The 72,089-nt window shown below is 34.6% G+C and overlaps 6 protein-coding genes across 6 annotated transcripts; all 6 read left to right on the forward strand.

Annotated features, from left to right (window-relative positions):
- Positions 1-4,436: 4,436 nt before the first annotated feature.
- On the forward strand, positions 4,437-7,831 carry LOC123318387 (homeobox protein Hox-A4a-like). Its single transcript, XM_044904997.1, has 3 exons — positions 4,437-4,748; positions 4,840-4,912; positions 7,131-7,831. Exons 1-3 carry the CDS (start codon positions 4,437-4,439, stop codon positions 7,829-7,831), a joined length of 1,086 nt encoding a protein of 361 aa, XP_044760932.1.
- A 3,165-nt stretch (positions 7,832-10,996) lies between these two features.
- Positions 10,997-13,566, forward strand: LOC123318388 (homeobox protein DLX-3-like). The gene is made up of 3 exons (XM_044904998.1): positions 10,997-11,290; positions 11,381-11,453; positions 12,536-13,566. Exons 1-3 carry the CDS (start codon positions 10,997-10,999, stop codon positions 13,276-13,278), a joined length of 1,110 nt encoding a protein of 369 aa, XP_044760933.1. The 3' UTR covers positions 13,279-13,566.
- Positions 13,567-16,537: 2,971 nt separating this feature from the next.
- Positions 16,538-20,633, forward strand: LOC123318389 (homeobox protein Hox-A3a-like). The gene is made up of 2 exons (XM_044904999.1): positions 16,538-16,559; positions 19,933-20,633. The coding sequence occupies exons 1-2, from the start codon at positions 16,538-16,540 to the stop codon at positions 20,631-20,633; spliced, it is 723 nt and encodes a 240-aa protein (XP_044760934.1).
- Positions 20,634-24,010: 3,377 nt separating this feature from the next.
- On the forward strand, positions 24,011-26,582 carry LOC123318390 (homeobox protein DLX-3-like). Its single transcript, XM_044905000.1, has 3 exons — positions 24,011-24,304; positions 24,395-24,467; positions 25,552-26,582. Exons 1-3 carry the CDS (start codon positions 24,011-24,013, stop codon positions 26,292-26,294), a joined length of 1,110 nt encoding a protein of 369 aa, XP_044760935.1. The 3' UTR covers positions 26,295-26,582.
- A 5,784-nt stretch (positions 26,583-32,366) lies between these two features.
- On the forward strand, positions 32,367-35,411 carry LOC123318391 (homeobox protein Hox-A4-like). Its single transcript, XM_044905001.1, has 2 exons — positions 32,367-32,661; positions 34,711-35,411. The coding sequence occupies exons 1-2, from the start codon at positions 32,367-32,369 to the stop codon at positions 35,409-35,411; spliced, it is 996 nt and encodes a 331-aa protein (XP_044760936.1).
- A 1,792-nt stretch (positions 35,412-37,203) lies between these two features.
- On the forward strand, positions 37,204-40,348 carry LOC123319292 (homeobox protein Hox-A6-like). Its single transcript, XM_044906178.1, has 3 exons — positions 37,204-37,645; positions 37,735-37,807; positions 39,302-40,348. The coding sequence occupies exons 1-3, from the start codon at positions 37,313-37,315 to the stop codon at positions 40,003-40,005; spliced, it is 1,110 nt and encodes a 369-aa protein (XP_044762113.1). The 5' UTR covers positions 37,204-37,312; the 3' UTR covers positions 40,006-40,348.
- The last annotated feature ends 31,741 nt before the right edge of the window (positions 40,349-72,089 follow it).

Raw genomic sequence — 72,089 nt, forward strand, 5'->3', positions numbered from 1 at the left:
TACAACTTTAGCCAAAGAAAATAACGAACATTAACTCTACTCAAGCTAGTGCATATTATGATACTATACTGATCTCTTGTATTTTCCATGCAAATAACTGGATTTGGTATGGCTTCAATCAGTTTGTATAAACTTCAATTATGTTCGTCACATATTTTCCGAAGAGATTCGACATTGTAATAAAATACGTAATAACAGAAACTTTTACGTACAACGAGCAACGTAGCGTTGAACTGGAAAATGTTTTGACAACCGTCATAACCCCACATTTACTTACTATACAGAGTGAAATGTGTCAAATTTGCATGGCCAACCGACTGCTAAAATAAAAGTGAATGGAGTATATGTATTTGTTTCTACTGTGTCTCAACGCATTCTTATTAGCGCATCTAAAAATCTAAACGCCTGATGACAAAATTCAAGACCTCGAGAAGAATATGCTCTTTTGAGTGTGAGGGAAAACTTTCATCTTGTTACTATTCATAGTTTGCGAGGGAAAGGAATGACCAAAACGAGAGAATGATGGCAAGAATGATGCCGCGAATTTCTTCATCAAATTCTGGAGAAATATCAGTAGCAGTGCGCCATCTTGTTTGTAGCTAACCGGACTATTTGGCCGATAAGCTTTACGATGACTGCACTTGAATCCTCCGGGATGATTCATGAAGGGTTGCGACAGGCCTTATTTTGGAATCCGTGTGGTCAATGACTTGGGAAGAAATTTTTAACGAAATCAGCTAGAAAAAAGTGTTTTCAACAATTTTCATATTCATACTTCATTTTTGTTTTTTTTTTTGCAACTTTATCAAGGTTGGAAAGAAATTGCAACATTGCATGGAAAATTTTTCCATAAACCCAATTATTGAGTAGTAGGGATAATATACTTTTGTTCATAGAAAAAATACTGTAATCTAATATCTGATATTTAGTTTCCTTCACTATCCACGTTCATATTGTCTTGTGGAAAACTGTTTATCGAACTTCTGTATGTGATTTGATTTTACAAGACTTCAGGCTTTATTTGAAGAGCATTTATCTGCTAAACAAATGAACACTCATTAAATGTTATATTGAAAACCAATGGGAGTTATGTCACAAAACCTCAATACAATAATATACCATTCATTCGAGTTAGAACTCTTTAGAGGAAGACTACAGGAATATCGAAAACCGTTAGAAATACAGGGTGGCTTAACTTACAAAAGAGTTGCATTATTTGAGGATGAGTGTGATGGTGTAAACAGATCTAAAATATGTCCAATGGTTCCCGCGATATCTCTGAAAAACTAAAACACGTGATTTTATTCTTTTCTTAATAACTCTCATTTGTTTCTGGAGATAACTTCACGAAACTCGGTTTGTAGCCATTATCAAATATGGAGATTCTAATTTGGTAGTCAGATATTTCCTAATTTTCAGTGTTTGAGAGATGCGATAGTCACCTTTTTTTTTCTTATAGACGCCATATTGATTCTGCTTATTTGGTGATGAAGAAAAAAATAACGAATTCAACAATGTATCACACTGCACAAAAATATGGAGCCTACCTACGGAAATTTGAATTTTTTTCAATTTTTTTGTTTAAGTAGTAGGCAGGTGTCAGAATTGTCAAATAACTTTTTACTTTGTTGACAGTCGTTATGTGACACTTAAATTTTGTGAAAACCTGAATCCTGTTTGATAAGTGACGTCCTATATAAATACATAAATAATGAAATATTTGTTGTCGGAAAAACAAGACATATATGATACTTACATACGCGCATATAGAAACTCCAGAATAGCATCTGAACGTTAATTACAACAATATCCAGAAAGAATGCAATCGAATTGTACCATTTTCTAAAAACTGGACAGATGTATGAGGGAAAATGGTGGTTTGGAAAAAAAAAGGCAAGTATCACATAACCCCTATACATAATGAAATAATTGTGCTTGCTTAAGTTCATATAAACCCAGAAACATCTACAACTGCAATCGCTAGGGAATGTAGTATGTCACTGAGGAGAGGTGTATCAAAAATTCTAAGAAAGCTTAAATTTCACCATTAAAAGTTTACCATTGTACAAGGGTTACAAGAGGGCGATCCCACATTTGAAATACAAGTCAAGACATTAGTGTTTAGTGCTAATGTTTATTGCCCTATATTGAATAACCAGATAATTGCACCCTACTTCATCGATGGTACAATAAATGGACCTAAGTAAGAACTTAGGTCCAGGTAGAATATCTAAGTAGAATATCTAAGTAGATAAAGTGGAAAAAAAAATTAAGCTGTGACGATTCATATTTTTGCAAGGTGTGATGCACTGTTGCATTAAAAATTTTGTTCTCTATCACCCCACGAGGAAAATCAATATGGCGTCCATAAGAAAAATAAAAGTTGACTGTCGCGTCCCTGAAACAATGAGAAATAGAAATAATCTGATGACACCATTAGAATCACGATATTATATATTGATTACAAACCGAATTTCGTAAAGATATCTCGAAAAACAAATGAGTTGTAAAGAAAAAGAGAAAATCTTGATTTTCAGTTTCTTCGAGATAATTATAATTATAAAATGAATGTATGAATAAACAAACAAGAAAAAGTATACCTGCCGATAAATCATTCAGGTTTCACTTGTTCCACGAAGATGGTTAATGCTGAGGGTCATTTTAAATACCATATGGGATAGGAAAAGAGTGAAGGGTCCATAAGGTTTGAAAAGTGTCACATAAATAAGACAAAGATTCCCTATACCAATATGGCCGACTTCGAACTATTCAAACTTTGGATTTTCAGTTGTTTTTGCTTCATTTCACTTCGTTAGTGGTGATTTGTTGTTCATTTTGTAGCTATTAAATAAAATGGTTTCTGGTTCGGTATAGTACTTTAATGCATCCAAAGATAATCTTGAAAAAGCTGGAGATACATTTCGCAAGTGAGTTCCCAACTCTCTTATACTGTTGTGTGTTGAATAATTAGTTGTATGTATATGTATACCAACAGGCTGAAATTGCTATTTATCGTCCGCTATCGAATCTTCCTGCTGGAGATTTGGAATACAAGATACCAGTACCGCGAAAATCCAAAATAAACTAATACCTTTTTTTCTACTTATTTTTGTAGGTTTAATCTGAACTCTGAATGAAAAGCCCTGTGGATCCAGGCAATCTGGAGAAATTGATTACCATCATCTCATGCAAGGATTTGTTCCATTTATTTCAAGGAAGATGATATCGATAGTGTAATAATAGAGATAATTAGTTTACAAAGCTCTTGCTAATGGCTGGTTAATTGCTTCCCTTACCTACCTATCATTGATTATTTATTGTAAATTAATTTGAATATTCTAAATTTCAGGTTCTTAGATCTATTCATAAAATAGAAGCTTCACCTGTCGAACCATTCACATTTGAGAATTCCATGGTGATTGAGATGATTTCATCAATCTCACAGGCTCCATAGATGAAGTTACACTTATGGAAGTGAATGAAACAAATGTTCTAGAGAATACCCCTCCGCGATATAAATCACTAATATACCAAATGACAATACATATCATATTCCAGGGATTGTGAAGTTAGTCGAAATATTGTATGTGTTTTGAATAAATTGTACATCTTGTAAATTATTTCCTGTTTATGTCTTGTTGAATTATATAAGATATTAATAATTTTATTATCTGTGATTTGAAAAAGTTGATAAACTGTGGGAGAAACAAATTAAATGCTGTTGTTTTCATTGTAAAGTAGCTTATATTTTTATATGAATACAAAAGAAGAGGGTGAACTATAGAAACAAATTTCAAAATCTAAATTGGTGCTTTTTGAATTATTTACATTTTATTATGAAAAAAGAATGACAAATTTCTCACCCCACATAAAAAATATATCGAGTAGTACATTATTGAACTCGATTTTAGTTGTCACAATGGAATTGATAACGAAATATAATCTTTAACAACAAAAATAAATGGTCTAAAATTTTGAAAACATAAATCATCTTCGTCTCAGGAAAAACGTATTTTTCATAATGGGGAAAGGATGGCACCACAATTATGAGAACTGCTTTTTCAATCTATTAGAAATTAAGCCCACAAATTCATTCAACAAGCTATCACTTTAGGCTGGTACTTTTATTATTTCCCGCATTATATCTGAATTCAATTGTTATTAATACTGAACCGAAGAAACTTGGAATTGAGGAAAATCAAATAAACCAAATTCCCGCCACAATTACCAGATACCAATATGGCAGAAACTATGTACCACTTTTGTTACAAGGGAAATATTTAATTTGCTCCCCCCCCCTTTTTAACCCCAATGATAAATACCACTTTCGGAAGAACCCTGAAACATTTCTCGTCCAAGCTCAGGCTCAGATAGGTTCTCTCCGTTTGATCTCTGTGAATTTTGTGTCAGTGCGAATTTTAGTGACTTTAGTTACGATGGAAGACAAAAATAGTAAAGTCGTCCTCATAGATAACACCGGGTTTAGTGTAGAAATTGAACCGACCACATATCTTGAAAATAACGATGTGAGCATCACCCCGCAAACGAGTCAAAGGGGTAGTTTTGGAAGTGATTCGAGTACCAAGGATTTAACGGGCTTCAATTACGTTGAAATGCCAGAAAAAATGTGCGGTGAATACAACGAACAGTGTATCAATCTAGATCAATGTAACGATTACAATTGTTATTACGATTACAATCTGAATCAACCTCCATCGCAGCAGCTCAAGCCAGAAGAATATGATGAGGTAAGAGTTTCGATTCAATCAACAGTTTGATTTTATCTAAGACCAAAATAATTTTTTTATTTTATTTCTAAATATTTTTTTTTTACTTCAGCTTGCCAATTGGTACTTGGCGCACTTCGACTGTGACGTCTTCAATAACGTGCAACAAAAGGATAAGACTCTAGGTGAGTGTGCAATTTTTCATTTAAACATTAGAGAAGTAGTTATAATTTCAATAAATCTCTATATTACATTAAATTCAATTAGAACTTCAAAATCCGGCAATTGGAGTGAAAATTTAAAATTGATACCTATTGTTCAAGAATAATTTCCATCTTGATATTTCGTTGATGTCTTGTATTAGAATTTGCAGTAGGTATTGATTATTTGGTTTTACTCATTAAGTGTAGTGTAGTGTTATATGAATTATTTTAGCAATTCTGGATTTCATGAATTTCAACGCTGAAATTTCACCTATTGGTAATGAAACTGTTGAATATAATATTTTGAAGGGATTCTTAAAAAAAAATGTTTAACTTTACTCATTGTTCATCTGCTTGAAACAATAAATACAGTCGGTCCGTGTTCTTGCCTTAGCGTTAAATTTTTTCCCTATAATTTTGAATCAGTATAGTTAGAAATTGAACATTTCTATCAGTAAAAATTCAGGAAAGCTTATAATTATGCATAAATTCGAAGGCAATATCTATTGAATGAAATGATATCTAATGGAGATTTCAGCTGAGCAACTCAAGAATATATTGATAACTTTTGATAATTACATTTTTTTTTTCTTGGTCTGTGTAGGGAAAAGTCGTGTAATACCGGACATGATATATACGAAAAAATATTAAAACATAAATTTATCATCAAAGTTTTCCAACAAACTTAGTTTGAAAAGATTATTCCACATATACTTCACATGTCCTGAAAAGGTACGAACATACACTTCATAAAATAAATATACATCGTTCAAAGAAAATAGAGTGAACATTTTGAATTTCTCAAGACTAGAGGGTAACATCGGAAAAGAATTGTCGATACTGCTGAAAAAAGCTGAATTTCAAAAATAATCACACCTGTATTACGTATCACCCTTTTCTACGTCAGAGCATTCCTCATATACATAGACCCATCCATTGCACTCACAACCAGAGACATTCTTGCTTGTCTCTGCTCACAAGACTTGATCCAATCTCCGTCTCGTCGTGTTCTCGTGGTCTTTCTTCAACTAGTTTCGAAACATCTTTATTTAAACTTTCTTTGAAATATTTTTTACTAATTTAGCCTCATTTTCATTTTTCTCTTCCAAGTCATTTATAATGGAGTGCAAGAGAGCACCTTGCAATCAATTACCCATTTACAGGGGAGATATTTGAAATGCATGGTATTCGTGCACGTTTTCATTCTCACTACTCAATAATGCTTGTACTATGTCTAGTAGACCATCTGAACACCTACCAATCAAGAGAAGGGAGGCCTCAAAGTTTATTCTGTCCATATGTCAATCACAAAAAATCAAAATTTTGCGATTGCCATAGAATCAGTTCGTTTGGCCATTCAGAGGAGGGGGCGAAATGATAAATCCAAGAAAACGATTAATGTCTGTTGATACCCGCTGTCCGGTGCTATCCGACTTTTCCCTATTTGCAGACTCTGATTTGGTGCTGCTCTCTTCTTATTCGTTTCCTGTGGTTTATCTCTTTCATTTCAGATTTGTCTCAGTCAATTTTTCTCTCTCTGTGTTTCCTGAAGATTTTCTCTCATCTGGTCTCACGATTCTTCATTTTCCGTTTTCGCCACATTTTAACTTTTCTCTAATACAACAGTTTTAATGACTTTCCATTCTTTTGTAGGCTCTTTTTGCCAGTTCTGATATGTGGCCACTGAGTGTTGTACTTTTTGTCACCTGTCTAACGCTTCTCATTTCTTGTGTACACTCTGCGACTAGCGTTACTCTAAGAGTTATATTCTGTATGTTCTCCAATTTTTTGAGTTGATTCTTATTGATGAGGTACTGAAATTTCACTTCCTTTTGTCAAAGCCTGTTTAATTATAAGTTTGTAAAGTCTTACTTTAAGTTCTTGGTCCAGTTTTTAATCCATTGGTACACCTAGATATTCGATTTCATTTTGCCATCCTATTTCCCTGTCATTTAATTTTATCTTCATCTGTAGATTACGCTTCCTGTTTCAATATTGGAACATAATCCTTCGAGTTTTGCTTTCAATGTTTTTCAATCTCCATTTCTGTTACTATTTATTCAGTTTGTCAATGTGTGTCTCCAGTTTTGAATTATTTTATAATAACAAGAAAATCTTTATGGATATCGTCTAATTAGAGCATATCAGAAAAGTACGAAAAATAAAGAAACAGAATCGTAATCGATCATTTTTGTTTCAGAACACATAGTCACCCAAGAGCCTCTTAAGGTCAGTACTGCGCCAGTTCTACCTAGCCAAATTTCGCCCAAAAAGTCCACCAAAAAGACCCGTACCATCTACACGAGCCACCAGCTGGCAGAATTGGAGAAGGAGTTTCAGGCCAGCAGGTACTATACAAACAGACTCAAGAGAAGCCAAATGGCCGGAGCCCTGAACCTATCGGAACGCCAAATCAAAGTATGGTTTCAGAACAGGCGAATGAAGTGCAAGAAGGAGCTGAAAGCCAAGAATATCTCGCCGTCTTCCACCAATCCCAATTCCCTAGATTCGCCCCAGGGTACTGTCGGCGCCCTCAGGACGAGGTGTAACGAAAGAGTACCTCCTTCTTACTCCGAGTACGTTCCAGTCAATCATCAGCAGCTCACGCACCCCTACGGCGCAAGACCGACTCCCTACGAGTCCAGAGGATACAACAACTTGAATAGGGATTGCTATTCTGAGGCAACTATGTATTCCCCAATGAATAATACGTTGAATCCACCTCATAACCCTGGTCCTGGAAAAATGTATTTGCCCATTCATACAGCGAAGGGGAACATGTCGTTTGGACGGTTGACTTGGGAAGTACCAAATATTTCTGCCCCCAACATGACACTCACAGAACAGGTGAGGAATTTGGTCAATGAAAACTGGCTGAAGCACAACACACCCCCAAATTAATCAATTTTGAGTAGCAAAACATGAAACAATCAAACAGAGCCTCAACCTGAATGGATTAATTATAAACGCAAGGAATGAAACCAGTGAAGAAAACTTATGCTTGTATAATTGTAAAATCCTTAAAAAAAAAATTTTATACACAAAATGGTAAATATATTCATAACTATATAAAATCCGTAAAACTAATTATTTGAATCTTTCATTTGATGTATTCGTGCTGTAATTCGAAAATGAAATTTCTAAATGTTTTTTCCAGTTTTTGAAATAATTGTAAATGTAATTTGCAGACAAGTTGTGTAGATATTTTGTAAAAATATGTAAATATACGTCTCAAAAAAATATAAAATTTATTTATTCAGAATCCGATCAATTCCCCAATACTAATTTCTCTTTTAGAATCTATATATCTAAGTAATTCTATAACAGTAGAAAATATTCAAAAAAGAAATTCAACTGCAGTTTTCGAAAATCGTATATACCTGGGTCATTACAATAAAATGAAATTCCAAATTGAAAAAAATTTCATGAAATAGTTTAATATTCAATACCTGTTCCCAAAGTAGTCGAAGTGTGTTTGGCTTCATTTTTTAAATTCATTTTTTTAAATAATGATGATTCTATTAGAGAATGAAAGAAATTCAACTTGTAAAATGAGTAAAATCAAAATGATAATTTTGGTAAGTATGCTGTTCCTAAATAACTTAGTTCTAGCACATCTACAGATTCAACATGTTTTTATTGCTGTCCCATCATATCCTCAAAAGTTCGTGATTTTCTTTGGAATTCAGAAGTAGGTCTTTCTCTCCTATAGTCGACGAGAAAAACTGATGATGGAAAAATCATAGAAGTATCTATCTGGCTATGAATTTCCTCTTTAGACGGCTGACGCGGTGCAAACGGAAATTGGAGTATAAGTAGGCAAATTCAAGATCTCTAAAATTAATTGACAGCACCAACAGTAACATATACAGTAGTATGTTTCTAAAGTTTCCTATTTGAGTTGGTATACCAAGAATCATACTTGATTTCTACATGGGAAATAAGGATACATCATCCAGAAAATTTACCAAATATGAATTTATTTTTATTATTATTATATTGTCTTATATAATTCATCCCAAAAATTTATGTATTTTCACATTTTTTCGAGGAAAATCTGCAATGTTTGAAAAGCATTCGTTGAGATTTTAAAGTAATATAGAAAATCGAAAAAAATTAAATGAGAAGATTTAAATTATTTCCATACCTGTCTTTCAACTCGGCTTCTTCTGTACTTTTGTTAAATCCCTTTGAATAGTTATAAAATGAATGTATGAATAAACAAACAAGAAAAGTTTACCTGCCGTCAAATCGTTCAGGTTTCACTTGTTCCACGAATCCGAGGTGGTTAAGGGTGAGGGTCATTATAATACCATGGAGGTAGTAAAGGGGCCATAAGGTTTGAGAAGCGTCACGTCAATATTATAAAACAAAGATTCCCTGTACCAAAATGGCCGACTTTGGATTTTAAGTTGTTTTTGCTTCATTTCACTTCGTTGGTGGTGATTTGTTGTTCATTTTGTAGTAGGAAGACATACAGCTATTAAATAAAATGGTTTCTGGTTCGGTATAGTATTTTAATGCATCCAAAGATAATCTTAAAAAAGCTGGAGATACATTTCACAAGTGAGTTCTCAACTCTCTTATACTGTTGTGTGTTGAATAATTAGTTGTATGTATATGTATACAACACGCTGAAATTGCTACTTATCGTCCGCTATTGAATCTTCCTGCTCGAGATTTGGAATACAAGATACCAGTACCGCGAATATCCAAAATAAACTAATACCTTTTTGTCTACTTATTTTTGTAGAAAATGAACTCTGAATGAAAAGTCCTTTGGATCCAGGCAATCTGGAGAAATTGATTACCATCATCTCATGCAAGGATTTGTTCCATTTATTTCAAGGAAGATGATATCGATAGAGAAATAATAGAGATAATTAGCTTAAAAAGCTTTTTTTAATGGCTGGTAAATTGCTTTCCTTATCTGTCATTGATTATTTATTGTAAATTAATTTGAATATTCTAAATTTCACGTTCTTAGACTACCATTCATAAAATAGAAGCTTCACCTGTCGAACCACTCACATTTGAGAATTCCAGGGTAATTGAGATGATTTCATCAATCTCACAGGCTCCATATATGAAGTTACACTTATGGAAGTGGATGAAACAAACGTTCTAGAGAATACCCCTCCGCAATATAAATCACTAATACACCAAATGACAATATCCTATTCCAGGGGTTGTGAAGTTAGTCGAAATATTGTATAAGTTGTGAATAAATTGTACATCTTGTAAATCATTTCCTGTTTATGGCTTGTTTAATTATAATAAATATTGATAATTTTATTATCTGTGATTCGAAAAAGTTGATAAACTGTGAGGGAAACAAATTTGATGCTGTTGTTTTCATTGTAAAGGCTTATATTATTATATAAATAAAAAAGAGGTGGCTCAAATATAGGAACAAATTTCCCAATCTGAATTGGAGCTTTTTGAATTATTTACATTTTATTATGAAAAAAGAATGACAAATTTCTTACCTCACATAAGAAATATATCGGGTAGTACATTATTGAACACGATTTTAATTGTCACAGTGAAATTGATAACGAAATGTTATCTTTAACAACAAAAATAAATGGTCTAAAATTTTGAAAACATAAATCATCTTCTTCTCAGGAAAAATGTATTTTTCATAATGAGGAAAGGATGGCACCACAATTATGAGAACAAATTTTTCAATCTATTGAAAATTTAGCCCACAAATTCATTTAGCAGGCTATCACTTTAGACTGGTACCTTTATTATTTCCCGCATAATATCTGAAATCAATTGTCATTAAAACTGAACGGAAGAATCTTGGAATTGAAGAAAATCAAATAAACCAAATTCCCGCCACAATTACCAGATACCAATATGGCAGAAACTATGTACCACTTTTGTTACAAGGGAAATATTTAATTTGCTCCCCCCACCCTTTTTACCCCAATGATAAATACCACTTTCGGAAGAACCCTCAACCATTTCTCAGTCGTCCAAGCTCAGGCTCAGATAGGTACTCTCCGTTTGTTCTCAGTGAATTTTGTGTCAGTGCGAATTTTAGTGACTTTAGTTACGATGGAAGACAAAAATAGTAAAGTCGTCCTCGTAGATAACACCGGGTTTAGTGTAGAAATTGAACCGACCACATATCTTGAAAATAACGATGTGAGCATCACCCCGCAAACGAGTCAAAGGGGTAGTTTTGGAAGTGATTCGAGTACCAAGGATTTAACGGGCTTCAATTACGTTGAAATGCCAGAAAAAATGTGCGGTGAATACAACGAACAGTGTATCAACCTAGATCAATGTAACGATTACAATCAGAATCAATCTCCATGGCAGCCGCATCAAAAAAAGCAATTTGCGGAGGTAAGAGTTTCGATTCAATCAACAGTTTGATTTTATCTAAGACCAAAATATTTTTTTATTTTATTTCTAAATGTTTTTTTCTTACTTCAGCAAATCAAATGGTACTTGGCGAACTTCGGATATAACGACTACAATATCGTGCAACAAAAGGATAAGACTCTAGGTAAGTGTACAATTTTTCATTTAAACACTAGCGAAGTAGTTATAATTTCAATAAATCCCTATATTACATTAAATTTAATTAGAACTCCAAAATCCGGCAATTGGAGTAAAAATTTAAAATCGATACCTGTTGTTCAAGAATATTTTCCATCTTTATATTTCGATAATTTTTTTATTAGAAATCTTAACCTCTAAACGCAGTTCGAAAATGACACATAAAATTTCGATATCAAAGTTCAGATTATTATCTCTCGATACATCGATACAGGCTTATAATTCAACAAATTTCTCCCTTATTTGAGTGAATTCTCCAGCAGAAAAAAATTAAACTGAATTTGCAGTATTAATTATTTGGTTTTACATATTCAGTGTAGTGTTATATGAATTATTTTAGCAATTCATGTTCAGGATTTCATGAATTTTAACGCTGAAATTTCAAGTGCACCTATTGGTAATGATACTGTTGAATATAATATGTTTGGGATTCTTAAAAAAAATGTTTAACTTTACTCATTGTTCATCTGCTTTAAACAATGAATACTGTCGGTCGGTATTCTTGTCTTAGCGTTACATTTTTTCCCTATAATTTTGAATCAGTATAGTTAGAAATTGAACATTTCTATCAGTAAAAATTCAGGAAAGCTTATAATTATGCATAAATTCGAAGGCAATATCTATTGAATGAAATGATATCTAATGGAAATTTCACCTGAGCAACTCAAGAATATATTGATAACTTTTGATAATTACATTTTTTTTCTTGGTCTGTGTAGGGAAAAGTCGTGTAATACCGGACATGATATATACGAAAAAATATTAAAACATAAATTTATCATCAAAGTTTTCCAACAAACTTAGTTTTAAATGATTGTTCCACATATACTTCACATGTCCTGAAAAGGTACAAACATACACTTCATAAAATAAACATACATCGTTCAAAGAAAATAGAGTGAACATTTTGAATTTCTTCAAGACTAGAAATCGGAAAGAAGATCGGAAAAAAATTTTAGATAATTGGAGCATTTCAGAAAAATACGAAAAATAATGAAACAGAATCCTTATCGACCTTTTTTGTTTCAGAACACATAGTCACCCAAGAGCCTCTTAAGGTCAGTACAGCGCCAGTTCTACCTAGCAAAATTTCGCCCAACAATTCTACCAAAAGGACACGTACCTCATACACGAGCCACCAGCTGGTAGAATTGGAGAAGGAGTTTCATGCCAGCAAGTACTACATAAGCAGACTCAGGAGAAGCGAAATGGCCGGAGCCCTGAACCTATCGGAACGCCAGATCATAATATGGTTTCAGAACAGGCGAATGAAATACAAGAAGGAGCTGAAAGCCAAGAATATCTCGCCATCCTCCACCAATCCCAATTCCCCAGATTCGCCCCAGGGTACTGTCGGCGCCCTAAGGACGAGGTGCAACGAAAGAGTACCTCCTTCTTACTCCGAGTACGTTCCAGTCAATCATCAGCAGCTCATGCACCCCTACGGCGCAAGACCGACTCCCTACGGGTCCAGAGGATACAACAACTGGAATAGGGATTGCTATTCTGAGGCAACTATGTATCCCCCAATGAATAATACGTTGAATCCACCCTATTACCCCGGTCCTGGAAAAAATTATTCGCTCAGTTACATGCCAAATGGGCAATTGCCAAATGGAATTATGACTCAAGTGGAAGAAGAGAATATTTCAGCTCCCACCATGACGGCCACAGAACAGGTGATGAACATCGTCAATGGAAATTGGCTGGAGCACAATCTACCTCCGAATTACTCTATTTTGGGTAACGAAACAACCATTACTGAGCTTTAATCTGAATTGATCAATTATAAACTCAAGGAATAATACCACTGAAGAAAAGTTATGCTTAAAGAATTGTAAAATCCTTCAAATCTTTATACACAAAATTGTAAATATGTTCATCGCGATATAAAATCCCTAAAAATAATTATTTGAATCTTTTATTTGATGTATTAGTGCTGTCATTCGAAAATGAATTTTTTAAATGTTTGTTCCAGTTTTAAAATTATTTTAAATGTAATGTAGAATCGAGTTGTGTAGATATTTTATATAAATATGTAAATACACGTCTTAGAAAAATATGAAATTTATTTATTCAGAATCCTACCAATTCCCCAATATTAATTTGACTTTTGGTCGATATGATACGGCTAAAAATAGGTGTGAGCATAAATCGGCTAAAAATGTAGAAGCTACAGAACTAAAATATTGGCAAGGCTTCAGGGGAGGAAATTTTCGGCAATTGAAAAAATGTAAAGAAATAGTAATATAATCAATTCATTAATGCAATGCATTTTTTGTATGAATTTTATATATTTTTAATAGCACAAAAACTTTCTGTGAAGCAGTTGAGAAATTGATAATCAACATAGGTATACTGCATTCACATTCATTTTACCAGTCGGTTGGCCATGAAATAATTTTCTCAAGTTTTTGTAACTATAGCGGAGTAAGTTTGGCACTCATGAAATGTCGTTAAGTCATAACGCCGCTGCCACAACTTATATCAATTAATATTACGAAAATGCCGAAAGTGATTAAGAAAGAGACAGGGTTTCAGAAAGTGCTATTTAGAATTCAAATCAGCTCATTCGAATAGTTATACCCTAATATTCTAAAATCCACAATACGTCAGACGGTAGCGAACATATTCAATGTAGGAGAATTCATATAATGTTTCATCTGAATCTAAACGACCTATATTTCAGCTGAATATTTCCACAATCAGAAGGATTGTGAATGAAGAGGATGACAAAGAATTTCTTTCTATTAGGAGACCCAAAAAAGTGGTGGCATTTGAAAATTTTATGTTTGAGTGAATTAATGCGAAAAGTTTACTACAGGATTTTCGATGAATGTCATCGTAGAATAAGTTCCCGAAAATCGATTTTTCTATTTTTCATTTGACTTGTCCTATACATTGTAAATGTCTTAAAGTACCAATAAATACCTAATTATTATTATTATATCAATGCATTTAGATGAGCAGCCACAAATACGCTTCAGTTGTCCTGCTAATTGTTAATTCATGAGAAATTTTTGTTCAAAGGTGAAGTTCATCTTGATTGAAACTTCCCTTAATTCATTTTGCTTATGCAAGATCATTTTTGTTGAAGAATTTAACATTCATGTAATTATCTGTTAATTCCTTCGGGAGATACCCATTCCCAACCACTGCAACATATGCATTTCATCTTCGGGTTAATATTTTTGAAATCTACAACTTTAGCCAAAGAAAATAACGAACATTAACTCTACTCAAGCTAGTGCATATTATGATACTATACTGATCTCTTGTATTTTCCATGCAAATAACTGGATTTGGTATGGCTTCAATCAGTTTGTATAAACTTCAATTATGTTCGTCACATATTTTCCGCAGAGATTCGACATTGTGATAAAATTCGTAATAACAGAAACTTTAACGTAGAACGGGCAACGTAGCGTTGAACTTGAAAATGTTTTGACAAGCGTCATAACCCCACATTGTCGTACTATACAGAGTGAAATGTGTCAAATTTGCATGGCCAACCGACTGCTAAAATAAAAGTGAATGGAGTATATGTATTTGTTTCTACTGTGTCTCAACGCATTCTTATTAGCGCATCTAAAAATCTAAACGCCTGATGACAAAATTCAAGACCTCGAGAAGAATATGCTCTTTTGAGTGTGAGGGAAAACTTTCATCTTGTTACTATTCATAGTTTGCGAGGGAAAGGAATGACGAAAACGAGAGAATGATGGCAAGAATGATGCCGCGAATTTCTTCATCAAATTCTGGAGAAATATCAGTAGCAGTGCGCCATCTTGTTTGTAGCTAACCGGACTATTTGGCCGATAAGCTTTACGATGACTGCACTTGAATCCTCCGGGATGATTCATGAAGGGTTGCGACAGGCCTTATTTTGGAATCCGTGTGGTCAATGACTTGGGAAGAAATTTTTAACGAAATCAGCTAGAAAAAGTGTTTTCAACTATTTTCATGTTCATACTTCATTTTTGTTTTTTTTTTTGCAACTTTATCAAGGTTGGAAAGAAATTGCAACATTGCATGGAAAATTTTTCCATAAACCCAATTATTGAGTAGTAGGGAAAATATACTTTTGTTCATAGAAAAAATACTGTAATCTAATATCTGATATTTAGTTTCCTTCACTATCCACGTTCATATTGTCTTGTGGAAAACTGTTTATCGAACTTCTGTATGTGATTTGATTTTACAAGACTTCAGGCTTTATTTGAAGAGCATTTATCTGCTAAACAAATGAACACTCATTAAATGTTATATTGAAAACCAATGGGAGTTATGTCACAAAACCTCTTTAGAGAGACTACAAGAATATCGAAAACCGTTAGAAATACAGGGTGGCTTAACTTACAAAAGAGTTGCATTATTTGAGGATGAGTGTGATGGTGTAAACAGATCTAAAATATGTCCAATGGTTCCCGCGATATCTCTGAAAAACTAAAACACGTGATTTTATTCCTTTCTTAATAACTCTCATTTGTTTCTGGAGATAACTTCACGAAACTCGGTTTGTAGCCATTATCAAATATGGAGATTCTAATTTGGTAGTCAGATATTTCCTAATTTTCAGTGTTTGAGAGATGCGATAGTCACCTTTTTTTTTCTTATGGACGCCATATTGATTCTGCTTATTTGGTGATGAAGAAAAAAATAACGAATTCAACAATGTCTCACACTCCACAAAAATATGGAGCCTACCTACGGAAATTTGAACTTTTTTCAATTTTTTTGTTTAAGTAGTAGGCTGGTGTCAGAATTGTCAAATAACTTTTTACTTTGTTGACAGTCGTTATGTGACACTTGAATTTTGTGAAAACCTGAATCCTGTTTGATAAGTAACGTCCTATATAAATACATAATTAATGAAATATTCGTTGTCGGAAAAACAAGACATGTATGATACTTACATACGCGCATATAGAAACTCCAGAATAGCATCTGAACGTTAATTACAACAATATCCAGAAAGAATGCAGCCGAATTGTACCATTTTCCAAAAACTGGACAGATGTATGAGGGAAAATGGTGGTTTGGAAAAAAAAAGGCAAGTATCACATAACCCCTATACATAATGAAATAATTGTGCTTGCTTAAGTTCATATAAACCCAGAAACATCTACAACTGCAATCGCTAGGGAATGTAGTATGTCACTGAGAGGTGTATCAAAAATTCTAAGAAAGCTTAAATTTCACCATTAAAAGTTTACCATTGTACAAGGGTTACAGGAGGGCGATCATCAAAACAGGTAGAATTTTTGTCACCGGCTTTCTCAGAAATTAATAGAAGATCCTCAATTCTCGACAAAAGTCTTGCGGTCGGATGAATTCATATTCGCTAACAATGGTGTATTTAACCGGAAAATCATCATAACTGGGCAAATGCTAACCCACATTTGAAATACGAGTCAAGACATTAGTGTTTAGTGTTAATGTTTATTGCCCTATATTGAATAACCAGATAATTGGACCCTACTTCATCGAAGGTACTTTAAATGGACCTAAGTAAGTACTTAGGTCCAGGTAGAATATCTAAGTAGATAAAGTAGAAAAAAAAATTTAGCTGTGACGATTCATATTTTTGTAACGTGTGATGCACTGTTGAATTAGAAATTTTGTTCTCTATTACCCCACGAGGAAAATCAATATGGCGTCCATGAGAAAAAGAAAAGTTGACTGTCGCGTCCCTGAAACGATAAGAAATGGAAATATAATGTGATGACACCAGTAGAATCGCTATATTATATATTGACTACAAACCGAATTTCGTGAAGATATCTCGAAAATGAGTTGTAAAGAAAAAGAGAAAATCTTGATTTTCAGTTTCTTCGAGATAATTATAATTATAAAATGAATGTATGAATAAACAAACAAGAAAAAGTATACCTGCCGATAAATCATTCAGGTTTCACTTGTTCCACGAAGATGGTTAAGGCTGAGGGTCATTTTAAATACCATGGGATAGGAAAAGATTGAAGGATTCATAAGGTTTGAAAAGTGTCACGTAAATAAGACAAAGATTCCCTATACCAATATGGCCGACCTCGAACTATTCAAACTTTGGATTTTCAGTTGTTTTTGCTTCATTTCACTTCGTTAGTGGTGATTTGTTGTTCATTTCGTAGCTCTTCAATAAAATGGTTACTGGTTCGGTATAGTATTTTAATGCATCCAAAGATAATCTTAAAAAAGCTGGAGATACATTTCACAAGTGAGTTCCCAACTCTTTTATACTGTTGTGTGTTGAATAATTAGTTGTATGTATATGTATACAACAGGCTGAAATTGCTATTTATAGTCCGCTATCGAATCTTCTTGCTGGAGATTTGGAATACAAGATACCAGTACCTCGAAAATCCAAAATAAACTAATACCTTTTTGTCTACTTATTTTTGTAGGTTTAATCTGAACTCTGAATGAAAAGCCCTGTGGATCCAGGCAATCTGGAGAAATTGATTACCATCATCTCATGCAAGGATTTGTTCCATTTATTTCAAGGAAGATGATATCGATAGTGTAATAATAGAGATAATTAGCTTACAAAGCTTTTGTCAATGGCTGGTCAATTGCTTCCCTTACCTGTCATTGATTATTTATTATGAATTAATTTGAATATTTAAAATTTCAGGTTCTTAGATCTACCATCCATAAAATAGAAGATAACTTTTGATAAATACATTTTTTTTTCTTGGTCTATGTAGGGAAAAGTCGGGTTATACCGGACATGATATATACGGAAAAATATTAAAACTTAATAAAATGAACATACATCGTTCAAAGAAAATAAAGTGAACATTTTGAATTTCTTCAAGACTAGAGGGTAACATCGGACAAAATTTACACTCACAACCATGCAGAGACATTCTTGGTTGTCTCTGCTCACAAGACTTGATCCAATCTTCGTGTCGTCGTATTCTCGTGTTCTTTCTACAACTAGTTTCGAAACATCTTGATTTAAACTTTCGTTGAAATATTTTTTACTACTCATTTTCATTTTTCCCTTCCAAGTCATTTATAATGGAGTGCAAGTGAGCACTTTTTTCAAGTAATTTTTCTCAACTATTTTGTGCTCTGCAGCGTTCGGAACTGGCAAAATTCCTTCATTGTTTGGGAATTTGTTTAATCGAAAATATATTCTTTTTGACCATTGGTTTTTGCCTTTGGTGGATTTTGCTGAGCATAAAGTACCTTGTTCATTGATATTTGTTGGAGTATTTTGGTTTTGAGGAGATTTTCTAGAACTTTTCGACTTCCAATTTTTATAACGAAATATTGAAATTATTTTTGTCCGGTGACACCCAACATGCATCTTGCAATCAATTACCCATTTACAGGGGAGATATTTGAAATGCAGGGTATTCGTGCACGTTTTCATTTTCACTACTCATTAATGCTTGTACTATGTCTAGTAACCATCTGAACACCTACCAATCAAGAGAAGGGAGGCCTCAAAGTTTATTCTGTCCATGTGTCAATCACAAAAAATCAAAATTTCACATTTATTTCCCAAACGGGTAAAAATATCAAGGTCAACTAAAGATATGTCTGCGCTTGCCATAGAATCAGTTCGTTTGGCCATTCAAAGGAGAGGGTGAAATGATGAATCCAAGAAAACGATGAATGTCTGTTGATACCCGCTGTCCGGTGCTATCCGACTTTTCCCTATTTGCAGACTCTGATTTGGTGCTGCTCTCTTCTTATTCGTTTCCTGTGGTTTATCTCTTTCATTTCAGATTATTCTCAGTCAATTTTTCTCTCTCTGTGTTTCCTGAAGATTTTCTCTCATCTGGTCTCACGATTCTTCATTTTCCGTTTTCGCCACATTTTGACATTTCTCTTATACAACAGTTTTAATGACTTTCCATTATTTTGTAGGCTCCTTTTGCCAGTTCTGATATGTGGCCACTGAGTGTTGTACTTTTTGTCACCTGTCTAACGCTTTTCATTTCTTGTGTACACTCTGCGACTAGCGTTATATATAGTGTTATATGCTGTATGTTCTCCAATTTTTTGAGTTGATTCTTATTGATTAGGTACTGAAATTTCACGTCCTTTTGTCAAAGTCTGTTTAATTATAAGTTTGTAAAGTCTGACTTTAAGTTCTTGGTCCAGTTTTTAATCCATTGTTACACCTAGATATTCGATTTCATTTTGCCATCCTATTTCCCTGTCATTTAATTTTATCTCCATCTCTAGATTACGCTTCCTGTTTCAATATTGGAACATTATCCTTCGAATTTTGCTTTCAATGTTTTTCAATCTCCATTTCTGTTACTATTTAGTCAGTTCGTCAATGTGTCTCCAGTTTCAAATTATTTTATAATAACAAGAAAATCTTTATGGATATCGTCTAATTAGAGCATATCAGAAAAGTACGAAAAATAAAGAAACAGAATCCTAATCGATCATTTTTGTTTCAGAACACATAGTCACCCAAGAGCCTCTTAAGGTCAGTACTGCGCCAGTTCTACCTAGCCAAATTTCGCCCAAAAAGTCCACCAAAAAGACCCGTACCATCTACACGAGCCACCAGCTGGCAGAATTGGAGAAGGAGTTTCAGGCCAGCAGGTACTATACAAACAGACTCAAGAGAAGCCAAATGGCCGAAGCCCTGAACCTATCAGAACGCCAGATCAAAGTATGGTTTCAGAACAGGCGAATGAAGTGCAAGAAGGAGCTGAAAGCCAAGAATATCTCGCCTTCTTCCACCAATCCCAATTCCCCAGATTCGCCCCAGGGTACTGTCGGCGCCCTTAGGACGAGGTGTAACGAAAGAGTACCTCCTTCTTACTCCGAGTACGTTCCAGTCAATCATCAGCAGCTCACGCACCCCTACGGCGCAAGACCGACTCCCTACGAGTCCAGAGGATACAACAACTTGAATAGGGATTGCTATTCTGAGGCAACTATGTATCCCCCAATGAATAATACGTTGAATCCACCTCATAACCCTGGTCCTGGAAAAATATATTTGCCCATTCATACAGCGAAGGGGAACATGTCGTTTGGACGGTTGACTTGGGAAGTACCAAATATTTCTGCCCCCAACATGACACTCACAGAACAGGTGAGGAATTTGGTCAATGAAAACTGGCTGAAGCACAACACACCCCCAAATTAATCAATTTTGAGTAGCAAAACATGAAACAATCAAACAGAGCCTCAACCTGAATGGATTAATTATAAACGCAAGGAATGAAACCAGTGAAGAAAACTTATGCTTGTATAATTGTAAAATCCTTAAAAAAAAATTTTTATACACAAAATGGTAAATATATTCATAACTATATAAAATCCGTAAAACTAATTATTTGAATCTTTCATTTGATGTATTCGTGCTGTAATTCGAAAATGAAATTTCTAAATGTTTGTTCCAGTTTTTGAAATAATTGTAAATGTAATTTGCAGACAAGCTGTGTAGATATTTTGTAAAAATATGTAAATATACGTCTCAAAAAAATATAAAATTTATTTATTCAGAATCCGATCAATTCCCCAATACTAATTTCTCTTTTAGAATCTATATATCTAAGTAATTCTATAACAGTAGAAAATATTCAAAAGAGAAATCAAACTGCAGTTTTCGAAAATCGTATATACCTGGGTCATAACAATAAAATGAAATTCCAAATTGAAAAAAATTTCATGAAATAATTTAATATTCAGTACCTGTTCACAAAGTAGTCGAAGTGTGTTTGGCTTCATTCTTTTTTTTTTCTAAATGATGATGCTTCTATTAGAATATGAAAGAAATTCAACTTGTAAAATGAGTAAAATCGAAATGATAATTTTGGTAAGTATGCTGTTACTAAATAGTTTAGTTCTAGCACATATACAGATTCAACATGTTTTTTATTGCTGTCCCATCATATCCTCAAAAGTTCGTGATTTTCTTTGGAATTCAGAAGTAAGTCTTCCTCTCCTATAGTTGACGAGAAAGACTGATGATGGAAAAATCATAGAAGTATCTATCTGGCTATAAATTTCCTCTTTAGACGGCTGACGCGGTGCAAACGGAAATTGGAGTATAAGTAGGCAAATTCAAGATCTCTGAAATTAATTGACAGCACCAACACTAACATATACAGTAGTATATTACTAAAGTTTCCTATTTGAGTTGTTGTACCAAGAATCATACTTGATTTCTACATGGGAAATAAGGATACATCATGCAGAAAATTTACCTAATATGAATTTATTCTTATTATTATTATATTGTCTTATATAATTCATCCCAAAAATTTATATATTTTAACATTTTTTCGAGAAAAATCTGCAATGTTTGAAAAGCATTCGTTGAGATTTTAAAATAAAATCCTAGGGTCCTTGCTACATCCTCTGCTATTGAATCATGACGAGGGTTGTTCCTGCACTGCAAAATAAAGTTTTTTAACTAGAAATAGTGCGTTTCTCATTCTCAATCACATGTCTTATATAATTCATCTCAAAAATTTATGTATTTTCACATTCTTTCGAGAAAAATCTGCAATATTTGAAAAGCATTCGTTGAGATTTTGAAATAATATAGAAAATCGAAAAAAATTAAAATGACAAGATTTAAATTATTTCCATACTTGTCTTTCAACTCGGCTCCTTCCGTACTTTTGTTGAATCCCTTTAAATAGTTATAAAATGAATGTATGAATAAACAGACAAGAAAAGTTTACCTGCCGTCAAATCGCTCAGGTTTCACTTGTTCCACGAATCCGAGGTGGTTAAGGGTGAGGGTCATTATAATACCATGGAGGTAGTAAAGGGGCCATAAGGTTTGAGAAGCGTCACGTCAATATTATAAAACAAAGATTCCCTGTACCAAAATGGCCGACTTTGGATTTTAAGTTGTTTTTGCTTCATTTCACTTCGTTGGTGGTGATTTGTTGTTCATTTTGTAGTAGGAAGACATACAGCTATTAAATAAAATGGTTTCTGGTTCGGTATAGTATTTTAATGCATCCAAAGATAATCTTAAAAAAGCTGGAGATACATTTCACAAGTGAGTTCTCAACTCTCTTATACTGTTGTGTGTTGAATAATTAGTTGTATGTATATGTATACAAAACGCTGAAATTGCTATTTATCGTCCGCTATTGAATCTTCCTGCTCGAGATTTGGGATACAAGATACCAGTACCGCGAATATCCAAAATAAACTAATACCTTTTTGTCTACTTATTTTTGTAGGTTTAATCTGAACTCTGAATGAAAAGCCCTGTGGATCCAGGCAATCTGGAGAAATTGATTACCATCATCTCATGCAAGGATTTGTTCCTTTTATTTCAACGAAGATGATATCGATAGGGAAATAATAGAGATAATTAGCTTAAAAAGCTTTTGTTAATGGCTGGTAAATTGCTTTCCTTATCTGTCATTGATTATTTATTGTAAATTAATTTGAATATTCTAAATTTCACGTTCTTAGACTACCATTCATAAAATAGAAGCTTCACCTGTCGAACCATTCACATTTGAGAATTCCATGGTGATTGAGATGATTTCATCAATCTCACAGGCTCCATAGATGAAGTTGCACTTATGGAAGTGGATGAAACAAACGTTCTAGAGAATACCCCTCCGCAATATAAATCACTAATATACCAAATGACAATATCCTATTCCAGAGGTTGTGAAGTTAGTCGAAATATTGTATAAGTTGTGAATAAATTGTACATCTTGTAAATCATTTCCTGTTAACGGCTTGTTTAATTATAATAAATATTAAATATTTTTATTATCTGTGATTCGAAAAAGTTGATAAACTGTGAGGGAAACAAATTTGATTTTGTTGTTTTCATTGTAAAGGCTTATATTATTATATAAATAAAAAAGAAGTGGCTCAACTATATTAACAAATTTCCCAATCTGAATTGGTGCTTCTTGAATTATTTACATTTTATTATGAAAAAAGAATGGCAAATTTCTTACCTCACATAAGACATATATCGGGTAGTACATTATTGGACTCGATTTTAATTGTCACAGTGAAATTGATAACGAAATGTTATCTTTAGCAACAAAAATAAATGGTCTAAAATTTTGAAAACATAAATCATCTCCTTCTCAGGAAAAACGTATTTTTCATAATGGGGAAAGGATGGCACCACAATTATGAGAACAAATTTTTCAATCTATTGAAAATTTAGCCCACAAATTCATTTAGCAGGCTATCACTTTAGACTGGTACCTTTATTATTTCCCGCATGATATCTGAATTCAATTGTCATTAAAACTGAACCGAAGAAACTTGGAATTGAAGAAAATCAAATAAACCAAATTCCCGCCACAATTACCAGATACCAATATGGCAGAAACTATGTACCACTTTTGTTACAAGGGAAATATTTAATTTGCTCCCCCCACCCTTTTTACCCCAATGATAAATACCACTTTCGGAAGAACCCTCAACCATTTCTCAGTCGTCCAAGCTCAGGCTCAGATAGGTACTCTCCGTTTGTTCTCTGTGAATTTTGTGTCAGTGCGAATTTTAGTGACTTTAGTTACGATGGAAGACAAAAATAGTAAAGTCGTCCTCATAGATAACACCGGGTTTAGTGTAGAAATTGAACCGACCACATATCTTGTAAATAACGATATGAGCATCACCCCGCAAACGAGTCAAAGGGGTAGTTTTGGAAGTGATTCGAGTACCAAGGATTTAACGGGCTTCAATTACGTTGAAATGCCAGAAAAAATGTGCGGTGAATACAACGAACAGTGTATCAATCTAGATCAATGTAACGATTACAATCAGAATCAATCTCCATGGCAGCCGCATCAAAAAAAGCAATTTGCGGAGGTAAGAGTTTCGATTCAATCAACAGTTTGATTTTATCTAAGACCAAAATATTTTTTTATTTCATTTCTAAATGTTTTTTTCTTACTTCAGCAAATCAAATGGTACTTGGCGAACTTCGGATATAACGACTACAATATCGTGCAACAAAAGGATAAGACTCTAGGTAAGTGTACAATTTTTCATTTAAACACTAGCGAAGTAGTTATAATTTCAATAAATCCCTATATTACATTAAATTTAATTAGAACTCCAAAATCCGGCAATTGGAGTAAAAATTTAAAATCGATACCTGTTGTTCAAGAATATTTTCCATCTTTATATTTCGATAATTTTTTTATTAGAAATCTTAACCTCTAAACGCAGTTCGAAAATGACACATAAAATTTCGATATCAAAGTTCAGATTATTATCTCTCGATACATCGATACAGGCTTATAATTCAACAAATTTCTCCCTTATTTGAGTGAATTCTCCAGCAGAAAAAAATTAAACTGAATTTGCAGTATTAACTATTTGGTTTTACTTATTCAGTGTAGTGTTATATGAATTATTTTAGCAATTCATGTTCAGGATTTCATGAATTTTAACGCTGAAATTTCACCTCCACCTATTGGTAATGATACTGTTGAATATAATATGTTTGGGATTCTTAAAAAAAAATGTTTAACTTTACTCATTGTTCATCTGCTTGAAACAATGAATACTGTCGGTCGGTATTCTTGTCTTAGCGTTACATTTTTTCCCTATAATTTTGAATCAGTATAGTTAGAAATTGAACATTTCTATCAGTAAAAATTCAGGAAAGCTTATAATTATGCATAAATTCGAAGGCAATATCTATTGAATGAAATGATATCTAATGGAAATTTCACCCGAGCAACTCAAGAATATTTTGATAACTTTTGATAATTACATTTTTTTTTCTTGGTCTGTGTAGGGAAAAGTCGTGTAATACCGGACATGATATATACGAAAAAATATTAAAACATAAATTTATCATCAAAGTTTTCCAACAAACTTAGTTTGAAATGATTATTCCACATATACTTCACATGTCCTGAAAAGGTACAAACATACACTTCATAAAATAAACATACATCGTTCAAAGAAAATAGAGTGAACATTTTGAATTTCTTCAAGACTAGAGATCGGAAAGAAGATCGGAAAAAAATTTTAGATAATTGGAGCATTTCAGAAAAATACGAAAAATAATGAAACAGAATCCTTATCGACCTTTTTTGTTTCAGAACACATAGTCACCCAAGAGCCTCCTAAGGTCAGTACTGCGCCAGTTCTACCTAGCCAAATTTCTCCCAACAATTCTACCAAAAGGACACGTACCTCATACACGAGCCACCAGCTGGTAGAATTGGAGAAGGAGTTTCATGCCAGCAAGTACTATATAAGCGGACTCAGGAGAAGCGAAATGGCCGGAGCCCTGAACCTATCGGAACGCCAGATCAAAATATGGTTTCAGAACAGGCGAATGAAATACAAGAAGGAGCTGAAAGCCAAGAATATCTCGCCGTCTTCCACCAATCCCAATTCCCCAGATTCGCCCCAGGGTACTGTCGGCGCCCTAAGGACGAGGTGCAACGAAAGAGTACCTCCTTCTTACTCCGAGTACGTTCCAGTCAATCATCAGCAGCTCACGCACCCCTACGGCGCAAGACCGACTCCCTACGGGTCCAGAGGATACAACAACTGGAATAGGGATTGCTATTCTGAGGCAACTATGTATCCCCCAATGAATAATACGTTGAATCCACCTTATTACCCCGGTCCTGGAAAAAATTATTCGCTCAGTTACATGCCGAATGGACAAATACCAAATGGAATCATGACCCAAATGAAAGAAGAGAATATTTCAGCTCCCACCATGACGGCCACAGAACAGGTGATGAACATCGTCAATGGAAACTGGTTGGAGCACAATCTACCCCCGAATTACTCTATTTTGGGTAACGAAACAACCATTACTGAGCTTTAATCTGAATTGATCAATTATAAACTCAAGGAATAATATCACTGAAGAAAAGTTATGCTTAAAGAACTGTAAAATCCTTCAAATCTTTATACACAAAATTGTAAATATGTTCATCGCGATATAAAATCCCTAAAAATAATTATTTGAATCTTTTATTCGATGTATTAGTGTTGTCATTCGAAAATGAATTTTTTAAATGTTTGTTCCAGTTTTAAAATTATTTTAAATGTAATTTATAGACGAGTTGTGTAGATATTTTATATAAATATGTAAATACACTTCTTAGAAAAATATGAATTTTATTTATTCAGAATCCTACCAATTCCCCAATATTAATTTGACTTTTGGTGTCGATATGATACGGCTAAAAATAGGTGTGAGCATAAACTTAAGATTAGCCGTCTAATCTTAAGTTTAGCTTCGGGTATTTGCTAATGTTAGTTTCCCCTATCTTTAGCCGGCTAAACTTAAATGTAACCACAGCCCATCGGCTAAAAATGTAGAAGCTACAGAACTAAAATATTGGCAAGGCTTCAGGGGAGGAAATTTTTGGCAATTGAAAAAATGTAAAGAAATAGTAATATAATCAATTCATTAATGCAATGCATTTTTTGTATGAATTTTATATATTTTTAATAGCACAAAACATTCTGCGAAGCAGTTGAGAAATTGATAATCAACATAGGTATACTGCATTCACATTCATTTTAGCAGTCGGTTGGCCATGAAATAATTTTCTCAAGTTTTTGTAACTATAGCGGAGTAAGGTTGGCACTCATGAAATGTCGTTAAGTCATAACGCCGCTGCCACAACTTATATCAATTAATATAACGAAAATGCCGAAAGTGATTAAAAAAGAGACAGGGTTTCAGAAAGTGCTATTTAGAATTCAGGTCAGCTCATTCGAATAGTTATACCCTAATATTCTAAAATCCACAATACGTCAGACGGTAGCGAACATATTCAATGTAGGAGAATTCATATAATGTTTCATCTGAATCTAAACGACCTATATTTCAGCTGAATATTTCCACAATCAGAAGGATTGTGAATGAAGAGGATGACAAAGAATTTCTTTCTCTTAGGAGACCTAAAAAAGTGGTGGTATTTGAGAATTTTATATTTGAGTGAATTAATGCGAAAAGTTTACTACAGGATTTTCGATGAATGTCATCGTGGAATATGTTCCCGGAAATTGATTTTATTTTTCATTTGACTTGTCCTATACATTGTAAATGTCTTAAAGTATCAATAAATACCTAATTATAATTATTATATCAATGCATTAAGATGAACAGCCACAAATACGCTTCAGTTGTCCTGCTAATTGTTTATTCATGTGAAATTTTTGTTCAAAGGTGAAGTTCATCTTGATTGAAACTTCCCTTAATTCATTTTACTTATACAAGATCATTTTTGTTGAAGAATTTAACATTCTTGTAATTATCTGTTAATTCCTTCGGGAGATACCCATTCCCAACCACTGCAACATATGCATTTCATCTTCGGGTTAATATTTTTGAAATCTACAACTTTAGGCAAAGAAGATAACGAACATTTACTCTCCTCAAGCTAGTGCATATTATGATACTATACTGATCTCTTGTATTTTCCATGCAAATAACTGGATTTGGTATGCCTTCAATCAGTTTGTATAAACTTCAATTATGTTCGTCACATATTTTCCGAAGCGATTCGACATTGTAATAAAATACGTAACAACAGAAACTTTTACGTAGAATGGGCAAATTAGCGTTGAACTTGAAAATGTTTTGACAAGCGTCATAACCCCACATTTACGTACTATACGGAGTGAAATGTGTCAAATTTGCATGGCCAACCGACTGCTAAAATAAAAGTGAATGGAGTATATGTATTTGTTTCTACTGTGTCTCAACGCATTCTTATTAGCACATCTAAAAATCTAAAAGCCTGATGACAAAATTCGAGACCTCGAGACGAATATGCTCTTTTGAGTGTGAGGGAAAACTTTCATCTTGTTACTATTCATAGTTTGCGAGGGAAAGGAATGACCAAAACGAGAGAACGATGACAAAAATGATGCCGCGAATTTCTTCATCAAATTCTGGAGAAATATCAGTAGCAGTGCGCCATCTAGTTTTTAGCTAACCGGACTATTTGGCCGATAAGCTTTACGATGACGGCACTTGAATCCTCCGGGATGATTCATGAAGGGTTGCGACAGGCCTTATTTTGGAATCCGTGTGGTCAATGACTTGGGAAGAAATTTTTAACGAAATCAGCTAGAAAAAAGTGTTTTCAACAATTTTCATGTTCATAGTTCATTTTTGTTTTTTTTTTGCAACTTTATCAAGGTTGGAAAGAAAAAGCAACATTGCATGAAAAATTTTTCCATAAACCCAATTATTGAATAGTAGGGAAAATATACTTTTGTTCATAGAAAAAATACTGTAATCTAATATCTGATATTTAGTTTCCTTCACTATCCACGTTCATATTGTCTTGTGGAAAACTGTTTATCTAACTTCTGTATATGATTTGATTTTACAAGACTTCAGGCTTTATTTGAAGAGCATTTATCTGCTAAACAAATGAACACTCATCAAATGTTATATTGAAAACCAATGGGAGTTATGTTATAAAACCTCAATACAATAATATACCACTCATTCGAGTTAGAACTCTTTAGAGGAAGACTACAGGAATATCGGAAACCGTTAGAAATACAGGGTGGCTTTACTTACAAAAGAGTTGCATTATTTGAGGATGAGTGTGATGGTGTAAACAGATCTAAAATATGTCCAATGGTTCCCGCGATATCTCTGAAAAACTAAAAAACGTGATTTTATTCTTTTCTTTATAACTCTCATTTGTTTCTGGAGATAACTTCACGAAACTCGGTTTGTAGCCATTATCAAATATGGAGATTCTAATTTTGTAGTCAGATTTTTCCTAATTTCCAGCGTTTCAAAGTTGCGATAGTCAACTTTTTTTTCTTATGGACGCCATATTGATTCTCCTTATGGGGTGATGAAGAAAAAAATTACGAATTCAACAATGTATCACACTCCACAAAAATATGAAGCCTACCTACGGAAATTTGAATTTTTTTCAATTTTTTTGTTCAAGTAGTAGGCTGGTGTCAGAATTGTCAAATAACTTTTTACTTTGTTGACAGTCGTTATGTGACACTTAAATTTTGTGAAAACGTGAATCCTGTTTGATAAGTAACGTCCTATATAAATACATAAATAATGAAATATTCGTTGTCGGAAAAACAAGACATGTATGATACTTACATACGCGCATAAAGAAACTCCAGAATAGCATCTGAATTGTATTATTGTATTATTACAACAATATCCAGAAAGAATGCAGCCGAATTGTACCATTTTCCAAAAACTGGACAGATGTATGAGGGAAAATGGTGGTTTGGAAAAAAAAAGGCAAGTATCACATAACCCCTATACATAATGAAATAATTGTGCTTGCTTAAGTTCATATAAACCCAGAAACATCTACAACTGCAATCGCTAGGGAATGTAGTATGTCACTGAGAGGTGTATCAAAAATTCTAAGAAAGCTTGAATTTCACCATTAAAAGTTTACCATTGTACAAGGGTTACAAGAGGGCGATCATCAAAACAGGTAGAATTTTTGTCACCGACTTTCTCAGAAATTAATAGAAGATCCTCAATTCTCGACAAAAGTCTTGCGGTCGGATGAATTCACATTCACTATGTATTGTGTATTTAACCGGAAAATCATCATAATTGGGCAAATGCTAACCCACATTTGAAATACGAGTCAAGACATTAGTGTTTAGTGTTAATTTTTATTGCGCTATATTGAATTACCAGATAATTGGACCCTACTTCATCGATGGTACTTTAAATGGACCTAAGTAAGTACTAAGGTCCAGGTAGAATATCTAAGTAGATGAAGTAGAAAAAAAAAATTTAGCTGTGACGATTCATATTTTTGTAAGGTGTGATGCACTGTTGAATTAGAAATTTTGTTCTCTATCACCCCACAAGGAAAATCAATATGGCGTCCATAAGAAAAAGAAAAGTTTACTGTCGCGTCCCTGAAACAATGAGAAATGGAAATAATCTGATGACACCAGTAGAATCGCTATATTATATATTGATTACAAACCCAATTTCGTGAAGATATCTTGAAAAACAAATGAGTTGTAGAGAAAAAGAGAAAATCTTGATTTTCAGTTTCTTCGAGATAATTATAATTATAAAATGAATGTATGAATAAACAAACAAGAAAAAGTATACCTGCCGATAAATCATTCAGGTTTCACTTGTTCCACGAAGGTGGTGAAGGCTGAGGGTCATTTTAAATACCATGGGATAGGAAAAGATTGAAGGGTTCATAAGGTTTAAAAAGTGTCACGTAAATAAGACAAAGATTCCCTATACCAATATGGCCGACTTCGAACTATTCAAACTTTGGATTTTCAGTTGTTTTTGCTTCATTTCACTTCGTTAGTGGTGATTTGTTGTTCATTTTGTAGCTATTAAATAAAATGGTTTCTGGTTCGGTATAGTATTTTAATGCATCCAAAGATAATCTTAAAAAAGCTGGAGATACATTTCACAAGTGAGTTCTCAACTCTCTTATACTGTTGTGTGTTGAATAATTAGTTGTATGTATATGTATACAACACGCTGAAATTGCTATTGATAGTCCGCTATCGAATCTTCCTGCTGGAGATTTGGAATACAAGATACCAGTACCTCGAATATCCAAAATAAACTAATACCTTTTTATCTACTTATTTTTGTAGGTTTAATCTGAACTGTGAATGAAAAGCCCTGTGGATCCAGGCAATCTGGAGAAACTGATAACCATCATCTCATGCAAGGCTTTGTTCCATTTGTTTCAAGGGAGATGATATCGATAGTGTAATAATAGAGATAATTAGCTTACAAAGCTTTCGTGAATGGCTGGTAAATTGCTTCCCTCACCTACCTGTCATCGATTATTTATTGTAAATTAATTTTAATATTCTAAATTTCAGGTTCTTAGATCTATCCATAAAATAGAAGCTTCACCTGTCGAACCATTCACATTTGAGAATTCCATGGTGATTGAGATGATTTCATCAATCTCACAGGCTCCATAGATGTAGTTGCACTTATGGAAGTGGATGAAACAAACGTTCTAGAGAACGTTATTCTATTCCAGAGGTTGTGAAGTTAGTCGAAATATTGTATTTGTTTCGAATAAATTGTACATCTTGTAAATTATTTCCTGTTTATGTCTTGTTTAATTATATAAGATAGGTATTAATAATTTTATTATCTGTGATTTGAAAAAGTTAATAAACCGTGGGAGAAACAACAACAACAAATTTAATGCTGTTGTTTTCATTGTAAAGTAGCTCATATTTTTATATGAATAAAAAAGAAGAGGGTGAACTATAGAAACAAATTTCAAAATCTAAATTGGTGCTTTTTGAATTATTTACATTTTATTATGAAAAAAGAATGACAAATTTCTCACCTCACATAAAAAATATATCGAGTAGTACATTATTGAACTCGATTTTAATTGTCACAATGGAATTGATAACGAAATATAATCTTTAACAACAAAAATAAATGGTCTAAAATTTTGAAAACATAAATCATCTTCGTCTCAGGAAAAACGTATTTTTCATAATGGGAAAAGGATGGCACCACAATTATGAGAACAAATTTTTCAATCTATTAGAAATTCAGCCCACAAATTCATTCAACAAGCTATCACTTTAGACTGGTACTTTCATTATTTCCCGCATAATATCTTAATTCAATTGTTATTAAAACTGAACCGAAGAAACTTGGAATTGAAGAAAATCAAATAAACCAAATTCCCGCCACAATTACCAGATACCAATATGGCAGAAACTATGTACCACTTTTGTTACAAGGGAAATATTTCATTTGCTCCCCCCCCTTTTTTACCCCAATGATAAATACCACTTTCGGAAGAACCCTCAGACATTTCTCGTCCAAGCTCAGGCTCAGATAGGTTCTCTCCGTTTGATCTCTGTGATCTTTGTGTCAGTGCGAATTTTAGTGACTTTAGTTACGATGGAAGACAAAAATAGTAAAATCGTCCTCATAGATAACACCGGGTTTAGTGTAGAAATTGAACCGACCACATATCTTGAAAATAACGATGTGAGCATCACCCCGCAAACGAGTCAAAGGGGTAGTTTTGGAAGTGATTCGAGTACCAAGGATTTAACGGGCTTCAATTACGTTGAAATGCCAGAAAAAATGTGCGGTGAATACAACGAACAGTGTATCAATCAAGATCAATGTAACGATTACAATCTGAATCATAACGACTACAATTTCGTGCAACAAAAGGATAAGACTCTAGGTAAGTGTACAATTTTTCATTTAAACACTAGAGAAGTAGTTATAATTTCAATAAATCCCTATATTACATTAAATTTAATTAGAACTTCAAAATCCGGCAATTGGAGTAAAAATTTAAAATCGATACCTGTTGTTCAAGAATATTTTCCATCTTAATATTTCGATAATTTTTTATTAGAAATCTAAACCTCTACAAGCAGTTCGAAAATGACACATAAAATTTCGATATCAAAATTCAAATTATTATCTCTCGATACATCGATGCAGGCTTAAAATTCAACAAATTTCTCCCTTATTTGAGTGAATTCTCCAGCAGAAAAAATTTAAACTGAATTTGCAGTATTAATTATTTGGTTTTACATATTCAGTTTAGTGTTATATGAATTATTTTAGCAATTCATTTTCAGGATTTCATGAATTTCAAGACCTTTACCTATTGGTAATGATACTGTTGAATATAATATGTTTGGGATTCTTAAAAAAAATGTTTAACTTTACTCATTGTTCATCTGCTTGAAACAATAAATACTGTCGGTCGGTATTCTTGCCTTAGCGTTAAATTTTATCCCTATAATTTTGAATCAGTATAGTTAGAAATTGAACATTTCTATCAGTAAAAATTCAGGAAAGCTTATAATTATGCATAAATTCGAAGGCAATATCTATTGAATGAAATGATATCTAATGGAGATTTCAGCTGAGCAACTCAAGAATATATTGATAACTTTTGATAATTACATTTTTTTTTCTTGGTCTGTGTAGGGAAAAGTGTAATATCGGACATGATATATACGAAAAAATATTGAAACATAAATTCATCATCAAAGTTTTCCAACAAACTCAGTTTTAAATGATTATTCCACATATACTTCACATGTCCTGAAAAGGTACAAACATACACTTCATAAAATAAACATACATCGTTCAAAGAAAATAGAGTGAACATTTTGAATTTCTTCAAGACTAGAGGGTAACATCGGAAAAGAATTGTAGATACTGCTGAAAAAAGCTGAATTTCAAAAATAATCACACCTGTATTACGTATCACCCTTTTCTACGTCAGAGCATCCCTCATCTAGACCCATCCATTGCACTCACAACCAGTGACATTCTTGCTTGTCTCTGCTCACAAGACTTCATCCAATCTCCGTCTCGTCGTGTGCTCGTGTTCTTTCTTCAACTAGTTTCGAAACATCTTTATTTAAACTTTCTTTGAAATATTTTTTACTAATTTAGCCTCATTTTCATTTTTCTCTTCCAAGTCATTTATAATGGAGTGCAAGAGAGCACCTTGCAATCAATTACCCATTTACAGGGGAGATATTTGAAATGCATGGTATTCGTGCACGTTTTCATTCTCACTACTCAATAATGCTTGTACTATGTCTAGTAGACCATCTGAACACCTACCAATCAAGAGAAGGGAGGCCTCAAAGTTTATTCTGTTCATATGTCAATCACAAAAAATCAAAATTTTGCGATTGCCATAGAATCAGTTCGTTTGGCCATTCAGAGGAGGGGGCGAAATGATAAATCCAAGAAAACGATGAATGTCTGTTGATACCCGCTGTCCGGTGCTAACCGACTTTCCCCTATTTGCTACTCTTGCTGCTCTCATCTTATTCGTTTCATGTGGTTTATCTCTTTCATTTCAGATTATTCTCAGTCAATTTTTCTCTCTCTGTGTTTCCTGAAGATTTTCTCTCAACTGGTTTCTTCTTTATTTTCCGTTTTCGCCACATTTTAACTTTTCTGTAATACAACAGTTTTAATGACTTTCCATTCTTTTGTAGGCTCTTTTTGCCAGTTCTGATATGCGCCCACTGAGTGTTGTACTTTTTGTCACCTGTCTAACGATTCTCATTTCTTGTATACACTCTGATGCGACTAGCGTTTTTCTAAGAGTTTTATTCTGCACGTTTTCCAATTTTTTGAGTTGATTCTTATTAATTAGGTAAAGAAAATATTTATGGATATCGTCTAATTAGAGCATATCAGAAAAATACGAAAAATAATGAAACAGAATCCTAATCGACCTCTTTTGTTTCAGAACACATAGTCACCCAAGAGCCTCCTAAGGTCAGTACTGCGCCAGTTCTACCTAGCAAAATTTCTCCCAACAATTCTACCAAAAGGACCCGTACCTCATACACGAGCCACCAGCTGGTAGAATTGGAGAAGGAGTTTCAGGCCAGCAAGTATACAAACAGACTCAAGAGAAGCCAAATGGCCGAAGCCCTGAACCTATCGGAATCCCAGATCAAAATATGGTTTCAGAACAGGCGAATGAAGTTGAAGAAGGAGCTGAAAGCCATGAATATCTCGCCGTCTTCCACCAATTCCAATTCCGCGGATTCGCCCCAGGGTACTGTCGGCGCCCTTAGGACGAGGTGTAACGAAAGAGTACCTCCTTCTTACTCCGAGTACGTTCCAGTCAATCATCAGCAGCTCACGCACCCCTACGGCGCAAGACCAACTCCCTACGAGTCCAGAGGATACAACAACTTGAATAGGGATTGCTATTCTGAGGCAACTATGTATCCCCCAATGAATAATACGTTGAATCCACCTCATAACCCTGGCCCTGGAAAAATTTATTTGCGCATTCATACATCATCGTACAGGCAAATGACGATTGGAGATTTGACTTGGGAAGTACCAAATATGTCAGCCCCCAACATGACACTCGCAGAACAGGTGAGGAATTTGGTCAATGAAAACTGGCTGAAGCACAACATACCCCCAAATTAATCTATTTTGAGTAGCGAAACATGAAACAATCAAACAGAGCCTCAATCTGAATGGATTAATTATAAACTCAAGGAATGAAACCAGTGAAGAAAAGTTATGCTTGTATAATTGTAAAATCCTTCAAAAAAAATTTTTATACACAAAATGGTAAATATATTCATAAAGATATAAAATCCGTAAAAATAATTATTTGAATCTTTCATTTGATGTATTAGTGCTGTAATTCGAAAATGAAATTTCTAAATGTTTGTTACAGTTTTTAAAATTATTGTAAATGTAATTTGCAGACGAGTTGTGTAGATATTTTGTAAAAATATGTAAATATACGTCTCAGAAAAATATAAAATTTATTTATTCAGAATCCGATCAATTCCCCAATACTAATTTCCCTTTTGCAGTCGATATATCCAAGTAATGCAATAACAGTAGAAAATATTCAAAAGAGAAATTCAACTGCAGTTTTCGAATATCATATATACCTGAGTCATTACAATAAAATGAATTTCCAAATTGAAATAGATTTCAATAAAATAATTTAATATTCAATACCTGTTCACAAAGTCATCGAAGTGTGTTTGGCTTGATTCTTTGAATTTATTTTTGTTAAATGATGATGATTCTATCAGAAAATGGAAGAAATTCAACTTGTAAAATGAGTAAAATCAAAATGATAATTTTGGTAAGTATGCTGTTACTAAATAGTTTAGTTCTAGCACATATACAGATTCAACATGTTTTTTATTGCTGTCCCATCATATCCTCAAAAGTTCGTGATTTTCTTTGGCATTCAGAAGTAAGTCTTCCTCTCCTATAGTCGACGAGAAAGACTGATGATTTCATATTTGCACGAGAAAAATCTCTTTAATGTATGAAAAGCATTCGTTGAGATTTTGAAATAATATTGAGAATCGAAAGAAATTAAATGAGGAGATTTAAATTATTTCCATACTTGTGTAAGTCGGCTTCTTTTCTGTACTTTTGTTAAATCCCTTCAAATAATTATAAATTGAATGAATGAATAAACAAACAAGAAAAAGTATACCTGCCGACAAATCATGACAATATCCTATTCCAGGGGTTGTGAAGTTAGTCGAAATATTGTATAAGTTGTGAATGAATTGTACATCTTGTAAATCATTGCCTGTTTATGTCTTGTTTGATTATAATAAATATTGATAATTTTATTATCTGTGATTTGAAAATGTTGATAAACAAATTTGATGCCGTTGTTTTAATTGTAAGGTGGCTTATATTTTAATATAAATAAGAAGAAAGTGGCTCAACTATAGGAACAAATTTCCCAATCTGAATTGGTGCTTTTTGTATTATTTACATTTTATTACGAAAAGAGAATGACAAATCTCTTACCTCACATAAAAATATATCGGTGGTACACTATTGTACTCGATTTTAATTGTCACAATGAAATTGATATCGAAATTTAATCCTTGAAAAAAAATTATTGGTCTAATGTTTTTGAAAACAAAAATCAAATTTTTCTCAGGAAATACGTATTCATCATAATGAGAAAAGGATGGCACCTCAAATTTTTCAATCTATTGGGAATTTAGCCCACCAATTCATTCAACAAGCCATCACTTTAGGCTGGTACTTTTATTATTTCCCGCATTATATCTGAATTATATTGAATTGAAGAAATTCAAATAAACCAAATTCCCGCCACAATTTCCAGATACCAATATGGCGGAATCTATGTACCACTTTTGTTACAAGGAAAATATAGACTTTGCTCCCCCCCTTATTTTGCCTCCATGATAAATCCCTCTTTCGGAAGAACCCTCAACCATTTCTCAGTCGTCCAAGCTCCGGCTCAGATAGGTACTCTCCGTTTGTTCTCTGTGAATTTTGTGTCAGTACGAATTTTAGTGAGTTTAGTTACGATGGAATACAAGAATAGTAAATTCGTCTTCGGAGATAACACCGGGTTTAGTGTAGAAATAGAACCAACCACATATCTTGAGAATAACGGTGTGAGCATAAGTCCGCAAACGAGTCAAAGGGGTAGTTTTGGAAGTGATTCGAGCACCAAGGATTTAACGGGCTTCGATTTCGATGAAATACAAGAAAATATGTACAGTGTGCCATCATTACAATCGCGAGTGGTGACAATAACACCAATGTGCCTAGATGAATGTCACGATTACAATTGTTATTACGATTACAATCTGAATCAACCTCCATGGCAGCAGCAGCAACAAAAACAATATGAGGAGGTAAGAGTTTGGATTCAATCAACAGTTTGATTTTATCTAAGACCAAAATAATTTTTTTATTTTATTTATAAATATTTTTTTTACTTCAGGTTGCCAATTGGAACTTTTCGAACTACAAATATTACGACTGCAATAACGTGAAACAAAAGGATAGGACTCTAGGTAAGTGTACAATTTTTCATTTAAACACTAGAGAAGCAGTTATAATTTCAATAAATCCCTATATTACATTAAATTTAATTAAAACTTCAAAATCCGGCAATTGGAGTAAAAATTTTAAAACGGCCTTAATATTTAAATGATTTTTGTATTAAAGATCTTAACCTCTAGATGCAGTTTGAAAATAACACATAAAATTTCAATATCAAAATTCAGATTATTATCGCTCGATACATCGATGCAGGCTTATAATTGAACAAAATTCTCCCTTATGTGAGTGAATTCTCCGGCAGAAAAAATGTAAATTGAATTTGCAGTATTGATTATTTTGTTTTACTCATTTAGTGTAGTGTAGTGTTATATGAATTATTTTAGCTATTCATTTCCTGGATTTCATGAATTTCAACGCTGAAATTTCACCTATTGGTAATGATACTGTTGAATATAATATGTTTAAGAGATTCTAAAAAAAATGTTTATCTTTACTCATTGTTCATCTGCTTGAAACAATAAATACAGTCAGTCGGTATTCTTGCCTTAGCGTAAAATTTTTTCCCTATAATTTTGAATCAGTATAGTCAGTAATTGAACATTTCTACCAATAAAAATTCAGGAAAGGTTATAATTTTTTTGAAGTCGATTCCAGAGGTTCGATATTGGAAATATCCAACCAAAATTTCAATCAATATTACCGAAAAAAATCAGAAAGCCACAGTGAAAACCTCAATCTACCTTATGCATTAATTCGGAGGCATCATCTAATTAATGAAATGAGATTTCACCTGAGCAACTGAAGAATATATTGATAATTTTTGATAATTATTTTTTAATTTTTGGTCTGTATATTTGCAAACTCTAATTCGGTTCACTTGCTGCTCTCTTCTTCATTGTTTTCTGTGGTTTTTCTCTTTCATTTCAAATTAATCTCATTCAATTTTTCTCTCTGTGTGTTTCCCCCAGATTTTCACTCAATCTGGTCTCACGATTCTTCGTTTTCCGTTTTCGTCATAGTTTAACTTTTCTCTTATACAACAGTTTCAATGACTTTCCATTCTTTTGTAGGCTATTTTTGCCATTTCTGATGTGTGCCCACTGAGTGTTGTACTTTTTGTCTAACGCTTCTCATTTCTTGTGTAAACTTTGCGACTAACGTTCTTCTAAGTCTTCAAAGTAGGTTTAATTATTACTTTGTAAAGTCTAACTTTAAGATCTTGTTCCAGTTTGCTCTTCCAGTTTACTCTTCTCGCTTTTCTTGGTGTTTATTGACATTTATTTTTGTATCCATTTATATTAGACTTCATAATCCTTCGAATTTTGCTCTCAATGATTTTCAATCTCCATTTCTGTTACTATTTAGTCAGTTTGTCAATGTGTGTCTGCAGTTTTGAATTACTTTAGAATAACAAGAAAATCTTTCTGGATATCGTCTAATTAGAGCATATAAGAAAAATACGAAAAATAATGAAACAGAATCCTAATCGATCATTTTTGTTTCAGAACACATAGTCACCCAAGAGCCTCTTAAGGTCAGTACTGCGCCAGTTCTACCTAGCCAAATTTCGCCCAAAAATTCCACCAAAAGGACCCGTACCGTCTACACGAGCCACCAGCTGGCAGAATTGGAGAAGGAGTTTCAGGCCAGAAGGAATCCTGGCACACCCAGGAGAAGCCAAATGGCCAGAACCCTGAACCTATCGGAACGCCAGATCAAAATATGGTTTCAGAACAGGCGAATGAAGTGCAGGAAGGAGCTGAAAGCCAAGAATATCTCGCCGTCTTCCACCAATCCCAATTCCCCAGATTCGCCCCAGGGTACTGTCGGCGCCCAAAGGACGCGTTGCAACGAAAGAGTACCTCCTTCTTACTCCGAGTACGTTCCAGTCAATCATCAGCAGCTCACGCACCCCTACGGCGCAAGACCGACTCCTTACGGGTCCAGAGGATACAACAACTGGAATAGGGATTGCTATTCTGAGGCAACTATGTATCCCCCAATGAATGATACGTTGAATCCACCTCATAACCCTGGTCCTGGAAAAATGTATTTGCCAATTCATACAGCGAAGGGGAACATGTCGTTTGGATGGTTGACTTGGGAAGTACCCAATATTTCAGCCTTCACCATGATGCTCACAGAAGAATATTGTCAATGGAAACTGGCTGGAGCACAATCTACCCCCAAATTAATCAAATTTGAGTAGCGAAACAATCAAACTGAGCCTCAATCTGAATGGATTAATTATAAACTCAAGGGATAATACCAGTGAAGAAAAGTTTTATGCTTAGGTATATAACTGTAAAATACTTCAAAAAAAAATTTTTATACACAAAATGGTAAATATATCCATAACGATATAAAATCCGTAAAAATAATTATTTGAATCTTTCATTTGATGTATTAGTGCTGTCATTCGAGAATAAAATTTTTAAATGTTTGTTTAAAATTATTTTAAATATAATGAACAGACGAGTTGTGTAGATATTTTGTATAAATATATAATATTGTATAATATAATATATAATAAATGTATAATTTTAAATTAATACATGTGGAATTTTTCAAGTGGGTATATGCTTATCTGAAGTGTGACAGTAGTTTTTGGTCATAATCGATCTAGCCGTTTTCGGGAATTTCGAAATTTACCGGAATTTCGGGTCCCTATGTAGAAATTTGTTTTTTTTTTCAGCAATGGCGATTTTCCGAAAGAATTTCATTCCAGGATAGAAAAGAGGAAAAGTTCTCTTTGCAAAAAAAGGCGATGTTGTCACATCCAACATGGGAATTTATCGTCAACCAACAACTCGACATTCTTCGGAAGTTTTTTCATGTCAGAAGATGCTCCAATAAACCCTACAGCTGATTTCCTTTTAATTAACTATTGAAAAATAGTTTGGATGCCAAAAAAATAGAATCTTCAGATTCAAAACCATGGGAATTTTTTTATGCGCTCAGTGATCGAATATCTGAGTAGAATTTTTTTGTTCGTATCTCTTTTATTTTATTCTCGAATATCCTGTCCTTATCTCATCATATATAGGTACTCATCCATTACATTAATTCGACATTGTCCTTTTTATAAATATATCTACCTGGAAATAAATCGATGAATGAATATTTTCCTGATCTGAACTATACAGAGTGAGTAGTATAAGTATTTGAACAGAATATTCTTGAGGAACAAAACAATGTTCCCTATGCCATTTTTTTCGATACGGCCCTGATAAAAAGATAGAGCCATTTTAAGTTGTAATAATGATCTATACTAACCCTAGAGAAAAGAGATTACCTTCAGAATAACTAACAAAATCTGTGACACTGCACATCTGTGGATCTCTAAAAATAGTTCCATCCGGTCAAGGTAACCAATTTTTCGAATTTCACAGATATTCTTTATTTTTGAACATCAAATTAACCAAAAACGGAGCACTATACGAGAAAATATGGAGAATACGTACTTTTATTTTATAAAACGTCCAGTTATCCATTAGATAGCGTCCAACTTAGTTTAAAGTGTTGGGTTCTTTAAATTTCTGACATTTTTTTGGTACGTGAGGGTCATAATGAGAAAACTGGAAGACATGGGTGATATCTTGTGTTCCAAAAAAATTCATCAAATAAATGAAAAACTTTATTCCGAAATTCATTGCATTCGAAAAAAACCCTTTGTGACATAGAACTGAAAATATATATTTTTTATAGTTTTTCAACTGCCTGTATCTTGAACCGAGCAGATTCGGAAAAAATGAAGAAGAAAAAAAGTGCTTCTTTTAACCTCAAGAATTTACTGTTAAAATACTAGTAGGTACGTGTAAAGGACTAACCCTGTATATTGATAAATGGATAATCAACTGGAAGAACTAGTAGCGCCCTCTATTGGATGAAGCAGAAGGCGGTTCAAATTCACAATGAATTCTGTTAATATAACTCATAATATATTTTGATTCTACAGAGATTCATATTGTTCTATGAAAAAAATTAGTAAGTGAAATCCCAAAAAAAAAATAAAGTGCATTGAACTAACGATATCTGTATGGGCAACACACAATACAGATCGAATTGTGTACCTACTTATTGGTAGACAACACACAATACATGGTGGTGTATTTGGAAGTAGGAAAATGATCAGGAGGCGTCAAATGTGACTGATGTCAGTAATAGTGATCTCTTAAAACAATTATTGATTAGAAAAAAATTGAAGAGTTTGTTTATTTGAAAGCATGTCTATACAGGGTGTTTCATTGGTAAATGAACATACAGTGACATGAGCTAGAGCTACCCTAGGCGAGTCCAAAAAACCCATATATCATAAGTTTAATTAATTCCACAACCGAGATACAGGGTGCTTCATGTTTTCACCAAAAATTTCAATTTCTCATAACTTTTGAACCAACCAGTATAGTCGGTTGATATTTGGAATATATCATTCACTTGCACAGGTCGATAGATTCACATTTAAATTTCCAAAAAATTCCAGGTCCGTAAATGAAAAATATGGAAAGATGGGATTCAACACCCTGTATATCAAAATTTTGGATTTGATGGGGCTATTTGAAAAGAGCAGAAATTTTTTAATGAGATTCAGTAGATTTCATTGATTCATTTTGTATCATATATGGGTTTTTTAGAATCGCCTAGGGTAGCTCTAGCTCAGGTTACCAATGGAACACCCTGTATAGTGTAGATATGCTCTAGTAGGTATAGTTTACAAGTCAATAGGAGCATAGTATAGAAGCATAATTTTCAGCCTGTCTATTGCTGAAATTTTAAAGTCACAAAAATTTTTTTTCCACCTTCGAACAATGAAAAGTCACTTGCTCGACAAAAAAAGGGCTTTTTTAGGAAGAGGTGAGAAAGGTTTGTTAAAAAACTGGTCGAGTGTTATTACTCTAGCTCTGAGTGCTTGAAATTTCCTTTTCAGTAATTTGATATTTTTAATTCGAGCTTCAGATCAATTTATCAGAAAATCCCTTATTTTTTGCCCTTAGAAGTTTCGTTTTGAAGGAATGTCACGGTGTAGGAAGGGACCAAGCGACTCTGTATATATAGCAGCTGTGCCCAGAGCTTCAATTGTCTCAGGATGATTGATGATCTTCTACAACGACGGGTTCTTTTCTGTGCTCCCCTAAATTTTACCTAGTTCAAACTCACCTTAGTTCTATCACGTATATGCCAATGATAAGTTGTCGATGCTGAGTTCTACTTTTTTGGTTCTTTTTGAACGTGTGCGCGTCTGGGAGTAGAATGAGACAGTATTTCTGTGGTTTCTGTGAGATTTGGTTCTAGATTAACGATGTCGTGATATGTGCTTTGGTAGGTAGATATTCCTGGCTCAGATACAGTGTGTTTCACGTAAATGGGTCACTGGTGACTGGTTTTTCTGGGTCATTCGTCGAGGAAAATGGGTAGGAACAATTTCTGACTTATTTCATTTTCGTTTTGAATATAATTTTTAATACCAATCGAATCTGCAGAATAATTTTTTTTTCACACTTTTTCCGTAATAACTCTACAAGCCTATGTCGATGGTTTTGCGATATATATTGATAGAATGTGAGAAATACCTATACTCCATTCACTTTTATTTTAGCACTCAGTTGGCCATGGAAATTTGACACATTTCACTCTCTATAGTACGAAAAAGTGGGGTTATGACGCTTGTCAAAACATTTTTGGGTTTTAAATCAACGCTATGTTGTCCTTTCTACGTAAAAGTTTCTGTTATTACGTATTTTATCACAATGTCGAATCTCTTCGGAAAATATGTGACGAACATAATTGAAGTTTATACAAATTGATTAAAGGCATACCAAATCCAGTTATTTGCATGGAAAATACAAGAGATCAGTATAATATCATAATATGCACTAGCTTGAGGAGAATTAATGTTCGTTATTTTCTTTGGCTAATGTTTGAATACGTTACATCAGTTGTAGATTTCAGAAGTATTAACCCGAAGATGAAATGCATATGATGCAGTGGTTGGGAATGGGTATCTCTCGAAAGAATTAACAGATAATTACAAGAATGTTGAATTCTTCAACAAAAAATCATCTTGCATCAATGGAAGTCAAAATAATTAAAGGATGTCTCGAGTCAAGCTGAATTTCACCTTCGAACAAAAATTTCACATGAATGAACAATTAACAGGAGAACTGGCTCGTATTTGGGGCTGTTCATCTTAATACATTGATATAATGATAATAATTAGGTATTTATTGGTACCTTAAGGTATTTACAATGTATAGGACAAGTCAAATGGAAAATAGAAAAATCAATTTTCGGGAACTTATTCTACGATGTTATTAATCGAAAATCCTGTAGTAACGTTTTGCATCAATTCAACCAAACATAAAATTCTCAAATGCCACCACTTTTTGGGTCTGCCAATAGTAATTGTCATACTTTTTATTCACAATCTTTCTGATTGTGGAAATATTCAGCTGAAATATAAGTCGTTTAGATTCAGATGAAACATTATATAAATTCTCTTACATTGAATATGTTCGCTACTGTCTGACGTATTGTGAATTTTAGAATATCAGGGTATAACTATTTGAATGAGCGGACCTGATGTGTTCTCAATAGCACTTCCTGAAACCCTGTCTCTTTTTTCAATCACTATAATATAAATTTGAATGGAGTATATTATCATATTGATCGTACACTTTTGTATATTAATCCAGTGACCTGCTAACGTGAAACACTCTGTACTTACCTACTCACAGATGTTTTGAATTACAGGTGATTCTTCCCCAGGAGAAAAAATGTGCTACAAATTCAAATCAAAATTTATTTCCCAAAAACTAATTAAAAAAATACGAAATATCAATAATCATTTATGCACTTTCTTAATTTTCAAATTCTTCATTTCAATGTGCAGGTTATTTGAATACTCAAATCTTAGCTGGGTTTCAATTTCATTTAGAAAATTTCGTTAGATTTCTAGCACAGGTAGGTACTTCATTAAATAATGACATGAGAGAACAGAAATCTGTTAAGAAGTCGTTCAATGCCCAACACTGATACTTGAATCATCTAATCATATATTGAGAAATTTTCCCTTATTTTTTTGCATTCATTGATATTTTCAAATTCATTCCTGAGCTCATTTAAATGTCCTTTTTGATAATACTCAATTTTTAAATTCCAAACACATACCTAACACGTCAAAATAAAAAAAAGAATAAATGAAATCCAACTGAGATTCATATTTCATCTCCAGATATGATTTTTCACACGTGTAGAAGTAGAGGGAGATTGAAAAATGAATTTCAGCTCGAAATCCTTCCCGGGTATCCAATAAAATGCAAATATGGCCCCATGATGATGCGGAATCTGAAATATATTCGAAAATGCCAAACTTCCCTAGGAAAAAGAGATTGATTGACTTAGGTCGGCATCCTGCCAACATATCCGTATTGGCTTTGTAAAATTTACCGATTGATATGCAGGGTTTATCTTTATTAGTTAATTCAATTCACGTCATCATTGATAACTAATAACTAGTCTCCATATCACCTATACCACCTGACCTATATTAAAAAGCCATAATGATTAGAATTTCATAAAAAGCAACGCCAAATTCGGTTGTAAACATGGTGAATGGTAAACGTAAAATTTTTGTCTAATTCGAATACCAAATCCCTGTATCTTAGAATATTTGAATAATATTAGGTTATTCATAGTTTGGAGCACGGTGTGTAAATTCTGTTTCAGTCGCAATTTCGAAAAAAAAAAACAGTTTTGTTCGAGGTATGATTTAAAATTTGTCCTCTCTAAAGAACTGAATGTCAAATGAGAAATTTATAGAATCCACCCTGTGTAAACAGCTTTAACCCATGAATTCATACCATAAATGTGCACAAATGTTAATACCCCTATCCAATCCGATTCAGAGCTGAATTCAAATTTATAGCGTATCCACAAACATTTAACCGAGTTCCGTTCAATACGAATGAAGAATTTTATGTTCGATTTCGTATTCAGAGGAATGGCCATAAAAATACTTCATACTCCATGACCGGGAAATATTTATCCAGAATCCGCTTTGCATCGAATTCAAAGGCGACTGAAATCACACCCCATATATAGGTCATTTTAACTCGACACGGAAAAATGTAGCTCTTTCGGCGAATTAAAAAATGTATCATAGTTCTAATAAAATACACGGCAAGTCACTCAACAGAAACATTATGTTCGGTGGCTGGGAAGCTCTGAAACCTCGATGACTGCTTCTTCTAATGGAACCAGTGTGAGCAACGGTGACAAGAGGGGTAGAACTCGTGCATGCAGGGCAGGCTCTGCTAAGTTCCAGAAATGATGAGAGATATGACATGTCATTCCTTGGGCAAGCAGGGCCTTCCTATATTTACATTAAAAAGTGGTTTAAATTCGAGGAAAGGTTACAAAGTAAGCTTAATTATGCAGATATGAAATTCAAATTTAGAACAATTGATAATAAGTGTGCCGGAAGATTCATCTTTGCAGGCAGATTTTTCAATAATGTCATATTCGTGTTTATTGACAGACCTAACTTACGAGATTCGATTTTTCTCAAGTTTATAATAATATTTGCTAGTATATTGTTATCACTTTTATTTTATTATTATTTATTTCCCATTTTGAAATATAAAAACCTGTTTCACTTTTAATGTTGTTAACTTTCAGTACTATTCTTACTAAATTATTTTCTTTTCTCAATTTACTTCCAATTACTCCCTTATTATGACAGGACAAAGTTTGCAGGGTCAGCTAGTTATAAATAATATTGATAATTAATTATGAATTAATATTTTCAACGGATCTTGAATAAAAAACCTTTGACTACTAGTTTTTATCTCAGAACTTATAAATATTACCTCATCATAAATTTATCGAAACACGGATTAAAATAAAATATGAATTAAAAATTATAATATACAATTAATATAATAATATACATTATAAATTTATAGTGATTTAAGTAGCTGTTACCAAATAAATTTCAGAGGTTCAAAGTATATTTCGTTGTGTTTTCCAGCATTCCAATCAACTACAACCCTGGTTAAATATTGTCAGTGGAGGGGGAGACAAGCTACCACCCCTAGTCGCTCTTTACCAGCTTAGCAGAATCCAGGACGCCTAAAGAGACGCCGGGGCGTCGACATCGTTCGGTCCCTGCTCATTGCCATGTCAGTTTGAATAATTTCGTCATGTGGAAGTCTCTTCTGTTTGACCACTAGATAAGTATCAGTTAACTGACCCACAGTGGAAATAGGCATGTGGAATGTGTTGTCATCTTGTCTATGTTGATATCTGATTTGGCGCGCAATTTGTCGGATCTGATTTTATGTTTAAAATAATGATTGTCGAGCCTGTTTTCGTATTGTGAATGTTTGTAAAAATGTTCGCGTTGTATTAATTTTAATGAATTCAGTTTTATTGTTAGCATGTCATAAATGTGGTTCCTGATTGTCGAGATGCACCGATGCACTTATACAATCAATATTGAAAATAGTTGAGATCTTCACAAGGTTATATTGAATTTGAAAAAAGTTTATTAGATTCAGGATTTAAATTTTCATCGTATTTTCACGATTAGTTTTCTGATGAAAAATCATTATTTTCCATAGTTACAATATTTCCGTGATGTTTAGTCTGAACAATTCTGAATATCAAGATAATATTGAATATCTTACATACCTATGTTGCATATACATGTTTCAGCCCAGAAAATTTTGAAAACGTCGTTTTGAGGACAGATGAATTATCGTAATTTTTCCTTGATATTTCATTTCGATTTCGTATTAAAAATTCACTTTTATTTCTTATCTAGTAGTATAGGTGATTCAGAATATTTGGTTCATATCTTATTTGAGAAGAATTTGGTTCAAAATATTGATTCTATGATTTCTAAAGAAGCGAAATGTAATTTCTTCGTTAAAAGATTAAGAAATGCAACAAATCATAGTAAAAATATCATATAACCCTCTCATCTCATTTTCTATATATCTCAATTCTATATATTGTAGAAAATATTTTCAATTATAGATAATATGAATAATTACAATTGGCACGTTCGTGATCTACCCTGTAGATCCGGGCTTTTGTCGTTCAATTCAGAAGCTCGTCTTTACAGGTATCTTACGGATGGAAGACTATACAACACAAGAATTGACAGTCAATTTATAGTTATTTCAAATGAATACGCTTCAATTTTTTCAGGTCACTTCCGAGATATCTAGAAAAATAATTGACTATCGAAACCTGCTGTATTTTACTTGAATTATTAAATCTTTGTCCGCTTAGCAATAAGAACGACCAAAATACAAGTGTTATTAACTGTTACACCACGATTATGTTTTCCATAATACAAGATAATATGGGTAAATAAGTTGTGGTTATGATAACAATTATGTTTTGTGTTCAAAATCTAATTTTTTCTTTTATTTTATTCGCAGAACTGAACCTGTTCAAGCTGACAGCTATTTTATGCAAATTCTGGATTCATCTCTCATACAAGGCAGATCTGGTACACACTTTTAACCTTTCCAGTGGAGGACATAAATTTCTTGAAGAAAGCAAGAAAAATTTTTTATTGGTATTTTTTAGTACGTGTTATATTCACTTTAAAATTAAGTAGCTTTATTAATATCAGTGATTTCTTGTAAGAACTATAACCTTATTCCTTATACAAGACAAATGTATGTACCAAATATACTTATTATAACAAATATATTTTATCTTTATTTTTTTCTAATGACTAGAATCGTGAAATTTGTCTAGAAATTGTTAATGCAATCATTTACACAGTAAGTGGATTATTAAAATCCTTATATCTGTAGTTCGAAAACCTGCAATAAATATTAAAACCACTTGGAGAAAGAGTTAAATCAGTAATTTAATTTATTATGATCTTAGATCTTAGAAATTTGATTATGTACTTATGTACAGGTGTAATTTGTTCTGGGACAATGCTTTTCGGATACATTATGATTAGCATTTCTCATTTTTTGAATGAATAGGTATACTAGCACGATGATTACGAATATAGTTTATTCCTGAAAAAACCGAAAAATGTATATAAATATTTCAAACTTTGTTTGTTACTTTGTTGTAATGTATGTGATCATTTTCTTATACTTAAGTATATTCAACATGTTAGTACAAGTACACGTTCTTGTGTTTATGGATCTCAACTTTGTTGTCCTTTTATCTCTATGTTTCGGTATTTTCAGATATAACGAAATTATATTTTATTTATGTGGACTTATAATTTTAGGAATCTCTTAAAAGAAACATGATAATCCGACAAGAGAATATTAATGTGTATATGGTTTCTCTTTTAAGGAGACAAATATCGAAAAAAGACATTACCAGGAATAATTTGAATATTTTCATGAAAATAATTAATAATTCAAGGTTTCCTTCAAATTTCTACACACGCTCTACACTCATACATAAATTCAATTAAAAAATACAAATCAAAACCGAACAGAATTTTTGTGGAAATATTTCTTGAAGTAATTCATTCTGCTTATCATTCATAGAAAATCTTCATAGATTTTCGTCATCGACAAAATTTAAGAAAATATTTGGAATATATCACAATATCCTAAATAGATATAATTCTTTTTCATAATAATTTTTGAATTTTGCATCGATTTCCATACAAGCGCCCTCTACACTTTCTATGAGGTATTAAAGGGGTTGCATTACAGATACCTAAGAAAGGCAAGTCGAAACATCATGCCCATCGTCCAGATGTCTCTGGTAGTCAAAATTGGCAATATTGTTGAAGTCCCTGAAATATTGCACTAAATCAATAAAACATTTATGAACGGAGTATCTCATTAATTGAATTGACACTGAGAAATACCCTATTTATAATTAATAAACACGACAAAATTAGTTATTATTCTTCATCGATAATTTTATGGAGTATCTTTGTATTTATATAAAGCTACTAAAGTTTTATATTTATAAATATATAGATCACATAGTACCTACATACTGAAAAGATAAATGAAGTTGCTATGCCGGGAAAATAAATTCTTCAATAATAGCAGTTATGTCTCAGGTATTTGTGAATTTTTATTTAGTTCGTAGTGTATATAAAAAATTCAATCTTATTTATCACTTCAAGAAGAAGGTCCTTCTACTTAAATGAATAAAATTTTGCAAATAAAGAATTCTACACAAGGATATGTTTTATTGATTCTCATTATGATTATTATTTTCTACATTTACTTTCTTCTTGTTTGTTTTCACACTAGGGCAACTGATGAGGTATTGTTTTAATTTTTTTTGTATTTTGTAAGACTCCATGAATCAAGCAACTTTTTCAATATTGTAATAAGTATGAATATGAGAAAAGGTTTTTAGAGAAACGAATTTTAGGAGTGGCTTTTTCTGCCCCTTGACAGAATAGGGTAACACCACTAAAATTTCTTCTATTGTCTTCTCGCTATAAAGAATATCTGCTCAGTTTCTTGTTCTGAAAACATCAAGAATTGCTTTTCAACTCCCACTTCTAGGGAGCTGTATTTAGGTAGGTACTGCTTAGAAAATTGTATGAAAGACTATTCTTACTATTCTCTGAAAAGGTCTATTAATTTTTACCAACAATGGTAAGCAACAAAACCAATCGATTCAACATTAAAAATTCAACGAAGAAGGCTCGAGGTAAGTAACGTAGTCCAAATACCATGAAAACATTCGTAATTTTCTTGTCGCCATCTGCGATACCTCAGAAGTCCCTCAATTTCATCGATATCCAACCATAATTTCCTTCCACTTCGATATTAAACGAAACCCCATGCCCCGGTAGCAAAAATAGCCCACCCCTTGATAACAGCTTCATTGTTCGAGCCTCAGACCTCGACAGTGTCTCAACTGGAGCTCTGCCACCCTTAGCCGATCGCTAATAACCAACATGACTCAGCTAGATGCGAAAAAAGGGCGGGGGCGGCTGGCGGCGTGGGTGCGACATCAGCGGTGTTGATTCGCGCCCAGGTGGTCTTGTCAGCTGCTGGAAGGACAGGGGAAAAACACGTACGATGGTGCCGCTACCTTACAACTTATCGCCTAATTTGAATATCGGCCTGGACGGCCGGACCAGAACTTGTTGTTAAGCTTGTTGCCCTATGGATACGGTTTTTCTTGAATGATTTCGAGTTGGTTGATTGGCGATGGGAAAAAATCAAGATTTTGATCACTCTGAGATTTTCGGGGATTGCCAACCCTTCAAAGCTAGTCCAATATTTTCAGAAATCTTCCTGGGTAGTTGGGATGTTATGAAAATAATTTTTGTAAAATAATTATCACAAGAGTTTCACAGAATTGAGATGCAATTCCCTTCAACCATACAAAGTTTCTCTGAAGTGATGCAGAAGATTTTGAAACCTGCTCCCTCTACGAAAATTGAGGGGGTCTTTTATTGATATTCTTTTACTAAGCCCCTTTTCATCTTAGTTACTGTGGAATCCAAAGTGCAGTTGAATTGAAGGGCTTTCCTTCAATAAGCAAATTTTAAAGTTCTTGGCTGTAGATTGTAGATTGAAGATTTTGAAAGGGGTGGGGACCTTAAGAACTACTATGCCCCAATCACAGCCATGTCTTCAACAGTTCGTCATTCACTTCCAGTCCAAGGAGGAATTCTCTTCGCTACTAAAACATCCCCAGAGCATTTTCTGCGTTGGCTAGCGATGGTGAGGCATTCTCTCACCAAGTGATCTGGAGTTTCACATTTCCCTCAACAGAATCTGAAAACGTCAGTTTCTGCTATACCCATTCTCATCAGGTACTTCCTGAGGCAACAATTAGGTGAGGCTTTTTTTCAACAGTAGAACTGGTCAAAATGAAGCGTTTCACCAAAAATCACCTACGCAAAACTTTCAAAATGACAAAGTTGAAAAAAAAAATGCAAATGATTACTAAAATAGATCCTAATACGACCTTAGGACCGTTTATTAGCTGAATAATCGAAAAGCAGTGAGAAAAAACTAATCTTGGTGAAACTTTATTTGGAGATTGCAAAAGCAACGTCCGCTCGACCGGTTTCGATGAATCCAATCACCATCCTCAGGAGTCAAGTAACAGGACGACTGCAACGAAAGAAAATATATTCAAGATTCAAAGATTTTTAAGAAAATAGGGAGTAAAAAACTTACGCTGCAGCAGCCCTGTTGACTTTTCAAGTGTAAAATGTCCTGTTGTTACTTGACTCCTGAGGATGGTGATTTGATTCACCGAAACCGGTCGAGCGGACGTTGCTTTTGCAGACTCCAAATAAAGTTTCACCAAAAATAAGGCTCTCTTTTCTATTCACTATCAACATGGTGAACGTCAAAGGGTTCAAAGAAGTCAAAAAACTAATCTCCTGATTGGACCATGTGGATTCGTTTAGGATATTTGCTCATTCGATATTTAGGTGGTAATGAGAATGGAAACTTAGGATTGCCGAATTGTTCTCATTATTTTTTAGTAACTTACACGATTTCATGAAATGGCTTATTTCGATACCAACTGACAGAAGAGATTTAAGACACAATTGTAAAAAATAGAATAATACTTCAAAATCTCACCAATAAAATTCGTCTAAATTATTCACGAATTTTTTCACAATAAGCATCCCAATCTTCTTGTTCGAACATTCCAACAATCGTCGTAAAAATGGGATGAAATGGGGAAACATCATAGCACCTTTTCAACATAACTAACATAAGAACTTTCAAGAACCTGCCTCGATTTTCTGAATTTTTTTTCACCCTAAATTGCACGATACAACAATTATGATTCTCTCAAAAGTGACCTGATGCATCTAATCCGATGAACTTGGTACTGAACCATTCATGGTCCAGCCATATGTTTATGTTTTGTTTCGTTTTTGCGATGCCGGAGTCACGTTCCACAGTCTCCTACTTAAAATTCAATGAAATTTGGTCGAATTTCTAGGGGTTGTATCTCAGTCATCTTGGATATTTTATACAGACAATTTGTGGTTAAACGACTTATTTTGATGAGTTCTAACCTCTGTCAAAAAAAGCCTCACCTTTGAAAAATACCCTTATACTTCTTAGATCTCGCAATGTTGAAGTTCCCAAGAATATTTTTGGAATGTTCGAGTCTCAGAAGCTTCCTACAGTATAATTCTCCTCCTCCTAGTTTCTCGGTGGTACATTGTCCTATGAATACCTGAAAGGTTTCAGGCCCATGAGAGGAGATTGTGCTCCATTCCTGGCAAGTGCAGAGTTTTAAAAAGTTGTAGTAATAATGTAGTTTTTGTACTCATGTCTTGAACACTATATCGCTAAGATGGCGGCCATCAGCAGCTATACACTGATGATGATCGGTAGTGCGTCGGATGCATGCAGTGGCTGCAGAATGTGAGAACTCCATACGCAACTACCAAGCAGCTGTCACATTCTATAACACTTCAGCACTGTAGAATGTGATTGCTGCTTGACATTCTGGAGCACTGCAGCACTGTAGAATGTGACTGTTGCTTGATGGTAGTTGCGTATGAGCAGTCATAAGCAACTACCAAGGAGCAATGACATTCTGGAGCACTGCAGCACTGTATAATGTGACTGATGCTTGATGGTAGTTGCGTATGAGCAGTCATACGCAACTAACTGATGCAGTGCTGCTTATAGAATGTGACTGGTGCTTGGAAGTTGCGTATGAGCAGTCAGATTCTGCAGCCACTGCATGCATCAGAGGCACTGCCGAAATCATACCTTTACTGCGAATGTTCTCCATTGTTACTCTTCATCAGAATATTACAATCAATCAATTCGTACATAACGGAAATACTTGAATCGATTGTGGTTGAACGATCGAGCCAGCTCAGTAAGGATCTTATCGGAGCCTGAAGAACTTACATCCCTCGAACAAGGACTGGAAAACTCACTAATAAACGATAAAACTCATCACATACATCACGTCACGGTTATTTGATATTTATTCTCCGACTACCGTCTTGTATCGCCTGTTGCCCAGGGCCACCAATTAGTTTTCGACCGTCAACGACGATCCGTATACGTTTATTAATCGTCCGGGTTTTCTCTTATCAGGATTCCGTTGTTAGCATCGAGGTTTTCAGTGTTTATCTCCGTGGAAGGACAGCAGCGAATATTTACCCGTCCGGTGGGTCCATTTCACACACATGTCTTCAATCCTACGCACTTGTCATAGCTAACCGGGATTGTATCTCATATTGACTGTCAGTTTGATGTCCCCGGCCCACCTCGACAACGAGACTTAATAAGGAAGGTGAATGGTGAGATAATGCAGGTAACGGTTCGTGGATTCTGGTGGTGCGGGTATCCTTCTCTGGTTTTTAATCAGAACATAACACTGGGTATGAGAGATTTTTCTTCGTGGAACCGAAGTCGATCTTTGAGGTTTTCTGTACGTTGGGTCACATGTGGTATCTTGTCAGTCTGCTATTGGATGTTTGGGGTGGGTTAAATTAACAATCACAGGGTAAAATATGTTCTTTTCTAAGGCTGTCATAATAGTTGGGGAGCCCATCATGCTAAATCGGGATTTACTCGAGCATCGTTGAGACTTAGTGGATTTTGAAGATCAGATGGTAGAAAGAAAAGAGGTTCTATGATCCATGCACTTTCAGCGGTGGGGAAAGCGTCTGTGGGTTTTTAAAGGTGCGAAAAGAAATTGTCAGGTATACATAGTCGAGAGTGTCAGATTAAGATACTGTATCTTTCGAGTAAGATTTTCATATACAGATGGTTAAACTCGGTATTGCAGACGTGTTAACCCATTAAACTTACACTCTTATGAAGGTTTTTCTTAATCTGAAAGTTTGAAGGTCAGAGTGTTTCAAAATCACGACCTCAATCTGAAGACCAAGACAGCTGATTACAAAGCAGTCGTCCTCCCAACGCTTCTTTACGGAAGCGAAAGCTGGACGCCCTACAGGCGACATATTGAACAGCTTGAACAAACGCAACAACGTCATCTAAGACAGATAATGCACATCAGATGGTTCCACAAAGTTTCGAATGCAGAAGTCTTGCATCGCGCGAGTTGTACAATAATTGAGACTCAAGTAACGAGGACCCGACTCAGATGGAGCGGCCACATTCTGAGGATGCAAGACACAAGACTCTCCAAAATAGCTCTGTATGGCGAATTCACAGAGGGAGCTCGAAAACCAGGAGGCCAGTATAAGCGGTTCAAGGATATACTACATCAATCCCTAAAATCAGTTAATGCCAATCATAACTGGAAACAACTAGCGTTGGACAGGTCACAGTGGAGGTCTTTGGTACTCAGTTATATTGGAGACTCGAGAAGGATACAGCGGCGGCCAGATCTGGTTGGTGACTATCCATGCCCTGAGTGTGGAAGGATCTGCAGGTCACGGTTGGGTCTCTTCAGTCACAGGAGGGCACACAGTCGCAATTAGCACTAAGAAATTACTGTTCGTATCTTTGATCTTTTTTTTTTGTTGTCTTTTTGTAGATTTATTCCCGGTAACGGGATACAGCAATGAATGAATTGAATGAATGTACTCTTAGCCGTTTTCGAGTTAGAGGGCGATTAGGGCGAGGAGCTTGGCCACACATGCGAAAGGCCACGGTCAATGTAGAAACCCTGTGTAATGTACAACGTAGGAAAAATTGCTTCCGACGAAATTTGTAGAAAATTTTATGCTCTACAACTTTTATAATAAATGCGAAAAGGATTTGAAGCTCAGGAGAGGAGATATTTCAAAAAAACTTATTTAAGTCAACTTTTCTGGCCAATTGTTTCGGCGAAAAAAAGCCACCGGGCTCGAGAACGAGAATGTAGGCACATGTGATGTTTTTTTTCGAAAGTTTGTCGCTCTCCCACACATTTTCGTCACGCTTAAATTGTCAGAGTAAGAGAATGTCCTACCTTTCAACATCTAATTACCCACATATATCTTAATCTTACGGACACGCTCGGGTAATGATCGTTTTTTCTTCTATTCTGACAGGCTGTCCTAGACAATTCCCCCTATATGTAGGCCTAATTTTTGGTAGAAGTACCATACAGGATACTCATCTTATATTATTAATCTGACACACTCCAGTAAATCCCGAATTTCACTCATGGGATGAATATCTCACTGAAAAACAAAATCTTCCAATAGCATCGCGTGTTACTGGTTTTAAAATATGTTATTACTGATAGTGTACTTGTGAGACCTCGTGTTTTTCATTCAGTTATCATAATGGGGTGAAACTCGAAACATGCATGTCAACGAAATTTTAATTAAAACTGTTAAACCTTTTAAAGTCAAGTGTTTAATTTCTTTTATTGGCACTGAAATAATGTTTCACACAGTTATTAGGTAGGGATTGTATTTCAAGAGCTGATTAGGTTCAGATTAAGTGCAATTGATAGAGAATACTAAAAAAATCAGATATTACACAAGGTTGCCCCAATATCATTCATTAGTTCAGATTAAGTTCATAAATATCTAGTAATAGAACTAATAACAAACATCATAAAGCACAGATTGAAAACACCGTTAAAATAAAGTATCACTCAACTCACATTCCCTATTTAAGAGCTGAGGAGGTAGTTTTGCGAGATAGGTGTATAGTTAGATAGGTGGTGACAATCATAAGCATCCAGAATAATATTATTCATCCTAAAAAATGATACATTATTAGCTTTCAACAGGCGGTTAAAATTTAGTTGGATCGTCGCGCGAGATTTATGATACAAATCCAACAACAAGTCTGGCTGCAAGGGAAACATCATTAAAGCATAATTAATTATCGACGATTAGTACAAAACCATGGGCTTGTGTCTCATGGTTTGTATGTATCCTGAATGAACAGCGACAAATTATGATGAGAGTTATTAACTTAATATTCGTTGAGCGATATTGAAATTTCATTGAATGATCATCTACGTCGGGCTTAACCAATTTTTTAATTTTGCTTCCCGATCTACATCTCCAATTATCTCGATTAAACCGATGTATATTTGATATCTGTGAATTTGAAGTAGCATTACCATTCGGCCTCATTATTCTGATAATTATCTAAGGTAATTAGGGTAAAAATACACAGGGTGAGTCTTTGACTTGTACATATACCTATTTTAACACTATATTCTGGAGGTTGAAGGATTCTTTGAATTTCTGGTATTTTTATGGTATGTTATGGTCGTAAAGAAGAAGCTGGAAACACGAAAGATGTAGGTGAAATTTTGTATTCAATGAAAAACTATATTCCGAAAATAATTCCATTCGATTAAATCGTTTGTGAGATATAACTCGAAGTAACACTTTTAAATAGACTTTCAACAGTTTTTAATTTTTCAAAATTTATGAGGATCGTACATACTACTAGATAATCAAAGAATAAAAAAAATTGGAATAAAATAAAGAAAGAAAATTCATATCGCATTATCTATGTGACACAGCGATTAAATGTCGAACATACCTTTAAGATAATATTTTACAGAAATGTACCTGTATTTTTGGAACTGTTGGAAAATATTTTTTCTAAGAGATGAGCTTCTGTCTTCTAGTCAGTGCTTTCCTTAATTTTTTAAGGAATGCTTAGTGAATACTGATGTTGACGGGACAATTCTGATTCATAAATCTCTTTGCCCCACACTAGTCCTGGTACTGTGAAAAATAAACTTCAAACATAAAATATAGTGAAAAGAGGACCAAAAGACCATACAACTGTAGGATCATATGAACTATGTTCATATTGAAAAAAAAACATTTATTGGAAACCACACGAACATAAATTGCGAAATCAAATCATCAAAAGTCATGAAAATCTTAATTGTTTTTTTCGGAAATTGATGGATTTTGAAGAAATAAATATTTTACAACCCTCAGGTGTATATTTTACATAGTTACTAACAAGAAATTAATAAATATTCATTATCCATGACATTATACATATAATGTGTTGGTAGTTAAATTTTGCATATCCCAACCCCTCTGTTTAAGGGATTTTTTTTGGGGGGCAACTGAAAAAACACGTCACCGTTGTTCCAAAACCTCCGGATTGTCATATTGCCATTCTGGCGATTTTCAATGATCAACTTCGACTGACAACCGAGCGGCCCGTCTGAATGGGGATGAAAAATGATAGTAATATTTTATCGGGAGATCAGATGGCGCCGTGCATACGAACTTCCGGATAATGAGACGGGTTCAGTTTGATACCCTTCCGCTGTCGTGTTACGTCACGATGTGCTGACGTCTGGGATGACTCCACGAAATTGGACTTTTGCAAAGATGGGCATAAATATGGTTAGGGGTTTTCGATGTTTGGGGTGATACTCCAAATGTTCCATTTTTACAGGGGGTGTCTTTTTCATCCAACTGGAATGAATTTAGTTATTCAATTATTTTTGTTGAAACGTTTTCGAAATATACAGGGTGTCCGATGCTACGTGACTCTTTCAAAGATGTGAATGAAGTATATAAATTCGAGGCAAGAAGGCTTTAATTTTTTTTCTGCTGAACTTTTTTCACAGAAAAATGAGTTTTAGTCATAATAATCATAGCAAGTATGACCATCTAGCAATATTGATGAAGAAATAAAAAAATATTTTGATATTTAATCATAAAAATGCTTGTACTTAACCCGGAAAGGGTGCCTTTTTTCGATGTTGCAGCGGTATACCTTTTTTGAAGAATTTCTGACCATAGCACATAATTCGTTACTACATGACATAAAATGTTCATTAGGTTTGGTTTCGAAGAAGGGTATAGGTATCAGATAATCCTTCCGCCAAGGAACAGGTTTCGAGGAAGGGTCTCAAGATCTATGGAAATACATTTATTGTACCTTTATAATGCAATTGCAGTAGACAGCAAACGGCATTATATTTGTGTGCAAATATACCGAAATGTTTGCGCCTAATGAATAACAAAGATGGATGCCACATAAAAACTTAAACTCATAAATGCAAGAAAAGTAGGGGAACAAAGGTTCCTCAGCAGGCATCATGACGCACCGGAGTGCTTCGGGATATACGGAGTGTCCGGTCATGAAACTGACAAAACTCATGGGGTTATAGGGATAGTCAATATAATTGCAGAATGCCACATACTAATGTCCAAAACCACTTCTTTATTATGCATGCTAAGGTTTTGAATGAATAACTCATCCTGTATCATATCTATGTGAGCTTAGATTCGAAATCTACAGAGAAAATGAAAAAGTTTCTGGCACCATTCATTATTCCCGCAAGAAATTATCATTTCGAATTCATAAGAGAAAATTCTGCTGAATGTTTTAGTGTCACAAATAACCCACAAATAATTTGGAAGCCAGTGAATCACTCCTTAAAAATGTATTGATGCTGGAGTGCTTAAGTTTGAAAGGTCATTTTAGATTGTAGATTTCAGCTCAGATTATTTTTATTACGCGGTGAGTTGTTCTTACAAGAATAAAAGGAGGTATTCCCGTACTGTACCCTTATTTCAATAGGAGTACCAGGTTCAAACCCAAAAGTATAATCTCTATATACAATATGGCGGATTGAAAATTTGCGAAATCAGAAACAGACAAATATCCTTCAATACAATCCTTCCGATACATTTCGCCCATTATTCTCTTTGCCGGCATCCTGCTGAATGAGAGTATAACCATTTTATATTGGCAACACCATCATAAAAATTTCGTTTTGTGGTGCTCTGAACAATAATAATTACCTGTTATTCTGTAGTGCCGAACAGTAGGTAATTGTTCCCAATAAGATTCCAGGGTTCTCGTATTTGTACAGGTTTTCATCCTCTCGTGTATTGCTCTTTTGTTCCAAATATTTAAAGAAGATTGTTTGAGAATTCTTCGAAAACCGTTTCCTTCTTCCTTTGATTATACCCATAAACATGCCAAACTGTTATTATATTTTGATTTGCTGAGGCATAGTTTTATTGCTTTCCATTTATTTCTGGAACTTTTCTGTACCATACTTTCTTGATTCAAATAATAAATTTCTGCTGAATTAAATTCAAAAATCATCTCTCTTTGATAAAGTTTGTAAAAACGACAAACAACTCAATTTTTGTGTGCCAATAGTTTTAAAGAGTAAAAACAATTTTTGAGAAAGAGAGCAGAAGCTGTCATCCTGCTTTTGTAGCTAATAATCCTATAATCGAGAAGTAAGCAAATTTTATCCATAGTATATAAGTAACTATTCTTTTACAATGGTTATTTTTTCTCAAGATATGCTAGGTGAAATAATGAAATAAGCAATTTAATAAATTTTTGCCTCCTTCTTTCCTACAGCATCTCAGTTATCGACAGAAAGAAATTGAATTCTTATCGTTTGTCGGAATCAACTGGCATCAGAACTGGGAAAATTTCATAATGTATTGTTGTTCAAAATGTACGAAAAAGACCGACTTATTCACAGTATTTTGAAGGAGACGCCAAAAGGAAGCCGGAAGCATGCCGAACTGTCTCCAATTGTTTGACATCCCAGTTCTTGCACCTTACTTTTCACCTTAGTCAATCGTAATTACCGACCGACATCTGAAGCATTGGACCAAACGACGAATAACTGAATTTGTCCACATCTGATTGTGAAAGCATATCCCAGACTCCAGAGATACTGTGGAATATCATTTTTCCAAAAAAAGAAGGAAAATGATCGTCTCCAGATAAAAAAGATGGTGAAAGTTCTTTTATGGGATAAAAGTACATGTCTAGAAGAGAGTATCTTGTCAACCACAATAGATTAATGATTTCTCCACTGAAAAGTATTGTTTTTATTATTTTTATTAGTACTTGTTTCGTTACTTGTTAATATCTTTCTTCATATCTCATTTATAATCATTTTCTATTTTGTCTTAGCGGTGCTAAGTCAGTCCTTTCCTGGCTGATTTTTGTATTGTGTTGATCCATAAGTGTGTTGGCTACATAGAAGAGATAAGTATAGAAAAGCGCATTCTTTCTTAGATATTTTATTACTTGTAGGCTATCGATTTTCTACGGGAATTGTATAAAATCTTGTGACAATTTAGTTTCCTGGAAAATAACTTCAACGTGCACATAATCAATTTTTTTTGTTATACGTCATAAATTATATCGAGAACACTTGATTGCCTACTAAATAGTCGCAGTTAAGCCCCATTTACAACCCTTATAACGTATGGATCTTTTCATCAGAATCCACCCCTAACGTATCAAATTAAAGATAACACACTGTAGTATCGTGCCATTCAGGGAAAAGCCTAGAGGAATGGGGTTGTGAGGACTTGCCTGTCACTGTGAAACGACGGCGAACGTGAGCGGGGGTGCGTTGACGGGGGCGAGAAGCCCTGCGCGACTAGACGGCCGCGTGATGATGAGATGAGAGGGTAGTAATCTACAACGGGGACTGTCACTACGTCTTTCACGTTGCCATCGGGTCCCAGCATCCCCGTTGCCGTTCGCAATTTCCGGGAAAATACCCTCATATGTATGTAGATTGGAGGGAAGGGGGTTGAAGGGGTAAGAACGTTGGAAACGGGAGAAAAACAACAATTACTGACGTGTTGACGGGGATTTTGCTGCAATGAAATTGGCAAGCCTGGATAGTGCCTAAACCTTTACCAAATTTTTCGAATCGTCACGGTTTGAAAGATACAGGTGGTTGAAAAAATATTAAAAAAAATGGTATTTTTAGTTCTATCTCACCAACGGTTTCATCAAATGAAATGAATTTCGGAATATAGTTTTTTTTTGACAGAAGGTAGGACTCATCAAAATAAGTCGTTCAATCAGAAATTGTCTATATAAAATGTCTAAGATGGCTGAGATACAACCCCTAGAATTTCGACAAAATTGAATTTCAAGTACGGGACTGTGAAAGTTGACTCCAGCATCGCAAAAACGAAACAAAACATAAACATATGGGTGCACAATGAATGGTTCAGTACCAAGTTCATCGAATTAGATGCATTAGGTCACTTTTGAGAGAATCATAATTGTTGTCTCGTGCAATTTAGGGTGAAAAAAAAAATGTTGAAAATCGAGGCAGTTTCTTGAAGTTGCTCATGTTAGTTATGTTGAAAGAGTGCTATGAGGTTTCCCCATTTCATCCTATTTTTACGACGATTGTTGGAATGTTCGAACAAGAAGATTGTGATGCCCATTGTGAAAAAAATCGTGAATAATTTAGACCACTTCTATTGGTGAGATTTTGAAATATTATTGTATTTTTATACTTGTGTCCTAAGTCTCTTCTGTCAGTTGGTATCGAAATGAGCCATTCCATAAAATCGTCTAAGTTACTGAAAAATAATGAGAACAATTCGGCAATCCCAAGTTTCCATTTTCATTACCACGTAAATATCGAACGAGCCAATATCCTAAACGAAACCACATGGTAGAAGCAAGAGATAAGATTTTTCACACTGCTTTGCGATAATTCAGCTAACAAACGTTCTAGAGTCGTATTAGGATCTATTTCAGTAATCATTTTCAATTTTTTTTCAACTTTGTCATTTTGAAAGTTTTGTATAGGTGATTTTTGGTGAAACGCTTCATTCTGACCAGTTCTACGTTCTGTTGAATAAAAAGCCCCACCTTCAAATACACCCTGTATATATGTTAGTCGAAAACCCCTGCTCCAGCTAAAAGAATACTATGAGTAGTGACGTGGCAGAGGATAAGGATTTGATTAATAGATTTCAGTAGAGCAACACTTCCCTTAGAGGAGAGAATCAGGTCAAATACTTCTGGTAACCAGAAGGACTCACCAACAAAAGACAGTAACCCTACAGTTATCATTATTGGGTTAACTGCAGCTCGGCGCAAACGGTACAGAATTCATTGACATAGTTTCTTCAACAATGAACCGTAACCATCTGCATATTATTTGCAGAACCGCACAATTAAGGAGCGTTCAAAGACGTCTACGAATATTCTAAGCAGGCATCTCATTTCTCAACCCTTTCCATCCATTATGCGACTTGACAATCATAAATTACCTACAAGACAAGGTGTAAGAGCTCTACTAGAAGACAAGATATGCATTCGATACGGCAGTAAAGGCCTGCAACTGTAAGTAGGTCATAAAGTCAGAGATAGGCAGTGGATTTTTGCAAAGATATGCGTTGATGGGATTTGAAACAACCTGCTGTCGCGACTTTCAAAGTCGACCATTTGTTTTGTTGCTTTCTCTCATTGGAAGGGTTGAATTTTTGAAAGGGTGCATTGTTGTATTGATTGGCCTCGTTTCCTCCTTTGCATGCAGATGATTTCAGTGATGTTTTGGGAATTAATGCCTGCTTTACTTGGTTAAAAAGTAGGAGGTGAAATTCATGAAGATGGAGAGCTCTGATGTCAATTTGAGAGCTTTTTTGCGCTTATTCAATTGCATAATCAGGGCAGCATTTTTTCCCAATACAGGGCGAGTCCCTTACTTGAAAAATTTTATACAGCCTGTATCAAATTTCAGACGTGACATCATCGATAATTTGTTTGTATGGCTTTTTTTAAAGGGTGTATTCTGAAATACAATCAACTGATTGAAAATGACCAAAATTAATCCTGGAATCGTAATGAACAAGCTCACTCATCATATAAATCGATAAAACTAATATTCCTACTTGCATGAGCAAGTTACATATCTTTATCACTTTATCGCATCTATACAGGATTGTATTTTTTTAGTGAAAGGTTATTAGTTTTCGTTTTTTTCAAGTTTCGTCTAGGTTTCTGTGAAACGTCGGAAGCTCAGAGCCTGACTATTCTATATTTGCACATCTGGACGGTTCGTGCTTCTAGCAGAGTTGAGGAAAACGTTCATCGAAAGCAAGCATTCAAGAATTGCACTCCTTCCACTGAACCTTGAGTGAAAATCATCTCGAAATCGATCTAGTCGGCGGGAACTCAAACAAATTAAAACTCCTTGTTGATTATCAGGAACGGTGGTGCACTTTTCTCACAAAGGTTGAGGAATACAGGGTGGCATCCAGGACGCTTTGCCCTATCGAATACAGCTGGTTGATTTACTGTTTCGAGAATTTCATCAAACTATTTTTATATTGTAGGTATTCGTTGACATATGAGCTACTAGCTCTATTGGAGTGTTCATGATGGTGGTCAATTCAGAAGTAGAAGCGCTCAAAAATATTTGTAGTCGGAAGTAGGTCATAAAATTTCAATATTGCATATTATTTGTTTACGTTAAATATGTTTGATAAAGCCTGAATCTGAAGTAAGGAGTATCTTTGGCAGAAAAAATTATTTAGCATATTCTGAAAGTAGAACTACAAACTAGAACTACATATATGGTAAATGCTAAGCACTACGTTAAATCTAGGAACATTGTTCTATATATTAATTAGGATATCTTGTAGTATATGATCTATTAATGAGAAGTATCTTTTTATTTTCTTAAGAATCAATTTATTACCCTAACAGGGTTCATTTTCAACATTGTACTCAATGATAGGAATTGGCAGCATCAATCAATAGGCTGCCGAAGAGATGATTATCATTTTGAAAGATGAACGTTTGGAAACAGAAACGAAATAAAATTTATAACCGGCCCTGTAATTGTCTATGTATTTTCTTCGAAACTGCCCGAAGTAACTCGATGTAATTCATTACAAAAATTGAAGAATAAGTGACCGGGATCACCAGGGGTTTTCACACCAACCTCTGGATTTTGAGAATATGGAATTGAATGGGTGAAGTATAAAAAATATAAAATTTCCGAAATATGAACCTAAATCAACTCACTCTGTGAAATATGAGCAGAGATGGTAGCAGATGAGAGTTCATATGCAGTGCAGAAATTTTTGGCTGCCCACATTATCAAAAAAATTCTAGAACCAAAATATTTGGAAGTTAAGTAATTTCCTTCGTATTTTTCTTTCAAGAAATCGATTTATTTCAATTGTGCTCACGAATATAATCGAAATACAACCCTGGATAGCCACTGAGGAACAGGCGAGCTCATAGCGCGAAGGGCAACTCGGGATCTGTATTTAGGTTGATGCTGTTGCCAGCACTGCCGGCTGCGAGGCGGCCATGATTAATGATGGCACGTCAGCCAGCTCCTAACCGTAGAGCTTTAGACATGTCTCTGTGTGTGCTTCAATCGTAGCCGGCCCCCCCTGCCCCCCTGAGCCGCCCCTGCATTGTGCCACGACTGCACACGATATTTAGATTCGTATAAAAGACGCACTGTGTTTTTGATTATCGCCGTTTTGGGCCTGAAGGATTCGGTATAAAGAACCTCCGGCAGGGATGCCAACAGTGAGCTCGGCTCTGTGTTCTCTCTGCGGATATGAATGAGATGAATAATGCGGTGTGGATTACACGCGGAGATGGTCGGTAGAGAATCGTCCCGGAGTGAAAAACAAAGAAGATGGTTTTTGCTTCATTCGGTAGAAAGATTACTTGGGGGAGGTTTATATGCGAACATGAAAAATTCCTTTTTGTCCAAGATGGAAGGTGAAATAGGGATGTGGAATGATACCCATGATATGACGTTGTGAGGAGCTTCTTATTTCAATGGAACATATCCTTCACTCAATCCACACAACACCTTGTTTTATTATGTTTAAATAGGGTATAGGAATCTTTGGAAAATTTTCATCAGCGCAACTACTTCTACTCAAGAGCAACGTTAAATAACATAATTCCCTTTTATGAAGAAATATAAGTACATACAAGTCATCATACAAGTAAGAACATCAAGGATCTGCTGAAACTGCCTCTTTCTTTTCAGTGCACCAACAAGATCACATATAGGTTCAAATGGCTCTTGCCTGAAACAGGAGGTTTCTTATTCCCAATTCAAGATTTGATGCAGAAATTATAGAAAGCACACTACTTAAAGGAGAAAACATACGAAATGACCTATGCTGATGGTATAGTAGCCCCAAACTGAACTGAACAGGCATACAAACAGATACAACTTGAGAAAGACCTGTACAATAACCACACCAGACAAGGAACATTGGAAATATTCCATAGAACCAGTAAATATACATCATTGGAACATATGAATATATACAGACAGAAGAGTGGAACCTGATAGTCCAGAAACAACACTATGGAAAAGGAATATAAGAGTGATCATCTTCTATCGATACCAAAATCTGTAGACACAGGACATCGAAGGAACTAGACCAATAGAAACCGTCCAAATTCTCTGTAAAATCATATACATCACAGGAGCAGTTCCCAAATCGGTCAGGGAACATTTAAATGAACTCGGTATGCAACCTCTTCTGACAGTGAAAAACTGAAGTAAAATTGTAGAGGTATGATATTCTGTGGACTTGAGTTTATAGGATGAAATAGTTTGGTTTAATCCTGTAGACTAACTAAACCATACTCATGGTTCAGATAGCTCTCTGAAATAGCCTAGCTCTAAGTTCAAAAAACAAATAAAACGTGATATATCCAAGTCGCAATCAATTGGCTAACGACCAAGTGGTTTTTCCTGTACGATTTATCAAGTTTTTAACTGAGACTCGAAAACCGAGCATGCACAAGTCCGTGATGGTGAATGTATATCTACCAATCTACCTGTCAGTATTCCAGGGGGAAACTATGGCAACTTGCAAGTTCCCTTGCAAGAATTACAAAGTCTGTTCAGTCACTCGACAATCAAAAGTCATGAAGAGGCCAACAGCCTGGCCAGGAAAGGAGCAAAACCCCTTTCATTGGCCAGGAACAAGGAAGGTACCTGCAAGAAAGAGTTTCAGGAGGAAGAAGAACCTGAAAGAGTAACACTCAACACTGCGAGATCTGAGAAATATCTGGATTTTAGCAATCCTTGCTGGATTCCCTACAGGAAAGCATCTAATGAGAATGGGTTTGGCAGAAGCTGACGGGTTCAGATTCTGTGGGGAAGAGGATGAAAGTCCTCATCACCTGATGACGGAATGCATTGCAAGCCAACCAAAAGATGCTTGTGCATCTATAACACTACCATAACTAAGCTTACTGAATACGAAATAAGAATGCTAAGACTCCATTGCTGCTTTATCCTGAATCTCCTTGCATATTCTATATAGAAAACCAAATATCCTGTTGGAAGTTGACATAACCAGACAGTTTTGAGTCTCTTATTTGGTTTCCCCTGACAACGAAATTCTCAAGTAAATGAAAAGTGATCCCATCATTTTTACTCGTAAAACCCACTTGTTAAAGTTGAGTTAAATTTCAAGTTAAGTCATTGTCGAGAATAAATTTACAGAAAGACTCAAAAACAGAACTATCCGTGCGATCAAACTAATAATTTCTTAGGGCTATTTGTAACTGTGTGCCCTTCTGTGACTGAAGAGACCCAACCGTGACCTGCAGATCCTTCCACACTCCGGGCATGGATCGTCACTGACCAGATCTGGCCACCGCTGTATTCTTCTCGACTCTCCATTATAACTGTGAACCAAAGACCTCCACTGTGACCTGTCCAACACTAGTTGTTCCCAGTTATGATTGGCATTAACAGATTTTAGGGATTGATGCAGTATATCCTTAAAACGCTTATACTGACCTCCTGGTTTCCGAGCTCCCTCTGTGAATTCGCCATACAGAGCTATTTTGGGGAGTCTTGTGTCTTGCAACCTCAGAATGTGGCCGCTCCATCTGAGTCGGGCCCTCGTTATTTGAGTCTTAATTGTTATGCAACTCGCGCGCTGCAAGACTTCTGCATTTGAAACTTTGTGGAACCATCTGATGTGCATTATTTCTCTTAGATGACGTTGTTACGTTTGTTCAAGCTGACGCCCCTGTAGGGCGTCCAACTTTCGCTTCTGTAAAGAAGCGTTGGAAGGATCCCTGCTTTGTAAACAGCTTTCTTGGTCGTCAGATTGAGGTCGTAATTTTGAAACACTCTGTTCTTCAGCTTCCAGAATGCCCGTTATGCCGAATTGATACGGTTGTGTATTTCTGTGTCCATGTTGGCCCTAGTGTTTATGAAGCTTCCCCAAGTTTTGAACTGCTCGACCTGTTCTAGAGTTTCATCCTCCAGGCTGATATCTGTTTGAAGGCTTTCTGGCGGATTTTGGTTTTGTCTGTATTGAGTCTAAGCCCTACAGCTTCATATATATGTTTATAGGTGTCAAACATTATCTGTAGATCCTCTGATCTGCTAGCGATAAGTGCGCAGTCGTCTGCATATTGAAGTTCCGTGATAAACTTTGAACGGGTTTTTGCTCTGAGGCACTTCAGGTTGAACAGGGCTCCATCAAATCTGAATCTTAATCCAACACCTCTTACAAGGATACTTATGTCAGCAATTATAGAGACAGCTATGGCGAAAATATTGAACAGTAAAGGCGCTAACACGCAGCCTTATTTTATTACAGAGTTGGTTGTAGAGCCATAATGCTGTATTCTAACGGTGTTGTTGGTATGAAGGCTATTACACACTGCTAAGAATTTTTCGGCTACTCCAAGGTGTCCTTCCTTGATTCCTTGATTGTTGTTAACGGGCCTTCTCTTGCAGCTGTCTCAGTGTAAAAATTAGGTCCACCGTACCTCGACTGAGTCGAAAGCCGCACTGGGATTCAGGTAATAATTATTTATAATAATAAAACCCACCTTCTTTGTTTCAATATTCATATAACCAAGTGATTGGGGTACTCCTGGCGGTCCCCCACCATCCAGAGGAGGCGACTTCCATTTCCACTTAAAATTAACTGACATGGTTGAAAATTGAGTGCACCGATATGCATATAATTTTTTTCGTTTGCGTCCAATTACTTCGTTTCCATCCTGTTTCCATAAACGATAATAAATAGCACGACCATTCGATGGGTCTAACTTCAAACCCTCCCGAGTTTTTTTATGGTAATTTTCCGCACCGCCGACACAATCAACTACATAATGCGTCCCTTAACAATAACTCTTTACTCGTCATTTTCTCCGGCAAAGACGTAATCACCCAATGGAAAACATGTTTTCGTCCTGCCTGTGCATAATGGCGGCGTGTAGCGACCACGTCAGATTTTTCTATCAATCACTATTAAAACCCGATGTCTCCGGGCAATCTCGCAACGTTAATTTAACGCAATTACAAGTTTAATATACATCTCAGTTTCCACGTGGACGCAGATGCTCGGAAAATGGCAATTTAAATTCCCGGTAGATCTCGCGTCGCGGCCTGCTAGACGCGAATTAATCGTGGCCGATTGCGACGGGTCTATCGAAAATTGGTGCGGGGGGATTGGGGTAATGAAGACGCAATAAGGGTGGGTTTTTGGAGTTTGATGGAGTTTCGAAGCATCTTCACGGATGATGGGTAATTCATGGTATCTCTATGATGAGTAACCTAGTGTTAAATTTTGTTAGTTTTTCCATTTAATGTCATCTTAATATCCGCCTACTAGATAAATTTAAGTTCGAAGATAATCATTCCCTATATACATACACTAACTAAGGTTACCGGTAGATTGGGGTGACTTGGGACAGTCCTGTAACTTGGGACAATTACCCCCTTGCAGATTTCTTTGCTTCTTACCATTTATGAGTGAAGGGACAAACTAATAAGATTGTGTAGCATATTTTCGGTTAGTTTAACAATCAATTCCTGTTGAGTTTGCCGTGACCAGAGCGTTTGAATTGACAGAAACGAATTCTGGAGAGTAAATGCGCGTTTTTTATGGCCCTCACACTTTCTAATGTCCTGTACATGTGTTTCACTTTGTGCATGTGTTATTTTTTTTCTGGATACGTGAGATATTTGGAGATTTGATATGTCATGAAACAAGGTTGTTTACAAATCAAACGGCAACACAGATCTCATTCATTTATTTTGTTGTTTCATAAGGTGATTTGAGAGAATGCCGAATAGATACAACCGACGCATTGGCAGCGGGAAATATGCCGATTTTTCGCAAGATATTATTATTTACGTTATTTCCACAAAGAAATCACCAAAGAATGAAATAAATCAAAGTTTCCTTGTTTAGTTTTTTACATTTGAGTTGCAATATATTTACTTTCGCTGTTTATGAGGTTTATCATTTAATTACCTCACCAAATTTCAACTATATAATCACAAATTGTAATTTTTCAAAACTATACACCGTCTCAAGTCACTATTTCATTTGAGAGTTGAAAAATCAATAGATTTTAACTTTTGTCCCAAGCCTTCCAAATCGGTGGGTGACTTGGGACAAGTAGATTTTATTTTTTTCAAAATTTATATCCGAATTCTGAAGCCTGGTCCATATCCTAATCAATTGTCTGAGTCATTAAGCATATTCGAACCTCGTTTGCAGATAAAAAAGGTCACCGTTTTAAAAATATGACAAGTTTAATTCAACAATGATCCCAAGTCACCCGAATCTACTTTTTTCTTCATGAAAAACCGTTATTTTCAGCGAGGGATAGCCAAGACAAGAATTCTGGTCTTGTTGACAAACTTTTTGTCTTGTCTTGAGAAAAAGTCCAGAAATTTAAACAAATCTTGTCTTGACGTTTTCTTGATATATTAAATCTTGTGTTGACTGAAGAAATTTTAAGATCTTGAAATTTTTTTGATTATCCAGTGACACCTTACATGTTGATTCCCCGGCAAACTTTTCATTGCGTTTCTTGCTAACACGTAAATCTGAAAAAACAAAATATAGAAGAAGGCTCAATAGTAGATCGAAAATACTCGGCTCCACAAGGTATCTCCACACGCCACGTCACACAAACGCGCATTGAGTAACTATCATAAAATCAGGCAGTGCAATTTAAATAAGAACAACGTTTTGCCTTGAAAATTTAAGTTATTTTAAATTATCTTCCTTCAAACTTTGCCTATTACTATTGTCCATCGATACGCCACTGCTAACGGACCCAGTTCGGTCAATTGACCTTGACTTTGCCACCTTCTACGTCATCACCCTTGCAATCGGCTTTGAACTGAATTGTTACTTCTTTCTATGTCTACTCTTGATTATCGAAAAGTGGTAGTCTTATTTTACCATAAGTGACATTGACTCTTCAGTATATAGAAGGTCTGCTGAGCCATTTGGCTCCGATTCTGACTCAGAATATTCACTAGCAAGCAATAGAGAGAAAGTTTTAGTAAAAATATGAAATGATTACTGATTAGCGACTTCGACTAATGCTAGTGAAAATGATAAATCTGAAACCGTAACTGTGAAAGCTGCAGTAAAAGGAAAGAGCAATAGCATTCACCAATGCAAGATACTGGTAGTTACTAGTGGCAATACTGCAAAAAGAGATTCTGTTATTATTTCGAAATTTAGGTGGACACAAGTACCAAAACGAAAATAATGAATCAACCAAAATTATACCATGTTTTCATAAACGTAAAAAAAGTGTACTCCTCAAAGTAAAAATTGAAATATAGAGTTTTCACAAGATTATCACTCAAGGAATCACACCTTCTGTCGCAACTAATAATTTGTACCCTATATATTTCACTTTTTAAAATGAATAAAGTAAAAAATCGTGTAGGTTTACAGAATTTATAAAAAATTTGACGAACTTGATCACGATATGGTTTTCAGCCTTCAATTACGAGTTCTTAGAAAATACATGGAATTTTTCGCATTTTTACGTATACTGAATTCATGGTTGGTATTAGGAAACAAGCAATTTAGTTGGCCCTTCCTTAAAAATTAATATCATCGCTTACAGCCACAGCCACATGTCGCACAACTCCTTCAACAAATTGTATGTTAGACGCCCAAACGATACACGAAATTGCCAAAAAAGAGTTGATTGTATCTTGTTTTTAATCCGTTTTGCCAACAGCAAGGAAACAGTTATGGTATTTACACGCAGTAAATTTATAAACGTCTAGCCAAAATTTCGTTAGCGATTACAATGATATTAGGTTAGTTCGTTGTTAGAGAGAAGAGAAAAATATAGATATTAAGTACATTAGATAAGTAATTTAACATTTAGCTGCAATTTTACTCAACTGAAAGGGTTGGAATTCAAATGAACTTCTTTTTTAACATCCGCTGTTCCATTAAATTTGCAACGGTTAACTTTACGAATGATATATGAATAATAATTTGTTTAATCGTTATATAATATACTATTATTTAACGTGTAGGAGTCAATAATAATCAGACCACTGAAAGTGTTTGAAGCATGAAAAAATTTAGTGCTTTCTTGATCAGCAATTAGCAAAATGAAATATGAGCGCTTTAGTTCCCAATTCCAATGCAGAGAACATTCTCATTTTCTGAAGCAAATATTTAATAAGGTTTTAATTTCTTCAACATATGCTCATCTAGATTTTGAAGCTATCGCTTCAAATTTTGGAAAAGAGAATTCTGATGATGTGGAGAACTATTACAAGTGTTTTCAATAGGATTAAGTATGTATATTTTTGTTTCTT

The sequence above is a fragment of the Coccinella septempunctata genome, chromosome 8, assembly GCF_907165205.1.
Source record: "Coccinella septempunctata chromosome 8, icCocSept1.1, whole genome shotgun sequence".
In the NCBI taxonomy this organism is placed as follows: Eukaryota; Metazoa; Arthropoda; class Insecta; order Coleoptera; family Coccinellidae; genus Coccinella; species Coccinella septempunctata.

What these genes read in the sequence shown, in the direction of transcription:
- LOC123318389 (XM_044904999.1), top strand. Translation starts at nt 16,538, where the DNA reads ATGGTGGTTTGGAAAAAAAAAG. An exon ending in GGTGGTTTGGAAAAAAAAAG is followed by an intron (nt 16,560 to 19,932) that starts GCAAGTATCACA and finishes TTTTTGTTTCAG; the next exon opens with AACACATAGTCACCCAAGAG.
- LOC123318388 (XM_044904998.1), top strand. Translation starts at nt 10,997, where the DNA reads ATGGAAGACAAAAATAGTAAAGTCGTCCTCGTAGATAACACCGGGTTT. An exon ending in AAAAAAAGCAATTTGCGGAG is followed by an intron (nt 11,291 to 11,380) that starts GTAAGAGTTTCG and finishes TTCTTACTTCAG; the next exon opens with CAAATCAAATGGTACTTGGC. An exon ending in ACAAAAGGATAAGACTCTAG is followed by an intron (nt 11,454 to 12,535) that starts GTAAGTGTACAA and finishes TTTTTGTTTCAG; the next exon opens with AACACATAGTCACCCAAGAG.
- LOC123318390 (XM_044905000.1), top strand. Translation starts at nt 24,011, where the DNA reads ATGGAAGACAAAAATAGTAAAGTCGTCCTCATAGATAACACCGGGTTT. An exon ending in AAAAAAAGCAATTTGCGGAG is followed by an intron (nt 24,305 to 24,394) that starts GTAAGAGTTTCG and finishes TTCTTACTTCAG; the next exon opens with CAAATCAAATGGTACTTGGC. An exon ending in ACAAAAGGATAAGACTCTAG is followed by an intron (nt 24,468 to 25,551) that starts GTAAGTGTACAA and finishes TTTTTGTTTCAG; the next exon opens with AACACATAGTCACCCAAGAG.
- LOC123319292 (XM_044906178.1), top strand. Translation starts at nt 37,313, where the DNA reads ATGGAATACAAGAATAGTAAATTCGTCTTCGGAGATAACACCGGGTTT. An exon ending in AACAAAAACAATATGAGGAG is followed by an intron (nt 37,646 to 37,734) that starts GTAAGAGTTTGG and finishes TTTTTACTTCAG; the next exon opens with GTTGCCAATTGGAACTTTTC. An exon ending in ACAAAAGGATAGGACTCTAG is followed by an intron (nt 37,808 to 39,301) that starts GTAAGTGTACAA and finishes TTTTTGTTTCAG; the next exon opens with AACACATAGTCACCCAAGAG.
- LOC123318391 (XM_044905001.1), top strand. Translation starts at nt 32,367, where the DNA reads ATGGAAGACAAAAATAGTAAAATCGTCCTCATAGATAACACCGGGTTT. An exon ending in ACAAAAGGATAAGACTCTAG is followed by an intron (nt 32,662 to 34,710) that starts GTAAGTGTACAA and finishes CTTTTGTTTCAG; the next exon opens with AACACATAGTCACCCAAGAG.
- LOC123318387 (XM_044904997.1), top strand. Translation starts at nt 4,437, where the DNA reads ATGGAAGACAAAAATAGTAAAGTCGTCCTCATAGATAACACCGGGTTT. An exon ending in AGCCAGAAGAATATGATGAG is followed by an intron (nt 4,749 to 4,839) that starts GTAAGAGTTTCG and finishes TTTTTACTTCAG; the next exon opens with CTTGCCAATTGGTACTTGGC. An exon ending in ACAAAAGGATAAGACTCTAG is followed by an intron (nt 4,913 to 7,130) that starts GTGAGTGTGCAA and finishes TTTTTGTTTCAG; the next exon opens with AACACATAGTCACCCAAGAG.